General features: G+C 43.7%; 2 protein-coding genes across 7 annotated transcripts; both read right to left on the minus strand.

The window, feature by feature from the left end:
• Nucleotides 1-4,269: 4,269 nt before the first annotated feature.
• Nucleotides 4,270-26,779, minus strand: MFSD10 (major facilitator superfamily domain containing 10). Of its 6 annotated transcripts, none has more exons than XM_053402576.1 (14): nucleotides 26,672-26,779; nucleotides 25,849-25,947; nucleotides 24,506-24,700; nucleotides 23,170-23,266; nucleotides 22,790-22,893; nucleotides 19,876-20,034; nucleotides 17,233-17,421; nucleotides 14,340-14,448; nucleotides 13,264-13,366; nucleotides 10,534-10,642; nucleotides 9,475-9,565; nucleotides 7,456-7,503; nucleotides 5,981-6,070; nucleotides 4,270-4,798 (listed from the first exon to the last, which is right to left on the minus strand). In XM_053402576.1, the coding sequence occupies exons 2-14, from the start codon at nucleotides 25,861-25,863 to the stop codon at nucleotides 4,695-4,697; spliced, it is 1,413 nt and encodes a 470-aa protein (XP_053258551.1). In that variant the 5' UTR covers nucleotides 25,864-25,947; nucleotides 26,672-26,779; the 3' UTR covers nucleotides 4,270-4,694. The 6 variants fall into 6 exon arrangements, with proteins under 6 accessions (XP_053258551.1, XP_053258552.1, XP_053258548.1 ...); XM_053402577.1 differs by having other exon boundaries at nucleotides 24,506-24,695; nucleotides 25,849-25,958; nucleotides 26,672-26,766; XM_053402573.1 differs by having other exon boundaries at nucleotides 25,849-25,958; nucleotides 26,672-26,766.
• A 3,526-nt stretch (nucleotides 26,780-30,305) lies between these two features.
• Nucleotides 30,306-50,798, minus strand: NOP14 (NOP14 nucleolar protein). Its single transcript, XM_053403379.1, has 18 exons — nucleotides 50,526-50,798; nucleotides 48,862-48,996; nucleotides 47,009-47,150; nucleotides 46,030-46,172; nucleotides 45,687-45,821; nucleotides 43,925-44,047; nucleotides 42,705-42,833; nucleotides 41,705-41,987; nucleotides 40,619-40,749; nucleotides 40,408-40,493; nucleotides 38,979-39,114; nucleotides 38,076-38,177; nucleotides 35,731-35,884; nucleotides 35,321-35,477; nucleotides 34,033-34,180; nucleotides 32,545-32,660; nucleotides 31,067-31,222; nucleotides 30,306-30,443 (listed from the first exon to the last, which is right to left on the minus strand). Exons 1-18 carry the CDS (start codon nucleotides 50,733-50,735, stop codon nucleotides 30,350-30,352), a joined length of 2,580 nt encoding a protein of 859 aa, XP_053259354.1. The 5' UTR covers nucleotides 50,736-50,798; the 3' UTR covers nucleotides 30,306-30,349.
• Between the last annotated feature and the right edge of the window lie 607 nt (nucleotides 50,799-51,405).

Genomic DNA, 51,405 nt, shown 5'->3' on the forward strand with positions numbered 1-51,405 from the left:
ACGGCGTTTCCGTGTGCTGCGCTGGCTCGCCAAGATGCAGCTTTGTCACGCTGGCCACGTGACCCGGAAGTGTCTCCGGACAGCGCTGCCCCCCGGCCTCTTGAGTGAGATGGGCGCACAACCCCAGAGTCTGTCAAGACTGGCCCGTACGGGCAGGGGTACCTTTACCTTTAAACATATTCAATTCAGAGCAATCCAAAGACACCAACAGAGCATCGCTACCAGTTATGGTGGAGAGGATGGGGAGGCTAGAATATGCTGGGGCTACAGCACTGCTGTGTCTGCTATACTTTCCAAACCCAGAAGAGGAGGGGCACACACACCACTTTCAGAAACAATAGAGTAAAAATTGCAGCCAGGCCTTCAGTGGCTGGTGGCTGCCTGGAGTAGAGACAACACCCCAAATCTGCTGGACTATACAGCCAATTTGTGTAGCGGTGTATCCGCTATTATTTAATGTCCATGATAACTATCACTTCCCCCAACACACATGAGACATGGCAGATGGTGCAGACCTGTAGAGCATTCTCAACACAAGTGAGAAACATGTTCCTATGCTGATTCAGGTCTTCAGATGAATCAGTGTTTTCCCCCATGGGCAATGGGACAAAAAGGCAAGTAGAGCAGCATGGAAACAAAATCACTAACTCTAGCATATGGCTACAGGAATCCAGCAAGCCAGTATATTGACCCCTGACAAAAAGATTCAAGGCCAAATAACATCACACATCACTAGTGAAACCTGTGATGAGCCCAATAACTGCCCAGTTGCTCCCTAACCCACAGATAGGCTTTCAACAGTGTAAATTTGCAACACTCATACAGCCTTCATCAACATTATCTGTGGTTCTAGATTCAGGTAGGTAGCAGTGTTGGTCTGACGCAGTCGAAATATATATAAAAAAATTAAAATTGTCCAGTAGCATCTTAGAGACCGACTAAATTTGTTCTTGGTATAAGCTTTTGTGTACATGTATCTGAAGAAGTGTGCATGCACACGAAAGCTTACACCAAGAACAAACTTAGTTGGTCTCTGAGGTGCTACTGGACAATTTTTTCACATATTTCATTTATCTGTGGATTAGTTCTAGCTGTCAGGTGCTTATCTTCCACTATTCATCTGCAAAATAGTCTTTGTTTTCTCTAGATCCTGAGCACAAGCTTACCTTGGCCAAGGCTAATCTCATTCACCCAACTTGCTTACAATATATTCTCGACGTGATTTGTACAAAACTAGGTAGGCAGCCTGCAGCCAAACCGAAGGACTATGATGTATGTTGATAATAAAGTTTGTGTCCTGAATCTTACATACAATATAAATGCTATCTGGAAGGAAGGAATTTTTATTATTTTGTTTTTTAAGCTCAATTCATAAATCACTCTCAGAAACATAGCTAAGTGATATAACCATAAAAACATAGATAAAACCATTTCATATATACAAACAAAATCCAATACAGATACAGACTGGAATAAAAAATTCCATTTTAAAATGTTTATTGAAAAAGCAACATCTTCAAAACGCAATATAGATATCTGCTATGCAGTGGGAGGAGACAGAACAGACCTGGTTGAGAATGGGCTCTGCAGGTCTTAATTAGGTGACTTTTGTTACATGAGACTCCAATTAAGAGGCTGCAATGACAATTAACCCCTCATACACCAGAGCAGCAAATATAAACAGACCCTTTAGCCTATTTTACAGAGACAAATAACCATTTTGGCACAGAGCGAAAATAGCACACTTCTAATTTAAGGAGAGGGGCCAGCCCCTCTGTTATGCTTTTGGCAGAGGTCACAGTAGTCAACTATAGATTAAGGAAGGGAGATAAATTGGGGGAGGGGAAGCATCCTTTTGCTACCCCCTGCTTTCCAAAGAATCTCTTGTTTTTCTTGCTTCCTCTCATTTCCCCAACTTTCCCTCTCTGCTTTTTTTCTCTTCCTGCATTCCTGGCTTTATTTTCCTGTTGCTCTCTTTTTCAATTACATTCAGAGGCAGTTGGTGTGCTGGCTGCTTGTGTAGCAGGAGAAAAAGAGGGGGAAAACCAACAGAATAAAATTTGCCTCTTCTAACAGATACAACCCTGGAATTCAGGAGAATAAACCAGCTGGGATCCAACTTGCTGGATAAGGCACAAAGACAGGGGTGCTTTTAATAACTCAATGAAAAATTGGTCTCTCAAAAGTTTTATACAGGGAAAACAAAAAAATCCGCACAACACAAAAAACAGTATGCTCAATGCTCTATAGACTGCTATAGAGAAAAAGTTATTTAGAGCCAATATTCACTATTACAGCAGCTGCAAGGAGCTGCCAAGGAAAAGTGGTATTGCATTATGTGGGAATGGGATTTCAGTTCAAGGGTAAGCCTCACTCAACTAAATGGGACTTCAAAAAGTAGCTATCACCAGCCTAGGGCAGGCATAGGCAAACTCCGGCCCTCCAGATGTTTGGGACTACAATTCCCATCATCCCTAGCTAACAGGACCAGTGGTCAGGGATGATGGGAATTGTAGTCCCAAAACATTTGGAGGCCCGAGTTTGCCTGTGCCTGCCCTAGGGCCACCTGTAGGGGCTACCATGTCTCCAATTTCATGCACTTAGTGAAAAAGAAAAAAGAATGGCTGTTTTGGTTTCTCAATGCAAAAGAGGTCCAGATTAGGTCTATACTAGAGGAAGATCCAGATCAATGAATCAGGGCCCAAATTAGATTTGGGGTGTGTGTGTCTTGCACAGCTGTAATTTAAGTGCTACAATTGTTTCCACAGACACTACAGTAGTAGTTTTTGGCACAGGGGTCAAACACTTCATTTACACACAGAAACCTCAGGTTTAATCTTAAAACAACTGAATTCAAAAAAGGTTCAGGAAGCAGACCCCGTCTGCCCTTGACCCTGGAGAGCAACTACTAGCTAGTGCTGACTTCTGAGTAATACTGAACTATTATACTTGCTATAAGGCAGCTTCGTATGTTCCAGATTACTCTTAGGTTTTCAGGTTCCTTCCCCCCTGAAAACCAACCTATTAAGCCATCGTAACTGTTGGCTGTAGCAAGCTGATGCTTTGAAGCAACATCAAGGCACAATATGAAGCCACCTTAAATGTCAACCTGTTCAGGTTTTCCTGTATCAAATTGCAATTGTAGACCAAAATTTGGTTGACTTTATACTCTAGTTTTAACTCTTAAAACAATCAAATTCCAATAAAATATGAAAACATTTTTTTTTCCAAAAAACAAACCCCAGACAGGAGTGTTAATCCAGATTAGTCAGAACTATTGGTGGATGACTGTTGCTAGGCTTAAATTCACAGAACTGGCAGCACAGTTCCCTCACAGAACAGGAAACAGGACTTCTCTAACCACTTTCTTAGGAGTAAGCCCCACTGAATTAATAGAATTAAATAGATTACTTCTGAGTGGATCATGATTTAGACTGCACTGTATCTCATGCTTTCACACCATACTGAATGATCGGCCAAATCTAAGCGTGCCTCACGTTCAAATATCCCATGTGGTAAGGCATAAGTTCCTCCCTTCAAGTGATTTGTTGCAAGCATGAAAAGTCTTCCCATTATCCCTGAAGCTTAATCTGAAATATTTATGTAAAGAATATAAAATACGCTTCTTGTAAACAGAGCCAGAATCATAATTATGCAAAAAAACAAAAAACTGGTTACCTTAGATACATACTACCTTAACTACACAATCTTTTGCACATGAAGGTACGAACATGATGTGTTTCAGATTACTGCCCCCCATAGCTAACCGTAGGATATACCTGTACACACTTTTCCAGCTTGCAGCTTAAGCCTTTGGTTTAAAGAAACTCTTGCCCTTGGCAACCTGTTAAGACTCGGGTTTTGGCATCAATATGCAAAACATACAGATCTACTTGAGCTCAATAGCTAAGTATCAAGGAAATGTTGTACATGTAGGTCCTGCTTTCCAAACACAGTGCATTACCAGGAAATCATTTGCAAGCATTTCCATAACGAGCTGATGATTTCCATTATTTCCTACGGGAACATTTATAATCTGTGATTTGTCCAGTCTCTGCCCCCCACGGGCTTTTTCCAGAAATGGCTGCAGCCAACCAGCAAAACACAAGTAAGGAAGTGGGCAAACTCTGGCTGTTTGGATATCTGAATCAGCTGTTTTTGTAGTGAGGTTTGGGCATAATTCTTTGTGTTTGGATAATTGCAGATAACGAGTGTTGCCATAGCGGTACCAGTGTGTGCTTCAAATCTGGCAGACAAATCAACAGTAAATATATTATTTAGGAAATGTATTTCAAGGATAGTATATGTTTGCATGTGTGCGTGCACGTACAGACAAAACACATTCAGCAAAATTTATGCAGCATGTCTAGTGCAAGTCTGTAGATATTGTTTCATTTCCTTCTTTAAACACTTTCTGCCAAAGCAAACAACCCTTTCCCACCACTGTGCACTCTCTTGCAGAACAGGAAATGTATCTGACCATTTTTTATGGCAAAGGTATTGTTTGCTAAAAGGCAGTAGCTGAGGTTTCTCTCCAGGGCTCTTTGCCACAGTGCAGCAGAAATAACGTGTGCTCAAAATCTGTGCACTTCATCATATGCAAAGGCCGGAGGTGCCACAAAATGTTTCTTAGCTCAGCCGCCTAAGGGCCTGATTTCCAGTGTTTCTTGGAAAATGGCAGCCAGAGTTGCTTGTTACTCTTTCCTTTGCTTTTGAATGTATCCAAGGAGAACGAAGGGGAGGAGGAACGAAAAGGCACAGACGGTGAAACAAACTTCAGCTCCTGCCAGCCAGTATACTGGAAAGAAAGGAAGGAGAAAAACAGCATTTAAAAATATTGTTAATCCGGAAAAAGCGAGAACTTTCCTAAAGTGGCCTCCACGAAACAGTTTGTACCAAACTGAGTGAGAAGAGCTCTGCCATTCCCAGAAGATCCAACTTTTCCTCACCAGAATTAAATATTACCTGAGCTGGAATTTTTGAACTGAAAGCAGAACCCTCTGCTCCTATCCAACGATATCAACAGACTGGCAGCAGCCAGGGCCCAATAAAAAATAACCACATTTGCCCAAGACGGCAGGTGTCAGAAAATGCTCCAGGAACTCTACCATGAGGAAAGCCTCATGGATGGGAAAGGGGCAAGGATGTGACTCAGCTCCACAAACGTTTTGCTGCAGGTCTGTTTGCTTTCCTGAGGTTCTGTGCCTGGCGCAAGCTATAGGGAGGCTCCTGTGAGGTAACTGGGGTTCAAAACTCTGCTTCTCTCTAGTCAGCAAGTGCTATAGGAAGGTCAGTTCCTGGGGGAGCCTCAATTGCCACCTTTTCCAATACACAGCTAGTTTGAGTCGAAGCACACACACAAACATCTACAGCAAGCCCACAGTGAGATAAAAACCTTACCTTTTCCCCATAGAATTTCCCTGGAAGAATACCCAAATTGATTTTTAAAGCTCCTAAGTTCAAAAAGCATTTGGAGACTGGACTTTGACCAGCAGCATTTCCCCTTTAAAAAAGCTCTTATCCAAAAGATGCTTTTTAAACCTAATGGTGGGAAGGGAAGGTTGAGTGAGAGGGCTGAAGAGTCCCCACAACAAACAAAAACTGGAGCAAGAGAAAAAGAGACTGCAACAACCTCAAGGCAGGCATTTTGTAGTTTTAGACGTTAGAAGGGAGAGAGAGAAATGCAAGTTTCTAATTTTAGCTGGCTGCCAAGACTATCTTGTGATGCAAATTACAAACAAAATGTGGGGTGCATGGATGCACTTCTCTGTATCACAGCCACGCTTCGTAGTATCGAGGAAAATGCATGTTGCTATTGCAACCTTTCCTGACAGAAGTATGAAAACAGGAATCCTACCATAGCTGAAACACTTTCCATGATACGCAGTGGGAGGTTAAATTTTCTCCCTGGTGAAATCCATATATCGTTTCTTTTACTGACAAGGGTGCATGTGAGCACACGCATAACATGCACAATTACCTGTTGCTGACACAATTGGTCCAAAAGCTCTTGCGAGGGCCCCCAAACTCCTTAAGATTCCCATTACGGTCCCCTTTTGGCTGGCTAACCCTATGAAAGAAAGAACCACCATCATTTACTACTTCTCAGTTTTTTACTTCTTGGCTTTCCCTATCAAGGCAAAACACTTAGAGCCCAGCACTATAAAACATCTGAGAAATAAAATGATAAAGGATTGGGTCTTTAAGAGGGAACCGTGCATCCTTATGCCGAGGCTGGTTAGGAAGACCAGATCCACTGCCTCCTGAGCGTTATTGAGGCTGGAACTATGATTGGTCAGCAGACCCAGATTTGAGAGCGCAAGCAAAACGGCTGCAAAGTAGTGGAGTCAAGGAAGGAGTTATGTAGCAGGGAGGTAGCAGGAGTATCTGTGCGTTTGCCATGATGTCTCAGACTAAAAAGCTGCTGTAGTTCATCTACTTCTTACATTTAGACAGCTGTCCATTGACGACAATGCCCTGGATGGCTTACAAACAAAAGAAACACTTTAGTTGCATCAGAAACAACTCCAGCTACCGAGCAACACTTTCAACATAACCCAATTCCTTCAGTTATTCAAATAATGAGAACAAGTTTGCACTGTCAAACCTAGTGAACATTCTAACTATCTCCATTTCATTCTTGTCCTTTTAATCTTGTATTTTTAGGTGCAACTGGACTAATAGTGTTAGAAGTTCTTCTCAACTTTGCCTTTATGAGAAACAAGGAGAGTTGTTCAGGCAAGTTTACCACCAGCATGTGAGGCCTAAATCCCACAATCTTGAGTGTACTTCACTGCTAAAACTCAGCATCAAAACTACATTTCCATGTGAGGCTCCCTGAGGTATATTTTATTTGCCAGTTAACCGGCAGAGGAATGTTGAGCAAGTCCTTGGGTGAGAGCACAGAGTTTCTACTTAGCTATTCTTGGCCATTCCTACCATTACTTTGAACTGAATGTCATTATCTTCCCTTGTGCACATACAACACGTGAAAATAGGGCAATAGTTTCCACCTGCAAAAATGTATTATTTTATTTAAAGATCATTTTGTGGGCTCTAGTGTCAGGTATCTGTAGTCGATAGCACCATATAGGAATAAGCAGCCTATAAAAACTTGACATGCCCCAGGCAGTAATTAGCCATTTGAAGTCCCACATTTCTTAACAGGAGAATTAAACAGATCCTTCACTTATTTCCATGAAAATTAATGGTATTTGGAGTGCTTGCATGTGTCTGAACCACACCTACTGTCCTTACTGTGTGCTGTACAATTCAGAGCAGGAGCCAATGCCAAATGGAATCAGTTTCCAATTCTGTGTTTAATCTGTCTCCAACTCTGAGGCAAAAGAATCTGACAGCAGCCTGGCTTTAAAGATTCAACACACAGTTAAAAGAGCAAGCAAAAAACTCCTTAGAGAAGGGCTCTGCGCATTACAAGAGTAAACAGCCACGTACCATATCCAGACACCACCGTAGACAAACAAGGAACAACCGTAGCAGCAGCTGGAAGTAATTTAATAACAGGTTAGAAAATGATTAAACAAGTGAGAATGCAAACGTGTTAACAATGGATGGCAGGAGGAGAACGTTTAATTCTGCATGGGCTACAATCCAGTTCCCAGTAGGAAACAAGATTCCATAGCCAAAACAGCAGGATCGAATCCCTGCTCATCACTTGAATGGGGATTAAACCCCATGCAAAAGTGCCATTTGAAATAGTTCTCATACACACGCTGCACAAAGAGGCTTTTGCAAAGGCTTTAAAACAGCTCCTCCACTCCTGTTTGCTCATACAGGAGCACAGAGACTGTCTTAATTAAAGCAGTTTGCCAAACTGCTCTCTGAATCAGCTTCCCCCACCCCCTTTAAACACTGCTGGAGTGATGAATTCAGAATTTAAGTCCTAATGACAATTTAGGGTGAAGTTTTTTTCCTGAAAGTGCTGGTCAGGCAGATGCTAGTCATACCAAAAACTATCCCTTAGTTCAGGCATCCCCAAACTCGGCCCTCCAGATGTTTTGGGACTACAACTCCCATCGTCCCTAGCTAGCAGGACCAGTGGTCAGGGATGATGGGAACTGTAGTCCCCAAACATCTGGAGGGCCAAGTCTGGGGGTGCCTGCCTTAGTTGATCATGCTGGTAGATCCTGAAGTGAACAAATGCCTTCCAGGAGCCTCAGGAGAAAACAGAAATGCCCATACTGTGACTTTTTGTCTGCAAGCCTCCCGGAGGGCGTTCTAATTCTTGCTCTTTTTCAGGACTTGCATCATGGAATCACAGAACTGTCCAATTGGAAGGGACCCAGAGGGTCATCCAGTCCAACCCCCTGTGGTGCAGGAAATGGGAGGTGGCTGGTCCTTCAGGCTTCTGCCTTTAAATGAACATGGGGAGGAGTTTGTTGGGGCACTTCCAGTGCTCAAACCTTCCCCTCAGCAATGTTTTTTCACAAGCATGATAAAAGATCTCCTGTTGCCAGATGGCCTTTCTGTATTTGCAGCAAGGGACAGAGGGCTCCTCAAGCTTTCCAAGCTGATCTATGAGGTCAGCACACCCCCTTCCTCTGGAGAAAAAGCCAAAGATGAGGATCCAGAGGAAGGAGCCATCAAAAGGTGATGGAATCCCTTCCAGTCAGAGAACAGAAATTTCCAGTAAGGCCTTTCTTTAAATACCTTGCTGGTCTTTTGTAGAGCTTTGCAGTATTTGCAATTCAGGGATTAAGTTACAGAGAAAAGACTGGTCCATCTCCTCAGCAGTCAACTGGGAAGCTGAGCATCCTCTAGGTTCAAGAGTCCTTGCCTTAACTCATGGGTAGGCAAACTAAGGCCCGGGGGCCGGATGCGGCCCAATCGCCTTCTCAGTCTGGCCCGCAGACGGTCCGGGAATCAGCGTGTTTTTACATGAGTAGAATGTGTCCTTTTATTCAAAATGCATCTCTGGGTTATTTGTGGGGCATAGGAATTCATTTTTATTTTCCCCCCCCAAATATAGTCCAGCCCCCCACAAGGTCTGAGGGACAGTGGACCGGCCCCCTGCTGAAAAAGTATGCTGACCCCTGCGCTTAACTGAACTCAAGCCCTGATTGGACAGCCTGGACTATGCAACTTTCCTCTGCCTGTAGATGTCTATTTTGTATTTAAACAGCAGTCGGGGACATCACATTTCTTTTTTGGAAAAGCATGCTAAGCCAGGATTATTGACAATTTAGATATCCTCTTCAGCCCCTAGAAGGAGGCTGGAAAGATCAACCATAAGCTGAGGTAACACAAGTTAATGACGTGTTTAAACATCACCATGGCAACTTCTATCATGTCATTAGCATTAAAATAAACTCGAAAGGACAGCTCCTTCAAGATTGATAAGCAACAAAGGCAGTTTGGAAACCTAAATCCATTCTGCATTAATGAACTCAAGAAATCTATGGAGCCAATTTCGCTTTGCTTTAGCGCCTGAAAAGATTTGTTTGAGAAGCTCACCAAAGGAGTAAAACAACAGTCCAGTGCCCAGGAGGATCATATTAGAACTCCAGCCAACAAAAAGGAAACCAAGAGCTGACACCATTATTGCCTGTCGAAAAGAAAAGGCGGCAAAGTGAGAAATATGGTTTTACAGTACACAAACTCTAGTGAAAACCCAAAGCTTGTTCTCCTGGGCCTGCCCTACTCTGAGAGCAGCTGGGCTCCTGCTCTGTCTTCTGCTTCAACTATTGAGATGCAGGCATCTGCTCACCTTGAAACAGCCCTGGCTGGTTCCCTGGAACATGGCAACATTCGGGTGAGGCAAGGCGGGAGTCAGTGGCCACCTTCATCCTTTCCCTTCTCCTTTCTTGCCCGCCCCTGCCTGCCACAAAAGCCCCTTGCACTGAGAAATTCAAGAGCTCTCCTGCCTCAAGGGGAAGGAAAACCAAAGAGCTATGTAGCAGGGGTGATTCCATGACAATGTCAACCTATAGACCCATTTTTCATTTTCATATATAGTTAACGTGCTCTATATCATTTCAAAGATAATTTCCTCAAGTTTAACAGTTTTTCAAAATGGCATTTTACATGTGAGTAAAATGACCAGAAGTGTGGCATGCAAGATGACTCAGAATTTCTCTAGGTTTTTCCCCCCCTAAAGATCTCTGTAAGCAAATAGAGAATAGGATAATGAGCCTTTATTTTATTGGTTTTCTTTTCTCATTTGGCGAACTGACAAGAAATTTTATGCTAGGAACAAAATAGTTGGTTTGGAATGATTTGTTTGATGGTGGAATTGGGCACCGTTACCACCAGAAACTGCACTTTAAAGACCATTTTCTATCCACTTCATAGCCCCAAAGCCAATCTCTCTCTCATTATTATGGTCTACTGAACACTGACCTTCTCCAACATGAACAAATGCTTTGTGTACTCTCTCACAAAAGGAAGGAGAGAAATCAACGGGATATATTACAAGTTAAATGACAGAAGACACATTTCCTGAAAACTCTTCAAGTATGCATGAAGCAAAAGAAAGTACAAGAAAGACTCCTTCAAATGGAAAACAAGCCCCACCCTTTTTACAGTCTTCACTTCGTTTCCTGGCTCAATTTGGCGAGTGTAACCTCCTTGGATCACAGCCATCGTAATTCCAATGAAGAAAAACATCTTCCCTTGTTCCAGACTAAGAGAAAACAGGAAAAAGTTATTTTCTTCTCCATGTCCAAACTCCCAAAATTAACATGGATGGCAGCTGTTATATTTTAAGGAATATATACTGTGGATATTTGGGCATGTTCCCTAACTAACCAGTTTAGTAGTTCTGACACAGCCCTCTTAGGGGCAAAGTAGTTTAGCTTGATTTGCAGTTATGTTTGTTAGTAGTAGTTAGTTCTACCCAGTCAGTAACTAGAAGAAACCTTGCCATAAAGCATTCAATCTCCCCTCTACAGGCGGCTTTTAAAATTATTACAGGAACATACAGGGATGTTGGAGGGGTGGCCCAGGGGGTCCAATTCCCAGGACTTTGACAGCATACCTCAGTTCTTTTGCCCTTCCTCTCCTTTTTAATCTTAAATATATTAGGATAGCCAGCTGCCCTGCAAGGTGTACTGCTGCTAAGTCACACACCTGGCCAACCAGACACCATCTTAATTTCTCAGGGGCATTTCTACATATAAATGAGCAAATGCAAATTTATTTAATGGACTGAGTCCTTAAGTACCTGGCAACACCTATGTGTTGCCAGGGGTGATGGTGGATGAAATCTGACTCCATTCACATTTTTATAATGAAAAACATTTAAGTGTCTGGGCAACTCTTGATCATTACAAACCAAATAGCCTCTCAGGAATGACCTCTGGTCACCAAAACATCTCCACATTCAGAAATGAAAAGCTGCCCCCAGCTTCTGGTGTCCCTGCAAAAGGGAAGGCTTCTTGGACAGCCTTACCACTAACGACACAGAATCAGTTACCAGCAATGAATCCTAAAAAACTAAGCTCTCAAAAATCATACAGTAATGAGGACAGTCTGGGAATATTCTTGTCTTTGGGAGGGGGTTACGTTTGTATCTTCATATGTTTGTTGACATTGTTAAAATATGCAAAAATCAATTAAAAAATTGTAATCATATGATAGAAACGGAGGGAAACAAAAGATATGAGAGAACCAGTGTTAGCACTGAGCAGCTGCCAGGCCCCACGTTCCCTAGCAGGGCCCATGAGCACCGGCAGCTGCCTGGGCCCCCCCTCCTGCCCCGCCAGGAGTGGACTTATCTGGGATCAGGGCCTGTGTGGGAAAGTGCCTGCCATGTTATAATTTAACACAATGCATGACGCAGTGTTGCACTAGCACAATTAGGGAATTGGAGAGGCAGGCAGCCTCCCAGACTTAGCTGCCACATACACCTGGGTCCGCAGCAGAGCACCTTGACAGGAGATCTCTCAGACCTGGAGAATGCCGTCTCTACGTTCCAAAAGAGCGCAAGCATGAGTTCGAATCCCTGCTCAGTCACGAAACTTGGTGATTGGCCTTTGGAAGCAACTCTCTCAGCCTAACAGAGGTGCAGAGAGGCTAAATCAGGCACAGGCAAACTCGGCCCTCCAGATGTTTTGAGACTACAATTCCCATCATCCCTGACCACTGGTCCTGTTAGCTAGGGATGATGGGAGTTGTAGTCCCAAAACATCTGGAGAGCCAAGTTTGCCTACGCCTGAGCTAAATTGTCAGACATATCCTTGATGGAAGAGCATGATTCAAATGTATCAAGGAAATAGGTAAGTAAAATGGTTATAGGAATCTTCACTCATATGAGAGAGGACTGCCGGCTGAGTTCCCACTTTGGGTGATTTATGCAAGCTAACGAGACAAATATTTCCAGAGAAAATGGCCTGCAACACTAGATAATAATAATAATAATAATTTTTTATTTATACCCCGCCCTCCCCAGCCAAGGCCAGAGCGGCTTACAAGCAATAATAAAAACAAGATGAATGATTACAACTTAAAAACAAAAATAAAATACAACATTAAAATAATGGAACATTAAAATATTAAAATGTAGCCTCATCGCAGGAGGAGAAGGAAAAGAAAAAAGAAAGAGAGGGAGGGAGGGAATCAAATTGGCTCCAAGCCTTTGGGCCAGGCGGAAACACTCTGTCTTACAGGCCCTGCGGAAAGAAATCAGATCCCGCAGGGCCCTGGTCTCATGAGGCAGAGCGTTCCACCAAGTCGGGGCCAGAGTTGAAAAGGCCCTGGCTCTGGTTGAAGCCAATCTAACTTCCTTAGGGCCTGGGACCACAAGGGTGATGCTATTTATGGACCTTGAGGCTCTCCGTGGGGCATTCCAGGAGAGGCGGTCCGCGTAGAGCGAATTACAGTAGTCAAGCCTGGAGATGACCGTCGCATGGATCACTGTGGCCAGGGCGGGGTGGGGAAGGTAAGGGACCAACTGCTTGATGCGGCGAAGGTGGAAAAATGTCGCCTTGGCTGTTGCTGTAACTTGCGCCTCCATGGAAAGGGAGGCATCAAGGATTACACCCAAACTCTTAACGGAAGGCAATGGCACTAATTGGGCCCCCGCAAGAGAAGGGAGTTGGTCCCTCATCCCCATGCCATCCCGACCTAGATGAGTTTTCTCAACCAGAGCCTACGTTATGGGGGTGGATTGGAGTGGGAATGACATCTTATACTGTAATTAAACACAGAGGTCATCTGAGTAAACACCACGACTGAACTTTGTTTATACTGATGTCTCGTGAGGCCTACTATTTTGACAAATAAAATAAATATCATGCGAAATACCTGCTGAATTGGAAGTGTTGATGGACAAGAAAGCTCAGAGTGTATTCCAGACCAGAAAACAGGAAAAGATACAGGAAATACACCAGGCCTAGGATCTTGAGATCTGTTACAAAACACCACCATCAAATTCCATTCTTAAGAACAAGTACAAAAGTAAACATACCAACAGAATGGCCATACCAATAGAATCAAAACCTTCAAAAAAGCAGCTCTAGACTTTGCAAATCTCAGATGGGGCTCTGGCTCCAGCTGTGGAAGACTAAAAGCTGTTACAACACACAAATCCAGTGCAGATGTAATACTGGCTCCTTGCATATACACACAGTTTCCAGCCCCTTCCTCCTCTGTCCCCTTCCTGACCTTTCCATGCCTTAGGTCATCTCTGCTGGCCCACTGGACAGGCACCCGCTCCTGCACCCAATGCGTTTTGACTATACGTGATTTTGGTGTCATGCGCTATCCCCGGAACATAACCCCTGTGTAAGGGGATATTAATTAGATGCTGTACCTTGATATGTCTTAGAAGTGGCATAAACATGTTTTAAACAAATACATTTTAAAAGACGGTGAGATAAGATGCTTTCTCTGCAAAAGTATTGAAAGCTTCAGTACTTGACTAATCCTACTATGAAGATGTGGTAAGAAAAATACCGGTGTGATTACTAGTTCAGAGTAAATGTGCCTTTTACTGGAATTGTGTTGTGTGTGTGTTTTTTTTAAAACCTATTTCTATTGCACTCCATGTTTCATTCCACATGTCAGAGAGTATATTTTCATGTTACTAACAGAAGCTGATGCACACAGAGGCCTTACGCACTCAAAGCATATCTCTGCAATCATTCTTTCATGCTATGTGCTGCATAAACTCAAGCCAGTTTGCTCACTGGGAGGACTGCCAAATCTCAAGCAAAAGTGCAGATATGCAAATATATTCAGGAAAGGGCTAAGCCTCATTGTGAAGAAAGACAACACGTTTTGCAACATCAGGGTTGGCGCAAAGGAGAAAAAGGTAGTGGATTTTGACATGCACAGGCAACTTCATAATAAAAGGAAGAACAAAAAGCTCAAGGACTTGCTCTCTTTCGAAGAGGTTTCCATATTTTGGCTGACGGCAGAGAACTGGAAGAGAGCCCGAGGACTAATCAGGCCAGCTGCTGACTGGAATCCCGACATAATGGAGGACACCTAACAAAACAAGGAGAAGGAAAGAAAGAATTGAGTCTCAAGGCGATGACTGAGCCGCTTTGCGTGCCACACAAAACCAGGACTTTAGTGCTACCTGCATGAGCAAGACCAGGGCTAGGCAACTTAAGGCCCAGGGGCCGGATGTGGCTCAATCGCCTTCTCAATCCGGCTCATGGATGGTCTGGAAATCAGCGTGTTTTTACATGAGGAGAATGTGTCCTTTTATTTAAAATGCATCTCTGGGTTATTTGCGGGGCATAGGAATTCGTTCGTATTTTTTTTCTTCAAAATATAGTCCGGCCCACCACATGGTCTGAGGGACACTGGACCAGCCCACGGTTGAAAAAGGTTGCTGACCCCTGAGCAAGACCGACACTTCCACCCCATGTTGCTGCAAAAGCAGACTGTGGGAGTGTGCTCTGGCTGGAAATCTTAGGAGCCAAATCTTGAAAGTCCTGGGTTGTACAGGTATAAATAAAAGGAAAATTATCTAACACATAAAGAGTACTGGGAAAGAGAGAAGGCTACCTCATACTAATTGAGAGTTACCGTATTTTTTGCACCATAACACTCACTTTTTTCCTCCTAGAAAGTAAGGGGAAATGTCTGTGCGTGTTATGGAGCGAATGCCTGCGGGTGGCGGGGAGGATCTGCTGCAGTCGTGAGCAGAGGATCCATGGTTCCCCTTCCTTCCCTCCTCCATGGTTACAAAGCATGGATCCACATGGATCCTCAGGATTTTTGCATTGGGCTACTCCAAACTCACATGTCTGTGGCCACAGCATGAACCACAAAAAATCATATATCCACTATTTCGTTTAGAATATTTTTTTTCTTGTTTTCCTCTAAAAACTACGTGCGTGTTATGGTCTGGTGCGTGTTATAGAGCGAAAAATACGGTATATAGGGACTAATTTAGATAACCAGTTTCGTTTCATTTATTCCTTGGTATTCTATTATGCTATATAATTCTTGCTATCATTTATTGTTTTGAGTGTACTGGTTAATGAAACAATAAAAATATTTTTTAAAAAGCTTGGGTCTTAAAACAATTTTTTACTTTTAAATTTTATTTTATGTCCTTCAATAGTTTTCCACTTTGGGACAACCCCACCAATGGTGCAGAAAGCCTCATTTTTATTTTTATTTTCAGAAATCTCTCTCCCATTTTGTCCTGGTTTATATATCTAGTTTGTGATGGTATAACATTTGATATTTGTTTTAACACGTTTTTCTTTTAAAGTTGCATAGACCAAATCAGAATTTTATCCGTTACGCACATTGTTCTAAATTCAGTTGGTGATCTCAAACAACCATTTCCCAATTCTGCTTGTACAATGCACTCTAAGTATTTGTTTTAAAATGACACTATAGCTACATCCAGTTATTTTCATCATATGTAGAGGAAAGGAATAGCAAGGGAGAGAGACCCTTCCAGCTTCTGCATGCTACCCAGGAGATCTGAAACAAACAACTATGCATGCAGAGTTGTCTGGGCCTCCGGTGCAATTCTGAGTCCACTGAACCCAATGGGACTTATGTCAAAGTATCCATGCACAAAATTGTGCTATAAAGCAGGTTTAAGGAGTCTTTAGGGTGCAATGTTATACCCTCTTACCTGGGAATAAGCCCCACTGGATTTGAGGGACTTGTTCCGGAGTGGACCGTGTAAATGTGCTGTTAATATCCCAGATTCAGGGGTTGTGGTGGCTGAGAGATCCCAGATTCAAATGACTATACTTCTCTAGCAATGGCTTTTTGGAATTAGTCTAGCTTTACTTTTCCTGTATCTACACCAGGGCTGACGAAATGTCAGAGCAGCAAAGGGTCCCTCGGCAAATGAAGGTGCATAGTGACCAAGGTCAACCAACTTTGACACCTGAAGCAGAAAAATCCCACAGCCCTCTCTCTTCCTCCCTGACAGTATGCAATACACCATCCATCTGGCAGCTGCTTCACTTTGCTAATGGTTAGAGCTGACGCCCACCATCTGACACCACACAAACACACACTCACACACAGCCACTCGCACACTTCCAAGGCCTAAACTATGTTTGTTAATCATTTCTCTCAACGTGTGCCTTTTCTGTCCAGAATTAAAGTAACATGACACTTGATAATTTCTTAGCACTAAAAAGCCAAGTAGCTCAAGGCAGCTCTTGGAAGGATCAAGATTAATGAAAAAACTATCTTAAGCATTTGCAAAATTAATGGAGAACCATTAAAATTGTATTTGCTACTTTGCCTTTAGTGACTTGGACCACTTAACCCAGTCCGCCTTTTCCATCCATATGCCATGCTCCAACTAGGGCAATAAAGACAGCATTATGTGGTGGTTTGGCTCTAGACTAGAACTTGGGAGACCAGAGTTTGGATCCCTTCTCTGCCATGAGGCTCATGGGGTGACCATGGGCTCTCTCTCTCTCTTTGCCTAAGCTATCTCAAGTTTTGTTGTGGTGATTAAATGGGAAGGGGGGAACTGTACTCTTTGGAGGGGAGATGGGACTTGAATGCAGTAAATAAATTCTGCCCTTGAGGACTATGTGTTCTTCTGCATTTCTTGTGCAATTCCACTTAATGGAACATAAGGAAGATAACTTGCCACTGAACTACTTCCCTCACTTGCCAATAACAAGAATACATGGAGCTCCAGACCTGTTTTGAAAATATAGAGCAGAGTGAGACAATTTATTTGGGCCAGATTCTGCTTAAAAATGGAGGCACTGGTTTCCTGATGTTCTGTTAAGACCAAGATGGCGACTATCTGTCTCTAGAACATGTTACCCGTTTTTCTTTGGGGAGTGTCTCTGGCAACAACATGAAGACGAAAGCCAAGTCAATCACTGCAAACATGACAGCAAACATAGCAGACCGAACATAGAAGATTTCTCCCTTCTCTTTCTCCATGGAGAGGTATGCTCCAAGCATAGGCCCAAAGGTAAAGCCCAGGGAGAAAGCAACGCCAATCATTGCCTAGGGAGACAAGGATAATACTTATTTAGTAACATTTCTCTCCTCCTTCAACTCTAATAGAGCTTGCAGAGCAGCAAATACGGACACGTACTATTTGAAACATAGATACCCATAATTACACATTCATCTTTCTCAATAATAACTTAATATTTTGTTACCAATACCAATTAAACTTTTTATTGCACTAGCCATAGGCCATGGCATCGTTCAGAAGGAGAACAAACAACAACAACAATAATAACCATAAAAATCATCGGGCACAGACATACAATAAAACCACGGTCACGGCTACTAAAATTATTTGTTGCATTACATAGAACAGAATAGCAGAAGATTCTCAGGTAAGATGTGCCAAATTAAATATCCGAATCCCCTTTGCAGTTGACTGCTATTTTGTCTAGTTCCTTCCTCCTTCTTAGCTGCCAGCACATAGAGTGCTACTTTATAAGTAACAAAGTCGTCGGTGTCGCTCAGTAGCCATTTCACCCTTTCCACCCTATTCAAATGTGTTCCATTCATAAACAGGGGTTTTATAAATCAGTCTCTTGGGTCTATATATAACAGGCACTGCAATAAATAATAGCACACGTCCTCAACGCAGGGTTGTCCACACAGAGTCTCTCTTCGTAACGTACTTTGCCGTACTGTCCACCCAACACCGCCAAGGGCATCGACTGGAATCGTAGTTCTGTAAAAGCGATTCTTAGTACGGCAAGTGGGAGCTTTGCCAGGTATCTGGCTCAGGCATGCTCCGTTTTGATAAGAAGGAACCATGGTGAGCTCTTGGTAGAAGCAATCATGGTTAGATCCCTTTCTGCATCGGACCTAAAGAGACAGTCTCTTAAGTGCCTCTTATCCATCTTCAGGGTCACCTGAAGATCTTGTAATTGATATTGGGATAAGAAGCATTGGACACCAGCCTTCCAGCATTTGGTCTGTTCCCGTTCTGTGTAAGACAGGGATGTCCAACAGGTCGATTGGGATCAACTGGTCGATCCCCAGGAGGCTGCAGTCGATCGCTGTTGATCGCGGGCTCATTTTCCTTTGCCCAAGAGCACCCAGCCCAGCCCCCTTCCCCTTGCCTGTATTTTCTCCTGATATCTGTAATGGAAGATGGAGAGTGACTAATCCCCTCCCCCCTTAAAAGTCCCCCCCCAAAAATGGAACCCCAAAAAAGGGCTTAAAATGGGGCATTTCCCCTCCCTAAACAAAGTTCAACAACTTTGACCTGAACCCCTAAAAAGGGGGGTAGATCACGGTCAGATTTTAATTCTGAAAGTAGTTCGCAGTCCCTCGGGAATTGGCCACCCCTGGTGTAAGACATAGCAGGGCATCTCTCCTCCGAAAGAGACTGAAGTCTTTTCACATAATTTAGGCACAGGTAATCAATTCTAGCCTGCATTGTTGTCACGTCAGCTTCAGCACGAAGAAGAGCAGCTGGAGTCCTTTTGGGGAGCGAGAGCACTTTCCTGAGAAATGTGTTCTTAATATTTTGTTGGTTTCGTTGGGGAAAGCATGCACTTTGCACAAATGCAACACATATTAAGATGTTTTAAGTTGTACTGATAGAGCTTATATGGTGGTACATCGGGTTAAGAACTTAATTTGTTCTGGAGGTCCGTTCTTAACCTGAAGCACCACTTTAGCTAATGGGGCCTCCCACTGCCGCTGCGCCGCAGGAGCACAATTTCTGTTCTCATCCTGAAGCAAAGTTCTTAACCCAAGGTACTATTTCTGGGTTAGCGGAGTCTGTAACTTGAAGCATCTGTAACCTGAGGTACCACTGTATATTGTGTAAGCTGTCTTGAGAGCATAGGTGCCAGCTCCTTAGGGCTGAAGACACCTCAGCCCCCTCAACATCGTTTAGCAGGGGGTTCAGCCCCCCTAATATTGAGGGAGCGGAGGAGGCCAGATGCCAAGCTGGCCCAGTTTCTTGGTGTGGGGCATGAAGGGGAGCTGCGTCTTCTTCCCTGAGACACGAGCAGAGCCAGGGCTGCCACCACGGCCACTACCTGTGCCTCCCCGTACTCCCCTCGCACAGTCCCCAAACTTGCTCCAGAGGGTTGGGGGCAAAACTCCTGAACACATTTAGGCACAGGGAGAAGAGGGGGAGGGCGTTCCGTTGTGCAGGCACAGCCCTTGCACTGCATTGGATACCACCAGGAATCTGCCATTTTTCTACTGGAATGAAAGAAGCATGAAGTTTAGGCCAACGTCAGGTTGGACTGTGACTGGAGAATTCAACTACCACCCCTTGGGATTCTGGGGAAAATGGCACCTAACATTCCTAGCCTACTATTGGGCAAACGAAACAGGGGAATGGCCATGTTCATGTCACTGTTGCATCTCATCCAATCCTACTCTGTATGCAGAACACATTCACATCCATGTGGCTGATCAAAAATTAAACAGCAAAGATCCTGATCAAAGGCTCACACCAGGCCGTTAACTCACCATGCCTTTGCTTCGAGCTTTTGGACTCTGCAAGTCAGCAATTATTGCAGTGGAGAGGCTGACATTCCCTTTGCTTATTCCACCGAGAATTCTGGAGAAAATGAATAGCTCAAAGCTCCTGGAAATGGCCCACAAGGAATATGATGCTATCATACCAATCTACAGAAATAAGAAGGTACATACGTAATGAAAATAATGGTATTTAGAAAGCACAAGAAAATGTAAGCACTCCGCCTTGGACCTACAGTATTACACAGGGGAAGCTAAACTGAACCTAAACTAAAAAATGGGGGGAAACCTCATGTTTCCTCAAAAGAATACTGTTATTGGATTCTTTATCGAACCCAATTTGTGAAGCTAAAGAGAAATTCCAGGTTACTTATTCAGAATAAAAGTTTGATGAGGAAAAAACCCCTAGTACAATTACTGGCCATATGCAGACCAATTCATAAGCACATAAAAGTAGTATTGAAGAGAATTTTCACACATATTGGGATTGTCCAAGCTTGTGTATTCAGCAACCTTCAAGCAGCAGAAATCATGAAGGTTATCTAAAACATCTCTGATGCTGCAAAGAATTGCAGCTTTTTCAGCTGGCATAAGAAACTTTTCTCTTCTAGCCTAAAGGCAAGGTGATACACAGCTGCTTATTGTAAGATGGAATCAACAGCACTGCCAGGCTGAAGGGAGCCCAGGGAAAGATGACTTTGAGAGCCACTGCCCCCCCGCCCTTTGGATCACTCACTCATCCTACCCCCAATACTTGCTCTCATCCCCATCTCCTTCCTTCCTGCTACTTGATAAATTAGTCATTTTCTTCATTTCATTAAAAGGAATCAGGAAAGCTGCTATGTACTGGGGTGGGTGGGTGGGTGGGTGGGTGGGTGCATGTGTGCACTTGTGTGTGAACAAATATATTCCTTCTCCTTTCTTTAAATGAAGAGTAAAGCACAGATTCTGGTGGCATGTGCAGAGGGCTGCAGCGGGGAGGAGAAGATGATGAGGTCTTGTAGGATTCTGCCCCATAAATATATATGGTTATAAGTTTGGGGCGGGAGAGTAGGCAGTAAGCAAAGACCCTCTCAACCCCTGGATCCAGCAAGTGTGGAAATACAAGCCAGGCTGGCTTCCCATTGAGTTGAGAGCCTGGGTGATGGGCCATAAAGAGAACAAAGGAAGGGGCTCTGTGTGAGATGGCAAATGGGTGGGGCCTCCTCTCCCAAGTCGCGGTTAGATAGAAGCACAAACACAGAGTTGACAGCAGAGTTTTGGAGCGATGTGAGCTAGAAGCAAGGCAGCAAACTGGAGGGAGAGTCACAGAAATGTTTGATTTATGTTTGCAAGATCTACCCACCGTGGAAGAGTGGCATATGCAAGTGATTGACTACATGGAGATGGCAGAAATGACTGGCAGAATCCGTGACCAGGGGGAAGAATTGATGGAAGAGGATTGGAAAAAGTTTAAGAACTATCTACAAAAATATTGTAAAATGTTTGAGTGTTAAAATGATGTGGGAGGTGAAGGCAACACGGCATTTGGGGTATGGTTAAAAGAGTTCTGAAAAGAGGAATTTTAACAAGGAGGGGGCATGACTAGAATAATATTATGTCAAAGTATATAAGGTGGTGTAAAGGTTCAAGATATGGGAAATTAGAGACATAATAACTGGAAATATATAATTTTAAACGAGTTTGGAAAAAGGGTTAGAATTTGCTGAATTGGACGGAATAAAGAGGAATACAAAAAAGGGGGATGTGAGGTCAGGAAAGAGGGATATGGATTTTTGAAATTTAAAAAGTGGAATTTTTCTTCTTTCTTTTTTCTTTTCTTTTTTGTTGTTAAGTGTGTATTTTTTGTTCGTTGTTGATGTTTTTGTTTTGTTATATGTGATATATGTTTTGTAAAACCTTAATAAATGTTTTATAAAAAAAAATGTTTGATTTATGTTTGAATCCAAAGCTGGGGTGTTAATGGTGTAGACCCATGGTAGGCTCAGGTTGTGTATGCACACACACACCATATCCCATAAAGACCCCAGAGACTCCCCTGTACCTCATCCTGAAGGAAACACAATCCCTGGTTAAGCGCCTGGAACCCCTGGAATCTCGCATTGCTCGGAGATTAGGATGGCGTGCAACAATGCTGTCAGAAGTGGGATTCATGTTCCCTGAAGAACCTGTGAGCAAGAATCTGAGCCGAAATGGAGGAATGGCAGCATTTCTGGAGCAGCAAAGCCAGCAATGGATGGAGCGGCAAAACCAGTGGTTCAACTGACAGCTGCAAGCAGAGTGTGTGAGAAGCCTCAGAGGAGAGGAAAGAGTGACTCCACGTGAGGTGAGGGCCCTGCCGGTTGAAATGCTACAGGGGGTTGAAAGCAACCTGGGAGCCCCCCTGGAGGAGATCCAGAGTGTGGATGGGCAGCTGAGGGGCTTGGACTTTGAAGAGACGCAGTCAGTAGCCGAGGACAAAACCTTGGAGAAGGGTGAGGTGGCTGGAGCTGAGGAGATGCTGCTGGTATATTTCTCCACTTGTGGAAGAGAGTAATGGGAGGTGCATGTGAACATGCAAGAAGAACAGCCTGTGCCAGAGGAAATGGCAATGTGTTCCTCAGTGGAGGAGAACACGCAGGAAAAGCTCAAGGCCTGTGTGTGCGCACCAGAGGAGCAGCCAGCTCATGCTGAATTGGGTGAGTTTTAAAAAACAACAACTATGATTTTGCCCTACTTATTACCTGTGCAAATCAACCTTGCAAGATGAATTCATCCTGACCAGAACTAATCCAGAAAATGTAATGGTTTGACTCACACAACACCCAGTGCATAATGGAAAAGGGCTGCCTGGGTTTAGCCGGGGTTACTTAGATCATGTAACCGATCTACACTGCACATTCTTTAGTCCCGTCAACAGACATACCACAGTCAACAACATGATCGGCCGTCTCCCAAAGTAATCAGACGTGGCACCAGTAAGTGGAGAGGAGAAGAACTGAAGGATGGAAAATATGGAGCCAATCAGACCTGCAAAATATGGAAAATTAAAATGCAATAGGGATCTGCCAGCATCAAGGTCAATCCTTCACAGCCATGTTCACGTGTGAGCCATACCACAGATTACATTTTGAAGGCTGCCATGGATCCTAAACATTTTGGGCCGTTGTCCTCAGGACCCACCTGAAGGCATCAGGAAGTATTTCCCATACATTATTAAGATGGCTTAATTGCATTTAATGCCAGATTTATATGGTCCTGCGCTCCATGCAAACTGTGAGTCCTATATTGAAACTTCATCCATACCTCCGAATAAGACACTGTTGTATTTCCTTTCAGAAGGAACTTGCACCACTTCACTGAACCAGTCCACCCCGTGCTGCAGCGTCATGTAGAAACTATCCTGTGGAAGAAAATATGCATGGGAGGGATAAATTCAGGGGAGCTATTCAGGGAGGACAGGGGAGCAACCATAGTCAGCCTGAGAGCTGCACACCACGTGCAATTATTCCACAATTGTTTTTTATAGTTCTTGTCATGTGCAAAAAGTAACCACAACCAATGTTTTTAGAAACACTTGCTTTAATAGACAGAAAGTCTGAACTGCCCTCAGACCTTAGCAGGCTCTGTAACATTTGGACTATCATTTAACATCTTAGTGGTTCAGAGACAGACAAGCCACTGGAAAGAAAGAGAATTGCTTAACCACACTCTCTCCGTTATTTATGCCACATCACAAGGGGAAGAAGGAACTAGTCACGTTCTGCTTTTACTAATCCTATGCTTCACATCCAGCCAGAGTAATACAAGGGCTTGCTGCATTGCCTTCTTACAGTCAGCAACATGGAGCACAACAAAGAGTGAAGAACGAAACTAACCATCACAAGTCTGAAATCTCCCCACTGTAAGATAACAAGAGCAGCTTTAAAAAAAACACTAACAGTTACTATTCGCTGCAGTGTTACCGTACCAGTTTAGAGTTACATCAAAACCTGTCTTAAGTTTTCACCTAAGACACAGATGTGCTAGATCACTTACTATGAATTCTAAACATTTATTGTTGCCTGAAAAGTTGTTGTTTTTAAGCAGTAACACATGCTCCATGAGCATTGCTGGTTCACTCAGATACCAAAACACTGAACCCAAACATTTCAAATTGCCCAGAGGTTACATAGAGGCATTGTCTGGTTTAGGCATCTGCATACAGTGGTACCTCGGGTTAAGTACTTAATTCGTTCCAGAGGTCCGTTCTTAACCTGAAACTGTTCTTAACCTGAAGCACCACTTTAGCTAACGGGGCCTCCTGTTGCCGCCGCGCCGCCGGAGCCCAATTTCTGTTCTCACCCTGAAGCAAAGTTCTTAACCCGAGGTAATATTTCTGGGTTAGCGGAGTCTGTAACCTGAAGCGTATGTAACCCAAGGTACCACTGTATACAGAAGATAGGATGTTTGGCACACCAAAATTCCAGGTGGACCACTTTGGCACCTGGACTAAAGTGGTACATTATCGTTAGAGCACACTCTTTACAGAGATGTGAGTTTCAAGCACTGCCATAGCACAATCATGCCATGGTGGCATCCCATCGTATTTTACATGTTTATCACGAGTGTTTTGGGTAAATGTGGCTTAGGTCTTACTTACATTATTATTGCTGTAATGGTCAAGAATTGAAGGAAGCAGAGGCAGGATGAGGGTGAAACCCAACAGGTCTATGAGGAGTGCGATAAAAACAATGGTGATCACACGAGTAGAGCCCTCTTCAGTTCCCCGGGACTCCTTGAGAGGCCTCCTGCTCTCTTGGCTTTTCCCCAGTGACATTGTCTCAGGGATCCTGCTCTGAAATACAAAGGGAGTCGGGCGGTGGGGGAAGGGGAGGAAGTGGATAACTTGCTGACTCATTCTCCCTTAATTGAAATTTTACTGCAATTTAAAAAAAAAAAGGTAGGAGGTAGTTTCCCTTGTTTACTTCCTTCTCCTGATCTATCCAATTGTGGACTGGTGACTCCATTTAAATCTCCCAGTAATATTATTTTTCCTTCCAAATATTCCAACATCTTTTTTCACTCTTCTTGAATAATTCCATTTTATTCTGGTTAGGTGCATAGACTCCTGTTACATAAATTATTTCCCCTTGGTGTTTTATTTTAAGTATTAACAATCTACCATCTGGGTCTGTATATAGTAGCTCTGGCTCTAGGCATGGTTTAACATGAACTACCACTCCTCTTTTATTTAACTTAACCACAAAAATTCCAAATAAACACACAGACATTAATATTTAATATATCTGGTACAACAGCATCAAAAATACCAATGCCTAAAATGAAACCAGCTTATAGCTCCAATTCCCATTGTTGGGCTGGAACAAAATCCCATTAATTTACAGTGCAGCACCATGATCTTTCATTAACCAGGTGCTCTTTGAAGATGATGCTTTAGTTGGAAGTATTTGTCATAGCCTTTAGCAATCAAATAAGGTCTGGTGTTGAATAGAGATGACTTTTAACTGCCGCAGGAAGAACAGTGAACTCTCATCTGTATTTTAATAGGGGTTAAAAGTATGCAAGCTGTATTCTTTAGGGCAGTGATGGCCAAACTTGGCCCTCCAGCTGTTTTGGGACTACAACTCCCATCACCACTGCTTTAGGGTAAAACTTTTGAGTGTCCACAGAGGTGGAACGGCCACTGTGTGTCCTCTAGTGAGGACTGAAACGGACACTCTCCTCTGAGATGAGGCTTTGTAGTAAGAGAGGCACCATCTAGCTGTAAAGGTTAAAATAGTTACAGAACAGACTTCCCTGGGCAAGGTTATCAGCTGCAGAAAACTGATAAATGAGTGTGTTCTATCAAAAAGCAGATTGACAGAATGCACGTGAGACAGAAATTCAAAAGTATTAAGGATATGAAGCATACTCCATATTACCACTTTTTCCATATGTACAAATGAAGCTGCAAAAATGCATATTGTTCAAGGCATTTCTCACCGCATCCCCTTCCATGGTCTGCTGTGGCCTCACACTGGTAGCAGCCGCTGCCCTGAAGCGCTCATATCATCTGGTGGTACTGCTTAATGGTTTGGTTTTCTGTGGAATTTCTGAAATTGGTAAAAATGTCCCGGGGGGGGGGGGGAAGCTCAACAACTTTACCGTATGGATTTTCACTTTTTGAAATATGGCAACCCGAGCTTTTATGGCTGCATTTTTTAACACTGATCCATCGTTTGGTTGCAGCTGCAATTACGTGTATGTGGTTTTTTTTTAAGCCACATTATAAGGAGGGTTGCTAATTTTCGAAAAGAAACCAAATAATGTATTTAACAGTGCCAAGTGATCTTAATTTCGCAGTACGATTTCAATCTATAGCATCAACTATCAGAGGCTGAACTGGCCAAAGAGGCGCGCGTCCTGCAAAGCTGCTTCCAGGGGCGGGAGCCGGACTGGAATGCAAAGAGGGGGGACCCTTCGGCAGGGGCGGAGCCGGGGGGGAGCCCCCTAAATCAATACCAATCCCTAACAAAATTCCTGGCTCCAATCTGAGGCTCTGCCCCCCTGACACAATTCCTGGCTGCGCCCCTGCCCCTGGGGACCCTTCCCTCTCCCCTCGCTCCGGCGGGTGGGCGATGCCCGCGCCTCGGGCTGCCGGGAGCAGCGGGGCGGAGGGAGCCTTCTTCGCCCGAGGGGGCGGCGGCCAAGGCGGCAGCCCTGGCGCATCGGCGCCCTTCCCCCGAGCTCCCCCGGACCCGGCGAGAGAAGCGCCGGGGGCGCGAAGGGGACCCGCGCGCTGCACCCGCCCCTCCCGCCAGCCCACCTGCCCGGAGAAGCGCGGGGACCCGGCCGGGCGGAGCGGCGGCGGCGGCTGCCCGAGAGACGAGGCGTGGGCGTCCGGGGTCCTCGGTGGCGCCGCGGCTTTTCCTGCCGCTTCCTCTTCCGGGCTGGGGCCTCTCCCGGCGCCTCCAAGGCCACAGCAAGACGGGCGCCGAGGGCGGGAGGCGCGCCCTGGACAGAAGAAGCCGCGCCGCCCGGCGAGCAGCCCAGGCGGCGCGCAAAAACGCCCCGCCGCTCCTGCTGCCGCGCGAGGCGCTCGCTGGATCCGGCCAGGGGCGCCCGCAGCCCGGCACCCTCTTCTCCCAGGGGCTCTTTGGCCCTGGCAGCCCTTCTCGCCTCCCGGCTTTCGGCAGCCCAGCTGCCTCCGCTGTTGGCGGGCAGAGCGGGGCCAGCGGGTCTTCGACGGCACCCGTTTCCTCCTCCGTGAATTGGAAAGCCAACCCAGTTGGGAGCCAGTTGCTTCGTTGATGCGCTGCGTGAAGGACTTTTCCTTTTCTCTGCCCTAAATCTTTCAACGTTTTCCAAACGGTTATGTTTGGGTATGCGTCTTGAATACCATTTTTGACTCGCCGGTGGACAAGTCTAAATTCAATGCATGATATTTGAAACTTGCCACTTCAAGAATGAGTTCGCTTTTATCAACATAATCTTGCTATAAATTTGCAGGTTCATTGGCTTTTGCCCTCAGCCCCTCTGTTGACATAGAATCTAACTGGGTATATATGTGTGTAAGAGAGCAAATTTTCTTGTATCATAACTGAGAATGATCAGGCACATAGCAGAGAGCAAGTCCTACTGAACTCAGTGGGACTTCTGAGTAAAAATGCTTAGGATTGCAGTACAGTGGTACCTTGGGTTCCATACGCTTCAGGTTCCATACGCTTCAGGTTACAGACTCCACTAACCCAGAAATAGTACCACAGGTTAAAACTTTGCTTCGGGATGAGAACAGAAATTGTGCTCCGGCGGCGCGGCAGCAGCAGGAGGCTTCAGGTTAGCTTCAGGTTAAGAACAGTTTCAGGTTAAGAACGGACCTCCGGAACAAATTAAGTACTTAACCCGAGGTACCACTGTATAATACTGCAGTCTTTTACCCAGTTACCTGGGAACAAGTTCCATTGAATTCAGTGGGACTTACTTCTGAGTAGACACATACAGTGCAAGACTCAATTTAAAGTGGGTTGGCTACATTTCCCTTCAAAATTACAGGAAAGGATAAATACAAAGTGTTTCACATGTCAGCATCACATTTCTTTCATTTGGTACAAGTATTTTACAGCAGTGCCCTCTTTATGTATTCAAATAGTGTAAACATGTATATTGTCCTCTAGAATGGTGTCCAAACTTGTTTCAAAGAGGGCCAGATTTGATGAAGGTAAGGGCCGACCAAAGTTGTTGAGCTTTTTTAAGCATTTCCCCCCAGGAAATAAACTGCCACGGGGGCACTTTGGACACCTATTATAAGCAAGCAATGCTCCAAAATGCTTATCTTGTGAACTTGCCATTTGTTTTAGCATGACAAAAGCTCCTGTTTCCCCCAAAAAAGGCAGGATGGGGAAGTCTGATCTCTTCATCACTTTTAACTGATCTCCGAGACGTGGAAAAAGAAAAAGGAGAAAGTATATTCCAGGAGTTGGATCCCTTCCAATTCCTTAGATTTAACAGCAGAACAAGCAGTGGACAGCAACAAAACACTTTTCAACTTTGCTTGGAGGGCAGGCTTCCCCACCCCTCTCCAGAATTTCAGAGTTACAAAACCACAGGGGACCCAATCTTCAGCTTCACTGGGGAGATCCACCAGCCTCAGTCCAACTATTCCCTCCCTCTCCCTGCTTCCTCTTGTAAATGAGCCTTCCACTTCAAGGGGAAAGGATCTGAAAGGAACACTCACTTAGCAACAGAGAAGGCCAGGCGCCTGCAACGAACGCCATTCACTTTTTCCTTTTCTCTCTGGGTGAAGCCCACAGTAAATGCTGACAGGCTGGGAGCCTCAATGGCCCCCTCTGGAAGCTTCACCTGGTGCAAAAACCCAGGCTAGCCCCCCCCCCAGCTACAGCTCTGGCCAAACTGCACCTTAAACATAATAATAATAATAATAATAATAATAATAATAATAATCCATTATTTATATGCTGCCCATCTGACTGGGTGCAGGTAGGGAATGCTCTACCACCAATTCAGCATCTTTTACATTTGGCACAAAATGCAAGCCCCACCGGCACTGGCTCCAGCTGAGTGAAGCTGCCAAAAGTGCAGCTTGCCTTTGGAACTGAAATTTTCAGCAGGAATCGTTACAGTTTAATCAGGTGATTTGACAGGTATAGGTGTCCCCAACGCCTGCCAGAAGTGGCCCCTGGAAGGTGGGCTAATCCAAGATCCAACTGGACACTGGGATGTAGCCAGTGACGCTTTCCCACAGATGGAATGGACTCATGCGACAGGGGTGTGGGAGAAAGGTCAAGCCATGCTGCAGGAATGAAAGGCTGCTTGTACAACCTTGGATACTGCCAGTATATATGCAATACTTACCGTATTTTTCGCCCTATAGGACGCACCGTCCCATAAGGCGCACCTAGTTTTTTTTTGGGGGGGGGGGGAATTATTTCCCCTCCAGGCGCAGGGGAAGCCCAAGCTTCCCCCGACCGCAGAACAGGCAACTCTCCACTGGGCTCCCGCGCCTTGCGGAGAGGTGCGCAAAGTCTGGGAGCGCTGGGCTCAGCGCGCCCAGCCTTCGTCATGCAGGCAACTCTCCGCAAGCAGCGGGAGCCCGGCGCGGGCTCCCACGGCATGCAGAGGTCTGTGCGAAGCCTGGAGAGCAAGAGGGGTCGGTGCGCACCGACGCCTCTCGCTCTCCAGGCTTCAGCGAAAGCCTGCATTCGCCCCATAGGACGCACACACATTTCCCCTTCATTTTTGGAGGGGAAAAAGTGCGTCCTATGGGGCGAAAAATACGGTACTTGGTTTTAATTAGCAAGAGCTTGCTTAGAAGGGAAAGGCCTACAATGATTCCCAATTACTTCAGAGGCTAGTGTGCTACTTGCTTGCAGTGCCAGGATAAATGTTCCACGTGTTATGAAAAAATACCGTTATTTCAGAGCTGCTTAGGTCTGATGGAGGGAGTTGAATTGTCTCTCTTTTGTATGTGTGTTTATGGGATTTTATGCATCTATGCATATATTTATATTCACAAACATAGGATAGGATACAAATGTATCACGTTATTCTTGGGCATATTATAAAGAAAGTGAATGGCCAACTGCATGTCAAATTTTGTTGGCAAACAATAGTGAATTACGAGTTCCAGACACCATACCTTCTGACACCAATAATCAATTGCTGCCCCAGGAAAAACCCCTCCAGTGATATCCTGTGGTTTTGCTGCTCATCTACAAACAGTGCAAATTGAGGAGAACATTGCATTTCCTGTTTGGTTATCTTCCACATTTCTTTCAAATACCTTCTTCCAAAGTCACATTCTTTTTCTAAATAAACATCTGTCAGTATTTGGTATACATTTTTTCAACATGAACATTCCTTTATAAAGAAATGCCTACCTGTGCAGTTTGTGTTTTTCCCCTTAGTAATATACCCACACATAAGATGCACAACACAAAATGTAAAATATGTCTAGTTTCCTTCTGTACAATATAAAACTGTTTATTTAAAACTTTTTTCTTTTCATTGCCTTCCAGTCTCCTTCCTGCTGAGCAAGACTCCTGAAGAGTTGTTTCACTTTTCTTTTTCTTTCTGAATCCCTGAAAATTAAAATAAATTTACTTTTATTTTGGAACTACCTGTCCAATGAAATTTTGAAAGATATATACAACCTCTGATACAGTTTTAACTGAATTGGTGGATATAAGAAATCTGCACCAATCACTTCCACCTTTCAAAATTTATGAGAACCAAATGGTTTCCCCCCCAGACCACCTTACATTTCTGGTTTTCAAATGACCTCATGTTTTCGGAATTCATAACAGTAGGTGATTCTTCAAAGACAGGGAAACAAATCCCTGACAGAGATCAAACCCTGCTCTATAAAGGCTGAGTGCATATATCTTCCTCAGCCATGGTGAACAGCGTGGATTCAGAATAGGAAGGAACCTGACTGCATGTTAGATATGAGGATTAGTGCAGTCTGTTACTTTCTTGTGAGTTAGCGATTGCTGGAAAAATATAAATAGTGCATTATCTGAATGCCCTATTTATATTTTGTATCTTGCACTATAAAACATACAGGCCATGTAATGAAGGGTTTGATTTCATCTGAAATAACATTAAAACCATTGCAATAGATCATCTTCCTGCTGTCTCTCTTAGTTATCTCAAGGATAACAAATTTAAACCAAATTTAAATTTAAAAGAATATATGCATTACCTTTCCATGGTTTCTGCAAGCTGCATTCTAGCAAGGAAGTGGTTATCTTTGCGGATCTCACGAACAGCTCCCTTAAATTCACGTTTGTGCTTATGAATTAGCCGTTTTCTTTCCTGCTCTTTCTTATTGCTTTCTTGTTTTCTTCCAAATTCCAGGCTGAAATTATAAAGTACATTATCTCAAACACTTCTGCTGGACTTAACTGGAACTTTTTTGCATCAGGATCACCAACACTGCACACATATTGAGGACATCGTTGCCACGGCAAATTAATTTCATAGCATAAAAATCTGATCCACTTTTATATGGTTTAAAATATGTAAAGTTAAAAAACAGCAGAAATATTTCCACATTATATATAAATGTTATTTTTAATTTATGTAGCTTCTTCCAGCTATTAACAAAATTGTTGTGCAAATAGGTGATGCAGCCCCTAAAAATGCCTTTTACAAGCCAGTAAATTAAAGGCATTAGAATAAAGTTACAGAAATAGACTGGTGTTTCATAGTAGCAGCAGCAGTAAAGTCACAATGCTTTGCAATTCCCTTTCCTTACATAGCACTGTTTTAGTAGGATCTAGTGTAAAGGTAAAGGTACCCCTGCCAGTACGGGCCAGTCGTGTCTGACTCTAGGGTTGCGTGCTCATCTCGTTCTATAGGCAGTGAGCCGGCGCCGTCTGAAGACACTTCTGGGTCACGTGGCCAGCGTGACGAAGCTGCAGCTGGCGAGCCAGCACCAGCGCAGCACACGGAAACGCCGTTTACCTTCCCGCTATAAAGCGGTACCTATTTATCTACTTGCACTTAAGAGTGCTCTCGAACTGCTAGGTGGGCAGGAGCTGGGACCGAACGACGGGAGCTCACCCCGCTGCGGGGATTTGAACCGCCAACCATACGATCAGCAAGCCCTAGGCGCTGAGGTTTTACCCACAGCGCCACCCGTGCCCCTAGCATCTAGTGTACTAACCCTCAAATTAAGTCTCTGGTATACATAGGTGCATATCTACCAGAAGCCCCCCTAGGTTTTTTGCACACCTCAGGTAGGCTTAAGGTAGACTGGTTAAGCACTTTGACTGAGGCTGCCCTATGACTAGATCACATACCCCACTGGCTGCTTTGAAAGCACGAGAAACCATGCGGGAAGGCAAAATATGAGGTTAATTCTCATGCTGCCCAAGGCAAAATGATTACTACCAGCCACATGGTTCCCAGTTCAAACATTAATGATTCAGGATAGGATGCAACCATTGGACCTTAGCTATATGTCTTTAGCTTTTCTTCCTAGTCTCATCACCTGAATTAATTTCACATGGGGCAGTAAACACTAAGCAATTATGTGCATTAAGCAGAGCTATCGATTCAACTTCAATTGTTGAACAGGGTTTGTCATGGATGCAAAGTGTCAAATTTTATTTGCAACACAGGCAATCTCCGTACATGACCCTCAGTCGTATTTCTTCCAGAGCTAGAGATACTCACACTTTCACTATTTTGGGTGTGAACAGCTTCAAAGGCACTGGCTTTTTCTTTTCACACACCAAGGGACAACGTTGCCCTTTGCTCTCCAGCTGATTCAGAACACTGTCAAACAGCTCCTGAAAATGAAACTCTGCTTTAAAAAGGCAATTGAATAAAATGCAATAAAACAAATACACAGATACAGTTGTAATATAGTTAACATATACTAACAAAAAAGTGTTAGTGAAATTGTATCTGAATTTGCCTGCCGCTTTCAAAAAAGTTTTTGATAAAGTCTTCCAACAAAAGATGCCCATGTGAACTTAGCTGTCATGAAATAAGAGGATAGGTCCTTTTAGGGATCAACAACCAGCTAAGGAACTGGAAGTGGAGGGTAGGAGCAAACAGTTCTTGCAATGGAAGCAGGCAGGCAGTTGGGGTCTGTACTGGAGTGATACTGATGGTTCATACACAAGCTGGTGTCAGGCTGTCAATGAAGCAGCCAAGTTTGTAGATGGCACCTAATTGATCAAGATGTGAAAATCCAAGTGGGCTGCAAAGAACTCAAAGCAGATCTCTCCAAACTCTGAGAATTGGCAACAACCCGGCAAATGAAGTTCAGTATAAATATGTGCAAAGTGTTAGAGACTGGGTCAAAAGGCTAACTTTCCAACAGTGCGAGTGCATCCAAATAGTCATTGACTAAATAGGAAATACCTTTCAACTGGGGAAGATAGCTCCATGAGAAAGGTAGCTTAGTGTGCAAATTAACAAATTCCTAGCACGATATTTGCCTTTTCAGCATGCTGATTTTACATTCATCTGTGGTGTAATGCATTTGAAATACCACACACAGTTCTGATTATCCAACCTCTAAAAGGGCTTTGTATCAGAGGTGGAAAAAGCATAGGAAAGGCCAACCAAAGTAATCCAGAAGATGGAATACCACCTCTCAAAAGGGCAGGCTAAAGAGTTTCGAGCTTTTTGCTAATAGGGGGAGAACTAAAGGGGAGAGAGAGATTCACAGAACTTATATATGGCGTGGAGAAAGTATTTCTCCCTCTCATAATACAAGAACCTGGGGTCACACAATGAAATTGACTGACAAAATCCAGGGCAGACAAGATAAAATCCTTTACACAACACATAATTGACCGATGGAATTCATTGCCACACAGTGCAGTGACGGTCAATAGCTCAGGCGCTTTAAGGAGGATTAGACAAGTTAACGGACTGTAGTTCAATCAGCAGCTATGGAATGCAGGAGTTGCACAGAACCTCCCCTCCAAAGTCTAAAGCTGCTAATAAAAAGCCCACTTTGATTATTACTTTGGTCACTTGCTCTTAGAAATTCTGTCAAGCAGTTTGCCTTTCCACACTGACAATTTTTGAGATGTCTAGCAAATGAAAGGACTCAGTGTACAATCTGCGAAGGTACCACAAATGTTTGTGTTTGCCCCACAGAATGCTTCACAGACTGAAACTCAGTGATGTGGCAGCATGTTTTACCTGCAGGTGGTGAGGGTACCTAATCATTGACATCTGTGTCCTAAGCAGCGTTTGGATGGGCTGCATTATTTCACTGAATGATGGAAGTGATCCATATGTAACTGCGCATCTCTTAACCAGGTCCAGGCACAGGTCTAAGCATGATAACCTGTAAAACAATTGGTAGTTGTCATATCAAAAGCTTAAATGACAAAACCGGCATTGCAATTTTAATGAAGAATTTGGAACAGTTGAAATATCTACTTTTGCCCCACAATTAGCTGAGAGAAGCCATAGCACAATTACAGGCAAATGTTCCCAAAGTGAAGCATTTTCTTGCACTCCACATTGCTGGTGTGCAAAGCACTTCTGTTGACCGTTTCCCCAACCCAGTGTAAAGTCTTGGAAGTGCTCAGAGCTGTCTGACTGGTAAGGAGAGACAAAAATGCAAACTGCTACTTTTAAATTTCTGTTCTTCAGCTAATGAGCCCTGTTGGGCATACATGCCCTCTGTGGGCATGCTAAAAGGCAGTGACTGGCCCACAATCTTGCAGTGAGCTTGTGCCAGTAAGCCCTTACATACAAACTCCATGCTTTATCAGGTCTATTTACACTATTATCACATTACATTTCACTCCACCTCCCTGGGTCTTGGGGACTCTAAGGATTAGTGCAGGACTGCTTGCCCCTTGCTATCAAAGTTTACATCTTCTACATCTTTATCATGGGAAGGTTGAGGTCAGCAGGAAGAAGAAATTACGTGTGGTGGTTGTTCCTCATCACACCTGAGGGCACTAAGCAATGAGAAGGAGATTCCTCTAAGTAGCACCCTGCAGCCCTATTGCTGGGTCTACACACATCATCCCCAAGGGATGTCCCCATGGAACTTCCTGCCCCACATTTCCTGCAGTTGGCACAGGGGCTGGACAAGATGGGCTCTGAAGTCCTTCAAACACATATGTGTCTGTGAAAAATAGGACTGAAGCTGTCCGGAGCACACCTAAAGCTTTCCTGAAGCGGCAATTCATCTGCAGACACCTTTTACTCTCCAACCGCTGCAAGGCTGCACTCTCTGGCCAGTGAAGACTATGAAAGGACTATTTCTTCTGATTTGCTTGATAGTGGAATGCTTCATAGTAGTTTAGTCAGCTACCACTAACCAATTTCCTAAAGGCAAGGTGAAATATTTTGCCCACAATATGATTCTGTGTCTGTTGCTAAGGCACACAAAAGACAGTTCTTTCATACTAAGTATTTATGCACTGGATCTATATCAGTAGGAACACATTCTAAACACATTCTAGCATACCGCAGATGATTCATGCCTGTTCTGTCGTCTTTAGATCTAGTTATAATATGGAGTGGGAGATGTTGTTTTTGCCAGGTATCTGCATCTGCTTTGTCAGTGACAACAAGCAAGTCTGAGCGTTTTCCTAGTGACGCAAAAGGATGTACCAAGGTATAACCTGGAAGAGAAGAACACACTCAGAGATTAGTTTTAATATTGCTGAATTTCTTACGGTATGGTAAATTTCAAAATAGTAAGAGACAGAATCACAGAATTCTAAACATTTTCTGATGCACTAAACCAACTAGACTCAGAAGTATGTGGGGGGGGGGGGAGAGAGAGAGAGAGAGAGAGAGAGAGAGAGAGAGAGAGAGAGAGAGGAAGAGAGAGGAAGAGAGAACATATATGCCTATTCTCCCCAGTAACCATACCTTGAACTTCTTTGTTTGGTATAGCCATGTAAAGAACTCCCAGGAGAAAATTGACAAGTTCTGGGATGAATCTTCGAGATAAGGATATATATTCTAGGAAGAGACAGCACACGAACAATCCTTTAACAACATCTTGCACTGTTGTTACTGTGCACTAAAGAAAAAATAGCACACGTAATTATTAAACACAGAAAACCAACTATTCTAATTAGTCTCAATTAGCAGGTTATCAGTACAGTGGTATCTCCAGTTGTGAACAGGATTCGTTCTGGAGTTCCGGTTGCATCCTGAGGAATTCACAACCGGAGGTGCTGCTTCTGCGCATGCGGCGAAACCTGGAAAAATACTTGCGGGTTTGCCACATACGTGTCCCAAAGGATACGTAACCAGAGGTGAATGCAAGAAGAGGTACCACTGTACCTATAAAAGTTACTTTTCATTGCTTTAATACATTTCTTTGAATGTGCTTTGATTCCTTGCCTTCCTGGAGGTTAAGAAGCATTCAATGAAAAAGTTTTGGAACCCACTGCAATGTATTAAAACTGAGGTCGGGAAGTCCCAGCCTCCGGTGTTTGAGCTGGCTGCAGGGGGCAAGGTGCTTCACTTCATTCAAGAGGAGGAGGGAGGAAGAGTTCCTCCTCTGGGAACTCCCTTGGTGTCTGTGTTGGCTGCAGAGAGAGGGGCTAATCTTCCTCCAAAGCCAGCACGGAAGTGCAGCAGACTGCTGGAGGAGGGACTGAGCCCCCGGCCCCTTCTTCGCCTGTCTATTGAAGAGACCCTCACAGGGATTTTTTTTTTGGGGGGGGGGAGTGTTGGCAGGGAAGAAGAGGGCAAAGTATGATAAAAGGCCAGGGAATGTTTTTAGTTTCACCAAGCAGAACGGGGATGGAAGGGTGAAAAACCTCAGAAGGGGAGTAGTGAAGAGAATCTTACACAGCAAGAGAGGGATATGGAGGAACAGAAAAACAAATAATGAATCCTGTTGCCTTGCAGTCATTTCATACAGAGGGAAGAGTGAAAGAGAAGGTGGTTGGCAGAAAGAGAAAGGGGAATGGTTCCACTCAGGACTGGGCCCTGTCTATCTCCACCTGGCAGCCTGACACATCAACACTGAGGAAATGAAGCCCTGAACAGAAAAGAAAGTTGAAAACCATTATATTATAAAATGTCTCAACTCTTGCTGGACCGTATTAATGTCCACCTTTACAAAATAAGGCCTGAAAAATAAAAGTTCCAAGGTCTACTAGAAGCCAAAACTGCTTTCACATGTAACTTGGAATTGACAGCTGGGTGGAAACTCCCTGCCAAAAGGCGGTCTACAATTCCTGTACAGGAGGCGACCATTTCAGCCGCATCCAATGTGCAATCGCCAACACGTGGGTCCTTTTGGACCTGGAAGAGGAACAGGCTGTGGTGCACTTATATGCGGCTCAGTGACATGTGGGGGCAGGAACGGAATGCCCATGCGTAATGGGTCACTGTCCATACATGTGCAAGAGGAAGGAATTTTGCAGCCTTGGAAAGTTATGAAGGAAGATGAGGCAGTACACCACAGCTTTAGACAGAGAGTACAGAACGTGCAATCGAGTAACTCTTGGCAATCAAGCCCTAATACTTGATTATGTGGTGATGTGGCTATCGAAAGGAATGTGTGTAACCTCAGCAGAATGGACTTGAATGATCTGTGACAGCAACACTACAGATCTGGCATAAGAGCCCTGGAAAGCGAGATCTGCATTTGTCTGAAGATCTTCTGGCTGAGTTGGGCTGGTAGCGAGCATGCGTCTTGTTTTTTTTATAAAGGGGCACACATATGCTATAAATGCTATAAAGTGCTTTAACTCCTCGTTCTTGGTTGGGACAATCCTGCATTGTAGTGGTCTCTTTCCCCATACATATGCACACACATAGAATGTCCTGTCATTCTGACTTGAGGCCCTAAAACTATGCAGAGAGGTAGCTACGAAGTTATTATAATTTGCCATTCTGCACTTGCTCATTTACCTATTTCAGAACAGGTTCGGCTCTGCACAAAATTACAATCCCTGCAACATTCACACCATTTTCCACTATGACCACTAAACCCAGATAGTAGAAAGGTCTTACGGTGTTCAGGGAAGTTCAACATCAAATTATGTCCCCCAAGAGGAAGGAATAATATAAGAACTTTAGGCAGATGGTCTCTGTATATAGTCAAGTGCATTTGCAAAGATGGTAACTTTGCATAGAGTCAAGTGGGTCCATCTTCTTTTAGCTGCCTAACTGCAGTTTCAATGGCAATCTTTACACATTTGAACTAGGTTTTTATAGAAATATCTGTGTCGTTAACAATATTGCGGACATACCTTTGTGAGTAGCTGGCTCATATAAACCAAAGACGGTGTTACCACCAGATGCCAGAAATCAGAGGTTGGAAAAAGTACTGCAATAATTTTCAAATATATAAGCTGAAAGGAAAAATATCCAGTCAGTAACAGTGGTAAATTACATTACCAACTGCTCAGTAAGCTGTCTAAGGGGATGTTAATGCCCCATTTCGCATGGCCCTTGCAGCAAGGAGCTTGAGCTGTTTTTGTGGGTTCCGGTGCCCTATCACTGCAGCCATATAACCATGCAGAAAAGAAATGGCCAAAGTGAAGCAATCGTTTTCCACACCTGCTCCCTGCAGTTCCAGTTTCATAAATTGCTAAAATGCCATAAGACCTAGTCGCTCAGAAGCAGCTGTCATGTCCCCAAGTTTCATGATGCATAAGGGTTAAGCTCATTTGAAGTCACCGGACATTCAAGTAAATGTGCTATAGATGCTATACCATTGAATATCCATATGTTTATGCACATTACAGTAAAAGAAGTCAACTTCTTTTAAGAAACCACTATTTTTTAAATTATTTCTTAAATTTGTATGCTGCCCTACACCCCTAGATCTCAGGGCTGTTCACAAATAAAATTTGTGCATGTCTCCATTCTACTTTCCTCAGTCAGAAGGAACTGTGAGACAGTCAGGCATGGTCCAGCCATAATCTGGCAGAACAGTCCCCCCAGGCTTTTAATATTTCAGGCAGGACCTCCAAAAAAAATGTTAGTGTATCCTTCTCACTAACTTACAAGGTGGCTCCTGCTCTGTGTTCCAACCAGACAGCCACAGCACACATATTTTCAACCAAAAGCTGTATTGAGTGCATTGGCAGAAAGATTTTCTATAAATGCAATAAATAAGTAAGTAAGTAAGTAAGTAAGTAAGTAAGTACCATATCTAACCCTGGAAATGCCGCATGACCTTTCACTGCTAGAATTTCTTCCATGTCATGAGTAGCATCTTGAAGGACAAGTTTAACATGATTACTTGCAGCTTTAGGGAACATTTGGCAAAGATCATACAAGGGCCTGTTAACAAGAAGATCAAGTCAGATTTAAGGACAATTTTTAATGGCCTTTTAATTCCAAAAGAAGAATGAACAGCTGAAACAATACACCCAATTTCTACCCAGGCAGCTTATCCAGAAGAATACCATAGTTGATGATATTGACCGTCAATGAGCTGAACTCAATGGACATGTAAAATTCATCAAACCTATAGGACATTTGGACCTCACTGACTGGCAGGTGTATTACAATTGCCTACCTCCTGGTGAGCTAGAGCACAGCTGTCAACGTTTCCCTTTTTTAAAAAGGGAAATTCCCTTATTCCTAATAGGATTCCTTGCAAGAAAATGGAAAAGTTGACAGCTATGAGCTAAAGCTCTAAGCTGGTAAACATCTTATTCAAAAAAATCTTAGAACTAGGTATTTATAGGTCTTTCCTCATAAAACTAGAGACTGTGTACTACAAAATTGTTAAGATATTTTTCAGTGACTTAGAAAACAGACATATTCATAGTCTACAGCACTTTACCACTAGAAGAGTCTGAAAATGGGACAATTTCCCACCTGTCAAAACATGGGCATCAATACCTCATAGGTCAGTATTACAGATCAAAAAGGCATGGCACATTACAGTTATGTATGGGAGTTCCTTTGTCTGTTCAGATTTTTACTTTTTGGAGTGGGGCGGGAGGAGAGGAGTGCTTCCAGTAGCAGCCAGGAACCATAGTCTCCGCTCGCATAGTTTATTTATTCTATTTCTATCCTGTCGTTTCTCCCTATGGCGCCCAGGGTGGCAATAAAACGATTGCAAATTTCATTTATATAACGTTTAGGTAGCTGCTACACTGACCTTCTGTCTAGAGTCAGTGATCAGATGGACATATAAAGGGTGACTTGTAGGGATTCTGGTCCTGAGCCACCTAGGACTTTGTATACTAGTTTCAGCACCTTGAACACAGCCTGGTAGCCAAATGGCAGCCAATGAATTATTCTCAACAGCAGGGTAACATGATGGCAATATTCTGCCTCAGTGAACAGTCAAACAGCCGAATTTTACATTGGCTGCAGTTCTTGGGCCAAGCTGAGGGATAGCCTAACACAGAGAGCATTACATCTGCACAGCTGCAAGCCATGCCTATCTTTTAAACCAAACTTAAAAACTAGTTGACAAACTGGCTGAAACTAACCTTAGGTCTGGTACAGCTAAGCAAAGCAAAGGGAGTGAAATTGTGTCAGCAAAAAGAGCATCAAATACAATAAAATTTACGTGTGCTGGAGACAATTTACATTGAAATAAAAATATATTATACTTACATTACCAACTTATCAACAGTTTTCAGTTCCGGAGGTGTCTGACGTGCCAGCTCCCCAACATACTCCAGAAGGAATTCAAACAGTTTCTACAGGGTAAGTTTTTTAAAAGTAAATGAACTTTGGAATGCAAAGTACTTTGTTCCCTTCAATTAGCAAAAACTCCCCCCAACAAATTGATGTGTGAAGAATGTACTTGATCACAAAAACATACCTCTAACTTTGCTTTGTTTCCCACTGCAAGGCTTGGGTGATTAGACTTCCGAATCCGTTCAATTACAAGCAGTTGTTCTTCTGTCGTTCTTCCCAACAATTCAGCTTTAAGTTGCTCATAAGATTCTGGAGCTATTGTAAAAATGAAAAACATATAGCTAGCTAACATAAAACAAAGCTCAAACAATATGCCATAGAAAAATTGCACTATGATTACAAAACGAAGACTAAAATTTGTCCTTTAGCAAGCTGCCACAATAGTTGCCTTTGCCCTGAATCTAAAGAATAGGGGATCCAGAGCGGCATCTTTCAGGAACTCCTGTTCTCTGGACAGCTTAGTAAGGTGTGATAACCCCTTGAGCCGCAATAGGCTGGCTCTGGCTAGAACTGAAGAAACAGAGGTGACCCTGAAGGCCAGGGCAGCTGCCTCCGTCTTTCCGTGATGCTGCACCTGCTTTTCCCCCTCACCAGATTGTTTTAATATGGCATCATCATCCTTATGCAGGAGAATGTTGGAAATTAAGTGATGCAACTGCAGCATCCATCCACTTTAGGAATTTTAATGACATGCATAAAAAACTGCTTTAGGCTTTAGGAGCTCAGAGCACTACCACTCAATTTTTTGCTTGTGAAAAGTGCCACCCACTCAGAGAGCATCAGGCTGAATGTGTGGGGCCGTGGGGAGAACAGAAACACCCTTTGAGGTTTACTCAACTGGGTGTGGTTCAGGAGAGCACAAGCCTAGTGCAGAGATGGCTTTAGTAATCAGAAGGTGGCAGTTAGCTCACTTTTGTAGTCCTGTCCCTGGTGTTTCCTCCAATTCTGACATAAGTTCTACTGTTCCTCCTCTTTCTCAGGCATCTAATAAGCCAAATTCCACACTTCCCCCATGTTTTGTGGTTAAACCAGAAGGCAGCAATGTAAATGCTGTTTAAGATTTGAACTTTCAAGAGATTATTTTATTACGTTTTAGATGCTGTTCTTTCTGAAAAACCAGACCATACTATTTTCTACCAGTGAACAAGGAGCAGTGCTTTCCTACAGAAAGTATATAATGCAATTTGAATAAAGGTGTTTTTCTTCCTACCAGCAAACAAATATGGCACCTCCAGTTTTGCAGCTTCTCTTTTGGCATCTTGCTTCTTCATATGCAATTCATTCTTGCTTCCTTCCCTCCTTCCCCTTTTCTGCTCTCCACTAGCCAAGGCTACCTCCATGACCTCCTCTTCAGTTTCAACATCAGAGGGGCTGTCAATATCATCAGCACCAGTCGCAGCTTCTTCATCACTTTCCTCTCCATCACTGCTGCTGTCTTCTCTCTCCACACTCTCTTCCGCGTCTTTATCATCGTCAATATTCAGCTTGCCATCCTATTTAATAGGTTGAGATATATACATTAATCAGCGGAATCTTTAGGCATTAAAGCAGAGTTTGCTTCTCAGTGAAGTCTCCTACTTGTTTGACTTGGTGGAGATTCTGGGGATGATCTCCTTGCAAACTATGGGGAGGGAGGCCTTTGAGAAGAAAAACCTGGCAAGAACTATGGGCTCAGAAAATGCCTCCCCACTTACTCTCTCCCTAGAAGCAGTTGAGATTGACATAGCTAAAAAAAGTGCAGCCAACAACAAACGAAGTGTCCATAGCAAAAAGGGCAGATCCAGGACCACTCTGATGACCTAGGAGAAGAATTGACAGCAAAACAACTTCTCAGTTCTCCCTACTTGCTTCCATTCAGTAGTCCAGCTGCTAGGGTGCAATAGAGCACTACCCCAAAAGAAACAATGGCTCCATTCCTATTGAGCCGCAGACTATCTCTGGTCAGACTCCCACTGAGAGTATTACTGAATGGGATGGATCCAAGATTCAGGGTGTCAGGCTGAGGGAGAAAGCAGTCTTCCCAGGGCACCACCATGACCAGCTGTACAACTACAAGTGATTTAAATTCACGTGCCAGCCATGTTACATACCTAGTCTTCAAAGTAATTTATGTCCCCTGAGGCCTCTGCAATTTGCTCCTAAGGTTGGCATGGCTGGATTGTGATCTTTTTGTTTCAGCTTCTTTAAAAACTCAATGAAAAAACATGTACCTTATAAGAAAGCATACGCCTGTCATCTTTATCAAGGAGGAATCCATCTGCCAAATCGTCAGCTGATATGTGCTTGGGTTTCTTTTCTTTCTCAGGCTCATCTCCACACATTCGACGTAATCTGTCAGTCTGCAATGTATAATATGTTGAGAACAGTAACATTAACAGCTAGTCCGATTTTTTATCACAGAAGGTATGATAAAATTCTGCTACAATGGTGCAAGCATTCAATGAATGATGGAGGCATTTATATTTGTCAGTGATGGGTAACAATATTGGTACAGTGAGCCAGATTTTTATCTCTCCCCACTCTATGAAGCAACCTGTCTGTCAAGCTTCTAATGTCATGACAATGCCAGGTTATTGACAGGTGTACAATCCCCATCCACCTGTCAAAATTGTCCAGCAGGGTGTGGGGATGAAACTGCTTCGTCAGGAACGCATTGGAGAAGCAGCACCCAGCAGGTTCACTCCTCCTGGCTGAAGGGTTCTGCTTCACCAGCAGGGACCAAGCTGGCAGAAGAGCACACAACAGGACTGACCTTCACTAGTCCTCCATCAGATGATATAAGCTAGGAACATCAGCTGATGGGCAGTGTTTGGGGAAGGAGCCTTTCAGACAAACTTGGCCAGGTTGGAACTGGTTATTCCAATAAATTAAGATCTACACGAATCAAATTTAACATAAAACATGTATAATCTGTTGGTTACATTTATATCTTGTCTAAACTGTTCAGGACAGAATACCCCAATTTTATCCTTATAACCACCCTGTGGTTAAGATGTAGGTTAGACTGGTTTAAGGTCAACCTGGAGTCTAAATCCAACACTCTAAACCACTATAGCACTCTGGCTCTCAAATTGTGCTCAGGACTCAGAATAAAACAAAACCAAACAGCGTTAAAATGCCTAAAATCCATGGAAAAACCAACTCAAGAAGCAGCAAAGGGGAAAAACCAAGTTAGTGTCTAACCAAAAATGAAGCTAGAATTAAGAGGCCTGGAAGTGTTTAGTGGTTACTTGCCCAGCCTCAGCTGACAGGGGGACCCAGAGAAGGGACTGCAGTGAAGGTCTCCAGGTCTGGGCAGGTATATATGGTAGGAAAAAGTCCTTCCGCTATTTCAAGTAAAAATATTTCATGGATATTATGGCATCTTGTATATTCACAGTCACTGAAAACAGTTTATTATTATGTGGAACACAATACACAAACACCATACCTCTAATTGGAGGAGTCTCTTTTGTTCTTCCTTTGCTAACTCTTCTTCTGTTTTCATCCTACCAGAGGGTTGTGCCTTCATCTCAAACCCAAGCTCCCGAACTATCATATCATATTCATCAGGCTGTGGGGGGAAAATCACAAACAGTAACAGTCATTGTGCTGTGCTCTACAATATAAACCTAAGAGTAGCCCTGCTGGTTCAGGCCAAAGACCCATCTAGTCCAACAGAATGTTCTCACAGTGGCCAACCAGATACATGTGAGAAACTCATGAGCAGGACCCAAGTGAAACAGTGCTCTCCCCAACTGGTATTCAGAGGCATGCAGCCCCAACAGTGTGTTGAAGAAACTGGACGTGAGAAGGGGTTAATTTCCTTTATGAGTGTAAACTACCCCATGGATGAGCTAATTCAAGGTGCGTGGACCACCAAGCCAGTTGCTACGGTAACGCCCAGGGCAACAACTATATCTGTGATTAATGTTGTGTGAGCTAATTCAACAGTTTCAGGTGTCCAACTGTTAGTCTGCAGTTAGTCTGTTAGTCAATGTTACTTTTGTCCAGTGTTACATCTTGAATTACTGAACTTATTTAGAGCAACAGGGATATTCTGTACTTGCATATATCTGTATATATAAAGCCTACAAGCTGTATGTATCTACGTCCAGAACTGGTTTACTGAGCCTTATCTTCTGCAACAGTAAACTATCTGAACCTTTCTCTGTGTGGTGAATGGAACTGGGAGCAACTTCCATTTCTTTGGCATAAAAGTTTGCATTAAAAACCTTTAAGTATTTCATTAACATCTATATTAAGTAACTCCCAAACCAGGAAGCATTATAACAACATTACAATTTTTCTTACATTTAATTCCCACCTATCTTCTGTCATGGAATCTAATGCAGCGTACATATGACACTGCAAATAACTGCCTAGACCCAGACAGGGCTCACGAAAACCTCATTAGTTTACAATGGAATCCTATACATGTCTATGTGGAAGTAAACCCCTTTGTGTTCAATGGGACTTACTAGGTGCAGATCGGATTGCAAGTTTACCTACTTACACATCCACCACTGAAATAGTTGAGAATCATCTACAAGAATGAACAAGTTGGTGGCCTGCTCTCTTCACTTTTTTTGAAGGACACAAGAACAAACACTTGATTTTATCTGTAACAGGCTGGATGCCTTCAGAGACATGTACCTTAAAACTTGGAATTTCAGAGAAGGGAGTGTGGGCTATTCCACTAGCTGACACACCAGATGCCTCCGACTAACCATCTACTGTCACCTAGCAACTGCCATTCCATCAAGGTACTTGAACTGTTTCCATAGCAGTTGGTTATTTAAGAACTGTAGCTTTAAGAACTGGTGCCCAAGTTTATTTCTTTTTTCTCCTCCCTTTGTATGCAATATTGTGTGTGTCTTTTAGATTGTAATCCTGAGGGCAGAGACTGTCTTTTAAAAAATCAGCCATATAATTTATAATTTTTGACTGAAGAAGAGTAAAACTTAGATAAATAAGGGAGACCCACTTCTGTCCAGATTTACGGAGTCTGGAGAGAGGAGGATGTGGCAAAGCAGAATCTAGACTACCACCTAAATGCACAGGACGTTAAGAGCAGGGAAGCACGCTAAGAGAACATCACTAAAATTCACAAAGTTTCAGTATTTCTCTTTAATTCCATATAGGAATTTGTACCACTCACAGGAAGAATACTATTTGAAGTAAAATTGGATAGCAAGTAAAATAAGGTTTACCTTGGGCTTTTCCTCTTGATTTTGTCTCTCTGACTTTGGGGTCTTGTGGAACAGAAAGGCTTGAACCTCCTTCCAATCACTGTTGAGTTTTTCTGTAAGCTCCAATGTATTTTCCCTCTGCGTCTGCCGCTCCCTCTAAACAGAAAAAACAACAATTGTGGGAAACGGTCTATCATGCAACTAGCCTTTAATGTGCAAACTCCTCTCTTGAAAACAAAGAGACAGCCAAAACAGAACCAAATTGAACACTGTATCTCACAGAAAATGGCAAATATTGGTTAACATTATTTCATTTTGTAATTTCAAAGGAATTCAAATTTAGTACAAGAAACCCAGAGTTTACCTTTTCCAGTTTGGATTTTGCTATCATTTCTTCAATGAGCTCCTTCCGTGACTTAGGTTTTTTGTCTTCTTCGCTTTCCTTCCCTGTGATGGCTTTCTTACAGAGAAGTCCACCACCTCCAAAGTGAGCAGCTGTTAATTCCGCTAGAGATGAAAGAATGAAGCTGCTTAGGAAAAGGTCAAATGTGGCTTCAGTCCTAACCCCATTTATTGGAGAAGCAGCTCTACTGAATTCAATAGTGCTTACATCTGAGCAAACATGGTTAGAATTCCACTGCAAAAGTACCAACTAAGCCAGCAATATTTGTTAAGAACCAAAGGATCTTTTTTTCTGTGTCCTAGGAAGCACTGAGTTTTACATGGCATCTCTAGGGGTAACAGGTCAAAACATTTCTCCAACTCTAGAGACTGTGTTAAATGAAATAAACAGCACATTTTAAATCATTGCTGTCATTACTCCTAGTCAAAGTAGACCCACTGAAATCAATGGACTTAAAGCCTATTGGTTTCAATGGATCTACTCAAAGTATCACACTATAATTTTAACTTCTGAAAGTAGAGTTTTAAATACAGTCGTACCTCGGCAGTTGAACAGAATCCGTTCTGACTTACGAAACGTTCAACTTCCAAAGCGTGGCTTCTGATTGCCTGCAGGAAGCTCCTGCAGCCAATCAGAAGCTGCGGAAGCCCGGCTTCCAAAAAAAGTTTGAAAACCGGAACACTCCCGGTTTTCAACCATTTGGGAGCCGGAACGTTTGACTCCCAAGGCATTCGGGAGCCAAGGCATGACTGGATGGGTATAAAATTAGAACATGTGCCAAATTTTAGTTTCATGTTCCATCACACTTTCAGATAACTGTTGCTACTTGCATCTGAAAAACTCCACCATTGCAATATATAGAAAATGTGGTGCCTTATGTAACACATAATTGCCGTATAGTAGGACGTATGTACCACTCTGCCTTTTTGATTCTTCTTACCTGAGAGTATTCCTCTTTCTTCAGTGTCGCTGTCACTATCAATAGTATCATTACATTTTTCAATGTCTGCTAGAGAATGGCCATAGTGGGTTAAATCTTCGTCTTCATTGAGATTATATATATTTTTCTTTTCATAATTTTTCTGTAACAAAACAAAACAAATCAGTAAGTGTTTTTTGTGATCTTTGGCAAAATGTTAATTCCTATGCACATTGTCAAGACATAGAGATATTGTGTCTATACTTTGGTTAAGCAAAGAAGCTTAGACTTATGGGTAAGGCCTGGAATCAAGAGAAAGTAGCTCTCTATTTAGAAGGGTGTGTAGAGAGTAAATGTAGAAAAGTACATTCCTGACTGCAGCTAAAATGTCAAAGTCAACATACAGTGGTACCTCGGGATGCGAACGGGATCCGTTCACTTACAGTATTTTTCACTCTATAGGACACACTTTCCCCCCTCCAAAAACGAAGGGGAAATGTGTGTGCATCCTATGGAGCGAATGCAGGCTTTCGCTGAAGCCTGGAGAGCGAGAGGGGTCGGTGTACACCGACCCCTCTCGCTTTCCAGGCTTCCGGAAGCTATCCGCAAGCCTTGGGAGCCGGGCGGGAGTTCCTGCCGGCCTCCCAAGGCTTGCGGATAGCAGCCTCCAAACCTAACCTGGTTTGGAGGCTGGCGGTGGGGATGGCAGTGCTTCTCCCCACTGCCAGCCTCACAAGCTCGGGGGACAGCGGGGAGACGGAGCGCCGCCTTCCCGCTGTTCCCCGACCTGGTCTTTGGGGCTGGCAGTGGGGGAAAGCAGCACTCCCCCCCCCGCCAGCCCCAAAGAGCAGGTTGAAAGGAACCCAAAGCCTCCTGAGCCCAGCGGGAACTCCTGCAGGGCTCTGGAGGCTTCGGGTGAATGCACCTTGAATGCACAGAACGCACCTTGTTTTAGAGGGGGAGAACGGGGGGGGGGGGATTTTTTTTTCCTGTTCTCCCCCTTCTATGGTCCGGTGCGTCCTATAGAGCGAAAAATACGGTAATCTCTGCTCTGTAGTTCTCTTAACTCTTATTCACATACATATTTTAAGTTTCTCAAGATACTTAGATGTCTAATTTACATATGGCATTTGCTAGATAGACCCAACAAAATTCTGCAGAATGAATGAATGATAAAACCACATTGCTGCAGAGAAAGCAAACTTTCAGATGGCTTAACCATCGTCTACCTGAATACCAAGAGCCATGTGCCAGCTTCCAACTCTTCCCTTGTTTCTTCCTTCCTTCTATACACGTTACTCTGCCTACCAATCCCCCACCTATTCCATGTTGTCTTCATTATCACCTTGCTCATGCTGGCCTTCTCACATGATAGAAGTAATGACCAGTTGGCCTTACGTGCTAAACTAACAGCCTATTTTTCAACACTGCCCTTAAAATATATTTTGGAGTTGGTGAACAATTGCTTATAATCCCAAACAATTTATAAAAGCAGATATTAACACTGCCAAAACGGTTTAGCATCAACTCTCCAACATGCTGATAACAGGCAACTCTTACGCATCTTTAGTTGGAAGTAAATACATTTTAGAACAATGAGACTTACTTTCAATTAACTGTGCATAGGATCACAGTTTAAAGTTACTGGAAATTCTGTTTGGTAAGGGAGAAAGGGAACTACAGACCTCTTGGAGAAGTGGAAAAAACTGATCTTAGAAAATGTGGAATTAAGGTAGAACTTATCTTCAACTTTGCATATTCTATTACTTGATAAAAAATACAGCTCAAATGTTCGTTCAATTTAATATTTGTAAGAGAACAGGAAACTTCTAAAGAGTTGCTATGTCACTTTCTGAAATTATTTTCATTATTACCTGTTGTTCCAAAGCAAACCTCTTCATCATTTTTTCTTCTGGACTTATTTTGGTATCATATTCCCCAAAACGTTTGTCTTTAAAGACATTGGATTTTTCCTTTTCTTTGTATTCTTTCTGCAAAGTCTGAATACGCTGAAAAAGCAAAATGCCACAATATATTAAGGCAGAAACAAATACTACTTAAACAGAGCACCAATAAGCAATAGCCAAACATGTTACAAACCATATGTTATTAATTTACAATGCTACCAATGTTTTCAGGCTTTTTAGCTGCTCACCTGCTGGTTTTTAGTTCTCACATCCTTTCCCCCCAGCCTGAATTATCCTCTTGACCAAGACACAAAATTAGGTGATGCATAGTTAGGAAATATACACATGGGCTATTCTCACCTTTAGCTCATATGAATTTGCTTTTAGACATGCCCCATCTCCCTGCCAGGTCACTTTCCACCAACTGTCCTCTGAAAAGGATTCCAGGTTAGGGAAGGCAGATAAAGACTACTACAAAGCCTGCTTTAGCTAGGCTCCCCCAACCCCCCCTTTCTTTCACCAACTGCCTTATGGCAAAGGTCATGATGGGGTTTTTTTAGCATGCCAATATTATTTATAGCGTTTGCTAAAATTAATTTAATGCCATTTGTAAGCTGCCTTTGAAAGATTTGTATCCCTCATCATACCACGACATGGAAAGTTGCAAAACTGTCTGGCCCCATTTCCTAGTAGGCATTTAGCAAGAGCACAATCTACACCTGATGCATTCCTAGCCAGCACAGACTCCGGTCTGCATGTGATCTTTTAGGTGAGTGCAGTCTCTGTGGAACTACTACCTGGAAGGGAGGGGCCCCTGACCAGTTATGAAAAATGAGGCTGCTGAACACTTTGAGGCTGGGGTGTTGTTTAGGAGTTTTGTTGCTGCTAGTGATATTACTTTTGTATTTCTTAGATATTATTTTGAAATTGAACAATTTAGCTGTGCACGTTTTATTATTTTATTTATGCTTATGCTTACCTTTGCGATATTTGTAACTATGTATTTTTTCAAGTTGTAAGCCACTTTGATTAGGCTGTGAATTGTGGAACGGCAGAAGACATACAAGGTATGTATCAATATACTAGCATTATGAAGAAGCACAATGTGAAACATACGCTATTTTACAGCATACCTAGTGGGTTCCGAATACAATTCAATGTGGCTTTACTAGCTGATTTGCTTTATTGGGTTGGTAGGTTTTATTGTGCTGAGAGGCACATGCTCAGGACTGGCTCTCCACATCTGCCTTTCTCCATAAACCTCCTCTACCAGAGGTCCGGAAGGTGGCAGCAGGACAGCGGGCCTTTTCTGTGGTGGCTCCCAGTTTGTGGAAAGCCCTTCCCTGGTAGGATCTTCACCCTTTAGGTGCCTGGCGAAAACATTTCTCTATAAGCAGGCCTTAGGCCGATTATACAATCTGTGGCCTTTTAGAAGTGGGCGGTTTATCTTTCATGTTATCTTTCTCCCCCCACCCCGGTTTTAACCTATCTCTGTGGGGGTTTTTTTGTTTGTCAGTCGCTTCGGGCTGCAACGGCTAAAATAAAGCGACGAACAGTTTTAATAATAAATCATCATCATCGTCGTCACGACAAGAGGAGCCCCGTTTCTCCGGCGGCAGCCAAGGGCTCACCTTCCTGTGGGCCTTGGAGCGCGTGACGCCCGGCAGCCCCACGTCGTGCCTCGTCTTCCTGCCCAGGATGTGGAACTTCTGCCTGTTGACCTTCACCTCGAAGGGGTTGCTCGACACCGAGGGGGCGGCGGCGGCGGCGGAGGGGAGGCCCTGAGCCCGCCTCGCCGCGGCGCCACCACAGGCCCCCTTCCGCTTGCCCGCTTTGCCCATGGCGCTCCCGCAATTCTCTCCCGTCGACGGAGCTCACCCGACTCCACGAGCCCCGGAAGCCGGCAGCTCACGTCGCGGGTCGCGCGACAACTCTCGCTCTCTAGTGTCGCGAAATCTCTCTTCCGGCGGAAACGGACCGTAGAGTCGAAGCCGCTTACGGAAAGGAAGGGCGCATCCCAGAATGCCTCGCGCAGGGGTCTTTACGGCTTCGTCGCCGCTTCATTCTCCGCGACTGCGTTTCGGGAGTCCGCTCGCCCCCTGCTGGCGGGAGGAGTTAGGCCTGGCACTGTCCCGCCTGCGCAATCCCGCGGCGGCGCTGGGAAGATCGTAACCGGCCTGCAAATGGACCAATCGCAGCGGGGCTGTGGTGGGGGGGCCGCCCTGAGGGCGGGGCCAACTGCGTTGCCTGGCATCACGTGCGTCCGCACCTGGCCTATAAATAAAGGGCCTGCGCAGCCCTCTTCGCTTAGTCTTGGCCGGTTTCATTCACTGTGAGGAGGTTGGAAATGCCGATTCGAAACAAAGGAAACTGAGGCCGGTTGTCATGGGGCAGCGACGCGTTTACGCAGAAGCCGAGAAAGTAGCAAAGAGAGGATTTCCAGCACGTTTTTTTGCTTCCAATGTCTTTTTTTTTAAGCATACTAGTAAAAATACAGACAGTGCATTTGCA

Source organism: Podarcis raffonei, chromosome 9 (assembly GCF_027172205.1).
Source record: "Podarcis raffonei isolate rPodRaf1 chromosome 9, rPodRaf1.pri, whole genome shotgun sequence".
Classification (NCBI taxonomy): domain Eukaryota; kingdom Metazoa; phylum Chordata; class Lepidosauria; order Squamata; family Lacertidae; genus Podarcis; species Podarcis raffonei.

Excerpts from the sequence above, each read along its gene's own strand:
- NOP14 (XM_053403379.1), bottom strand. The coding sequence starts at position 50,735 with ATGGGCAAAGCGGGCAAGCGGAAGGGGGCCTGTGGTGGCGCCGCGGCG. Across the intron at positions 34,181-35,320 it reads ACAGGCATGAATCATCTGCG|GTTATCATGCTTAGACCTGT; the intron begins GTATGCTAGAAT and ends ATTGTTTTACAG. Across the intron at positions 30,444-31,066 it reads CTTGCAGAAACCATGGAAAG|GGATTCAGAAAGAAAAAGAA; the intron begins GTAATGCATATA and ends TTTAATTTTCAG.
- MFSD10 (XM_053402576.1), bottom strand. Across the intron at positions 13,367-14,339 it reads GGAAACCTCTTCGAAAGAGA|ATCTCAAGATCCTAGGCCTG; the intron begins GCAAGTCCTTGA and ends GTTTTGTAACAG. Across the intron at positions 9,566-10,533 it reads AAGTGAAGACTGTAAAAAGG|GCAATAATGGTGTCAGCTCT; the intron begins GTGGGGCTTGTT and ends TCTTTTCGACAG.